This window comes from Pteronotus mesoamericanus, unplaced genomic scaffold (genome assembly GCF_021234165.1).
Source record: "Pteronotus mesoamericanus isolate MK-2021 breed Mesoamerican mustached bat unplaced genomic scaffold, CSHL_Meso_final scaffold_31, whole genome shotgun sequence".
In the NCBI taxonomy this organism is placed as follows: Eukaryota; Metazoa; Chordata; class Mammalia; order Chiroptera; family Mormoopidae; genus Pteronotus; species Pteronotus mesoamericanus.
In genome coordinates, this window is record NW_026555312.1 from 32,760,408 (window position 1) to 32,832,496 (window position 72,089).

The 72,089-nt window shown below is 39.0% G+C and overlaps 1 protein-coding gene across 1 annotated transcript; it reads left to right on the plus strand.

Annotated features, from left to right (window-relative positions):
* Positions 1-19,859: 19,859 nt before the first annotated feature.
* ST6GAL2 (ST6 beta-galactoside alpha-2,6-sialyltransferase 2) lies at positions 19,860-56,920 on the plus strand. Its single transcript, XM_054592171.1, has 5 exons — positions 19,860-20,763; positions 28,864-28,961; positions 30,623-30,724; positions 34,056-34,230; positions 56,664-56,920. The coding sequence occupies exons 1-5, from the start codon at positions 19,860-19,862 to the stop codon at positions 56,918-56,920; spliced, it is 1,536 nt and encodes a 511-aa protein (XP_054448146.1).
* Positions 56,921-72,089: the final 15,169 nt, after the last annotated feature.

Sequence of the window (72,089 nt, forward strand, 5' to 3'; positions counted from 1 at the left end):
GGTACCATGAAGACAACTTCAGTAGATATTTCCACTAAATTTTAGAATCACTTTAGAAAGGTAATACTATTGTCCATTTAAATCCCTTCATCTAACACAGTGCCTGGACATTTAGCAAATGCTCAATACATATGTTTTATTTGTGTGTGTGTGCATGTGTGTATGTGTGTGTACCCATCAAGGGGAAGTGAGCATCTTATATGCCCTGACTTATTTACAAATTAGACAGAAGAGTTTTTGGCTGGCCAGATAGAAGTTAGAACAGGAAGGAAAAAGGGCTGGGGTCAGCTGGGCTGGGAAGGTAATCAGAGTTGTTGTGTAATATAGATTTTTTTGTTGTTGTTGACTCTATTACACATGTCCCCATTTCCCTCATCTTTTCCCTTCCTCCAACAAGCTGCTTCCTCTCTGGCCTTCATCACATTTTTGTTTGTGTCCATGGGCCATGGATATATGTGTGTGTTCTTTGGCTAATCTCTTCCAGTCTCCTCCATCCACCTTTCCTCAGAGATCCATCAGTATGTTCCATGTATCCATTCCTCTCGTTTTATTTTGTTTATCAGTTTATTTTTTATAAGATTCTATATATGTGTGAGATCATATGGTATTTCTCTGGCTTATTTCTCTGGGCATAGTACTCCACAGGTACATCCATGCTGTTGCAAAAGGTAAGAGTTCCTTCCTTCCTTTTCACAAATTCATAGAATTCCCCTGTGTAAGTGTACCACAGCTGTGTTATCCACTCATCTATTGCTGGGCACTTGGGCTGTTTCCAAATCTTGGATATTATGAATAATGCTGCTGTGAACATGTGGTATATTTATTCTTTCAGGATTATTAGGATATATTCCCGGAAGTGGAATCACTGAATCAAAAGGTAGTTCCATTTTGAATTCTTTGAGGAAATTCCATACCATTTTCCACAGTGGCTACACCAGTCTGCATTCCCACAAACAGTGCACAAGGGCCTCCTTTTCTCCGTATCCTCACCAGGACTTGTTTGTTGGTTTATTGATGATAGCCATGCTGACAGGAGTGAAGTGATATCTCATTTGGTTTTAATTTGCATCTCTTTGATGATTTGTGACATTGAGCATTTTTTCATATGTCTATTGGTCATCTATATGTCCTCTTTGAAGTGTCTATTTAGGATTGTTTGTCTTCCTGAAGTTAACTTGTATAAATTCTTTATATATGTTGGAAATTAACCCCTTATCAGATGTATCACTGACAAATATGTCCTCCCATACTGTGGATTCCCTTTCATTTTGTTGATGCTTTATTTTATTGCGAAGAAGTTTGATACAGTCTCATTTGTTTATTTTTTTTTCCTTTATTTCCCTTGCCCTAGGAGATGTATCAGCAAAGAAATTGCTACGTGAGATGTCTGAGATTTTACTGCCTATGATTTCTTCTGGGATTTTTATGGTTTCACAACTTACTTTTAAGTTTTCTATCCATTTTGAGTTTGTCATTGTTTATGGTGTAAGTTGGCAATCTAGTTTCATTTTTTTGTGTGCACCTACCAGATTTCCCCAACACCATTTATTGACGAGACTATCCTTACTCCATTGTATGCTCTTGATTCCCTCGTCAAATATTTTTGATCGTAAAGACATGGGTTGATTTCTGGACTCTCTGTTCTGTCCATTGATCTAGATGTCTAGTCTAATGCCAGTACCAGGCTGTTCTGATTACAATGGCCTTATAGTAAATTTTGATATCAGGTGTTTTGATACTCCAACTTTGTTCTATCTCAAGATTGCTGAAGCTATTCGGGATCTTTTTGGTTCCATATAAATTTTTGGAATATTTGTTCTAGATCTATGAAATATGTCAAATATATTTCAATAGGAACTGTGTTGTATCTCTAGATGGTTATGGGTAATATGAACATTTTAATGATGTTAATTCTTCCAATCCATGAACACAATATATGCTTCCGCTTCTTTCTATCATTTTCAATTCCTCTCTTTAATGTCCTATAATTTTCCAAGTACAGGTATTTCACCTTGTTGATTAAATTTATTCCTATGTAACTTATTATTATTTTTGTTGTTGAAATAGAAAATGTGATTGTTTTAGTTTCTCTTTCTGATAGTTCCTTATTAGTGTGTAAGTGTACTAATTTCTGAATATTAATTTTGTATCCTGCTACTTTGGTGAATTCATTTATTAGATCTAGTAGTTTTTTGGTGGAGACTATAGGGTTTTCTACATACACTATCATGTCATCTGCAAATTATGAACAGTTTTACTTTCTCCTTTCCAATTTGGACACCTTTTATTTCTTCTTCTTATCCGATTGCCAAAGCTAGAATTTCTAGTACTATATTGAATAAGAACATGGACAATGGTGAAAGTGGACATCCCTGTCTTGTTCCTGATCTTAAGGGAAATGTTTTTTAGTTTTTTTCCATTAAGCATGATGTTGACTCTGTTTTTCATACAGCCTTGATTATGTTGAGGAATAATCCCCCTATTCCCACCTTGCTGAGATTGTTTGTCATAAATGGGTGCTGGATTTTATCAAATGTTTTTTCTGCATGTATTGATATGATATGTGGTTTTTATTTTTCATTTGTTTTTATGATGTATCGTATTTACTAATTTGAGAATAGTGTACCAGTCTTGCATCCCCGGAATAAATCCTACTTGACCATGGTCTATGACCTTTTTAATGTATTGCTGGATCTGATTTGCTAATATTTTGTTGAGGATTTTAGTATCTAAATTCATCAGGGATATTGGTCTATAATTTTCTTTCTTTGTAGTGTCTTTATCTGGTTATGGAATTAGGATAATGCTGGTCTCCTAAAAAGAGCTTAGAAGTCTTCCTTCCTCTTGAACTTTTTTGGAATAGTTTGAGAAGGATAGAGGTTAGTTCTTTGAATGTTTGGTAAAATTTGCCTGTAAAGCCATCCAGTCCAGGACTTTTGTTTGCTAGGAGTTTCTGACTACTATTTCAATTTCATTAGTTGTTTTTAGTCTATTCAGGTTGTGTGATTTTCCCTGACTTAGTTTTGGAAAATAGTGTGTTTCTAGACACATCCATTTTTCCCAGGTTGTCCAATTCCTTGTCATTTAGTTGTTTATAGTATTTTCTTACAATCCTTTATTTTTCCGTGTTACCAGTTGTTACTTCTCCTCTTTCATTTCTGATTTTATTTGTTTGGGTCCCCTCTCTTTTTTTCTTCATGATTTTGGTTAAAGGTTAGTTAATTCTTATCTTTTTAAAAAACTAGCTCTGGGTTTCATTGATTTTTTGTATTATAATTTTTAGTCTCGATGTTATTTATTTCCACTCTGATCTTCATTATTTCCTTCCTTCTGTTTACTCTGGGCTTTGTTTTTTTGTTGTGTATCTAGCTATTTTAGGTGTGGGGCTAGATTGTTTGAGATTTTTCTTATTTCTTGAGGTAGGTACCCTATCTTTTGACTAAAGCATTTAACCCATTTACATTTAAGGTTAGTATTGATGGGAACTTATCTACTGCCATTTTTTCTCTGTGCCTATGTTCTGCTCTCTCATATTTCTTGTTCTTCTTAAATCACACCCTTTAACATTTCTTGCAATACTGGTTTGGTGGTAATGAACTCCTTTAGCCACTTTTTGTCTGGGAAGTTCTTTACTTCTCCAATTTTAAATGATAATCTTGTTAGGTAGAGTAGTCTTGATTGCAGGTCCTTGCTTCACTTTGGATATGTCATGCCACTCCCTTCTGGCCTGGTTTGTTTGTTTTTGAGAAATCACCTGACAGTCTTGTGGGAACTCACTTGTAGGGAACTGTCTCTCTATTGCTGCCTTTAGAGTCTCTCTTTGTCTTTAAACTTTGACATTTTAATTACGATGAGTATTAAAGTGGGTCTCATTGAGTTCATCTTTTTGGGGCTCTCTGGTCTTCCTCAACATCTGTGGCTTTTCCTTCACCAAGTTAAGGAAGTTTTCTGCCAGTATTTCTTCAAACAGTTTTTCTATCCTTGCTCACTTTCTTCTCTTTCCGGTACCCCTATAATGTAGATGTTGTTATGTTTCACGTTGTCCCAAAGGTCCCTTAAAGTAAACTATCCTCATTATTTTTAAGTCTTTTTTTTTTTTTTGGTGCTCGTATTGGGTGTTTTTCTCTACCTTGTCTTCCAAACTGCTGATACAATCCTCTGCGTCATCCATCCTACTTTTTGTTTTTTCTGATGTATTCTTGATGTCAGATATGTTATCTTCATTTCCAGCTGGTCCTTTTTCATGGTTTCTGTGTCCTTTTTCATGCTGTTGTAGCTCTCAGTAAGTTTTTTGTGCATTCGTATAACTAGTTTGAACTCCATATCTGATAAATTGCTTATCTTCATTTCATTTAGCTCTTTTTCTGGAGATTTCTCCTGCTCTTTCATTCAGGGCCTGTTTTTTTTGTCTCTTAATTTTGGGTGTCTCTTTCTGCTTGTTTCTATGTATTAGATTTTCTATGACATCCAGTTTTCATGGGGTGGCTTTATGTTGTAGATGTCCTGTGGGACCCAGCCATCTGATCTCCTTGATCTCCTGAGTTGGGTGCTCTATAAATATCTCTTGTTTTGGATTTTATTGGCCCTCATATTGTAATTGAGTCTTGATTGCTGTTTGCCTGTTAGTGTATGGGATTAACCCTCAGGCTAGCTGACTATGAGACAGCCATGTGCAGCTGCTTTGGGTGTGTTGATTCAAAAAAAAGAAAGAAAAGAAAAAAGACAAGATAGAAAAAAATGTAATAAGAAGTAATAGTATCTATATAAAACATATATAAATAAAAATAAATATAAAAATATAAATACTAAAGAAATTAAAAAAGAAATAATAAAAATTTAAAAAGTGAAAGAATAAGAAAAGCAGAAAAGAAAATAGGAAAATAAAAAAGAAATAAAAAGGAAAAAATTAAAAAGACAAAATGGAAAATGGAAAGGAAGAAAATAAAAAATATATAGAAAAGAGAGAAGCAAAAAATTAAAAATTTTGAAAAAGAGAAAAACAATTCCACTTTGCAAACTTTGGTGCCTTCTGTGACCTCCCTTTAGATACACTGTTTTTGAAGTTTGTTGGATCTCCCTCTGTTGCTCTCTGGCACTGGCTTCTTTGCATGTTGGTTCCAGTCCCCTAGGGTGGGACTCTGGCACAGGCCAATGTCAGACACACTGTTCATGCCTTGCCCTCAGCAACTTACTTGAAGCTACAAGCATTCCACAGTTTGTGGCTGCCTCTCCGGGACCTGGCTGCACTTGGGGAGGTCTAAGCTGCTCTCCAAGGCCAGCTTTTACCAGCATGGAGCCTAAGGAAGGGCCAAACATCACAAGCCACCTGAGTGTCTGGCCCCATGTCCCTCCACTGGCCTGCCAGCTGCCTGTTAGGCTTAGTCACTGAGAGAGCCTCTGGCAGAATTCAGAAGATAGTGCTAATGAGTCTCTTGTGAGAGGGTGCTGTTATTCAGGCTTCAGGGAAATAGGTGGGTGTATTCAGCCCCCACTCCAGAGCCCTTGAGTCTGTCCTGGATTTTGCCCTGACTTTGGCAGGGCCAAGCCCCTAGTATTCAGATGGGTGGGGTCTCCAGAGTCCACAGGTTGGGTTTGACGGGTGCCTGGAGGGCATTTGTATCCAATCTCCCATGAGGGGAGCAGTGCCAGTCAAGTTCATGGGAAACTGGGGAGACTAACCCCTCCCCACAGCCAGTCACTAATTCTCCCTGAGTCTGCCTAGACTGCTACACTCAGCCCCAGGCTGTGCTGCTGACTTCTCCAGTGATGCAAGAGAAAATCCTAAGGGTGGAGTAATTGCCTTCCTCCAGGCTAATGCTGGTGAGAGGGATTGTCCCACCCAGAAAAATTGTCTATTGCTGGCATTTAAGAACGATTCAACACCGAGATCCTGGTGACCGTCCCCCCAAGTATCTCCCCAAATAAACCTCCCAGACTGTCCTCAGGAGACTCCAGCCTGCAATGCCCTCCCTCTGCCAGCACCCAGGGTGAGTGGCTGCAAATGCAATTTTGTGCATTGTCTCTTTAAGAGGGTGCCTGTGCTTCCAGCAGACTCCACCTCTCCTTGGTGGACAGAAACCCCCTACTTTTTATTGCCCAGTGCTATGTGGACTCTCTTCCCAACTCTGATATGCTGGGCTGGGAAACCTCTCCTGGGGTTTAGACCCTGTGTCTCTTGGGAGGAATCCTGCACAGGTGACCTCCAGAGCCTCAACCACCATCTGTGAGAGCAGGGCCAGCCCCTTTCACTTCCCTGCTCTTACTACCAGTCTCCACCTGTCTTCTTTTACATCTTGGTCCTAAATTTCTTCTTCTGCCTGTCTTCAGTTGGTCATTCAAGGTAATGTTTCCCCAATTTAGTTGAATTTCCAGTTTGGTTTTGGGTGGAGGTGAATGCAAGATCCACCTACCCTACCACCATCTTGAAAAAACGCTCTTAGCATATATATTGAACCAGAATTCAATAAAATGATTTATGATTCATGATGTCATCTCAGAAACACAATTTCAGACAGCATCTTCCATGTCCTTTGATGTGCTATTTTTTCCTATGTCATCCTGGTTAGCTATAAGTTCAATTTCTGGTGGTGTAGACATGACTATGGTTTCAGCCTTCTATCTCTCCTTTAATTTCTGTCCCTAACATTTCAAGAATTGGGCTGGCAGCTCTCAAGAGCAGGTCTAGGTTTCCAGCATTTGGCATGGGTGCCTCCTCAGTAGTTGACTGTAAACATTTGGTTCTGCAGAAGCCCTGAAAAAGTCTGTGCAATCATTTAAGGCTGGGTGGTTGTATATATATTATTATTTTCATTTTTTTCTCTTCTTCCTAGTGATAGAAATAAACTTTCAGAAGGCACACTGTTTATCAGACAGCTTCCACACTGGGGGCTGGCCCTCCCTCCGCATGGTCCAGGACCTTTTCTGTGTCAGGCAACCTCCAAGTCTTTGACTGGCCCAGGAAAGATTTTAAAGACGAATCAGAATGAAAATAAAGGACTTTTAATTCAGGTAGAGAAAAAAGAAAGAGGCCAGGCCATGGGCATGGCTACAAAAGAAGCAAAAAGTACGCATCCAAGCTGACTCAGGCCAACTTGAGAGTAAGTTATAGGCATGGTCAGTTAGTCTTGGGATTTTATGTATTTCCAAGGGGTAAAGAATTATGGTGAAAAAAAAATCAATTAAGACTGCACAATATGCTGCATGATTTGAATACCTAGTTTCTAGTTTCCCACATCACTGTAAGCTCAAAGACTGGAAAAGTTCTATTTGATTTGCTCATCATTGTATACCTAGAATCCAATGTGTAGTAAGTATCCAAATAGCCATAGAATTTGTGAATAAATAAAGTAATTGGTGAGTGTGTAATGCAATATCACCACTGCTTATATGTAAAAATGCAAACAGATACAAAAAATATTTTGCTGCTGCTCACATGGGAATTGTGACTCAGTGGCCAGCCATAACTAGGGTTTGTTGGCCATTCTATGATATTATAAAGGTGAGCTAATTCTCAGAGTTAGAAACTTTAGAAATTATTTCATAACCTGGTAACTTTTTACGGGCTTTGAGAAATGAAAATTGTAGAAGCATACTGGAGAAAACAACATCTGAACTATTTCTAGGTTACTCTAAAGTCCACTGGGGGATCAGGAGGGGGACTTTTTCTTGAGTCTTACCCCAGCTGCTCAAACTTTTTTATAGGGGGAGTTCTGAGGATGGAGAAGAACATTCAGGTTTGAAAGGTCAGAGGGCAGAGTTGGAAGCTCCACTGTGAGAAATTTCTTTGAAATCTTGTATTTTATATTAAATCTTCAAGTTGATTATGTATTTGACTCCATAATATGCATCTATATGTGTTTCAATATAAAAATCAGTGTTATTTTTCCCATCCCAATTCTCCTATTGTAAATAGTACCCCAAGAAAACATGGCTGGCTTATCTTCTTCTATGGCAAATGCAAGGAACATGGTGGTGGGTCATTTAACAAATCGAAGTTTTACCTTAGTGAGGTTTTAAAATTTCCATCTATAAACCAAACCTTTCAAACCTGAATGTTCTTCTCCATCCTCAGAACTCCCCCTATAAAAAAGTTTGAGCAGCTGGGGTAAGACTCAAGAAAAAGTCCCCCTCCTGATCCCCCAGTGGACTTTAGAGTAACCTAGAAATCTCAGAAGTGTTAGTCTGTATTACTAAAGCCACTAAACAGCCTTACAAAAAAAACTGCCACCATCTTTACTTGCCCAGACCATGGTCATCTGTATACAATTCTCCCTGGTACTTTTCCATTTGCCAGAGAGACTTTTTAATGTATACTGAGATCAACTTTTTACTTACATTCATTTCATGAAACAATCAACTAAGATTACTTTAACATAAAAATTCAATCTAAATATTGATAATTACTCATATCATGAAAACTGAATAACTTTGTAGGTCATCTAAATGTACTAATATATTTTTTCTTGGCTATTTTCAACATCCCTGGGAGGTAAGGAAAGCATACATTCACATTGTTCTCATTTTGACTGACTACAAATATGCCAGATACTATCCAAGCTCGAACACATACTAAGGGTAGGACTTTTAGGTAACTTCACTGTGACTCTTGTTTCTCATCCATAAATTGTGCACCCAAATCATTCCTAGATCATAGGCTTGAAGGACACTGAAATAAATGCTCTGCACTTCAGTTGGTACTATGACTGTCAGACAGATGGAAACTAAAATAGTATTTGTATTACTGTGCATAATATCATGTACAGCCTGGCTGTGGGAACAAACTGAATTGCCACTCTTCCCTTTTTTTTCACCAGACACCCAAGTCTATACTTTGGGTTAACATAGCTTGGGTCAATAGAAATCCATGCCATGATTGGACTGGGGACTCCTCTTCTCTGCAGAGGATTAAGAGGTGAAGCAGAGGCCAGATATGTTACTCTAAAGATATCCCTCAGTATGGAAGCACAAGACTAGAAAAGACTCAATCTTCCCAGCTAATTAGGGGTAAACAAGATGGCACACATAAGTGCTTTGCTCAGAGCCTGCAATCACCAGCATAGATATTTCTGGTAGTAACAATAGGTACTTTATTTGCATTTTCCCATTTAAAATATGCATTTTACAGAAGATAAACCTGAGGCTCCAACAGGTAAAGTAACTTGCTCAAATTCACATGGATAGTAAGAGTTGGGGACAGAATCCTATTCTGTAGCTTGGGGCTCTTCTATGCTTTCATAAACCATTGTGACTCTAAGTTATTATTTTCTAGCCTGATAAAGTGGTCACATGAAGTTTTAGCCAAAGCTGTAATTCAGTGTAAAATGTTAGATTTATATTTTGTGCTAAGGTATTAAGAATTATTATCCAAAGAGGTAAGGAAATAGAGATGTACATATTAACACAATTAATGATTTCTCCTTATTTTTGCAACTTTTATTATTTTTACAACTTTTGTTATGTTTAAAATTATAAATGATTTAAATTTGTATCAAATGGGGCAAATAATATATCAAGTGAGTTTATATACAAGATTTCATGCAAGTTAATATTTTACCATTTGATTCAGTTCTTTATAAGAAAGTAAATATTTTAGCAATGACACAAGCATCCTCCCTTCTTTTCACTCAACCAAATCTCTTTCCTCCCTCCCCAGAGGTGGCTACTAACTAAAGTGTGTACTGGCGTTTTGAAATTTTACATAAATGGGTGGGGAAGGATTGAGGAGGGAAGGTAGGGGTAGGTGGGGCAGGGGAAAGTGGTGGCAGGTAAATGGAGACAAATGTATTTGAAAAGCTTTTTTTAAAGAAATAAATTTAAAAAATAAAAAATAAAAAAGATTACATAAATGGTACTATTCTGTGGATTTGCTTCTACAGTTCTCTTTCCCTTAGCATTGCACTTGAGATTTACTCCTGCTGTTCCATGAAGATGGAGACAACGCATTTAGCTTTTTCTTTTAAGATGTGACTCTTGCTACATGAAACACTTTCTTTTTTAATAATTTTTTTTAACTTTTCAATCACAGTTGACAAAACACTTTCTTCTGATGGAGAAATGAGTGCCTCAAAGGAATACAAGTCCTCTGAAACAGGAAAGCGGTTCTCCTAGGCACCCTTTCTTCTCCAGGATTTTGGCAGAGGTCTTACTGTCTGGGCTAAAGAGGGATATTTAAATTTGAATCTATGGTGTACATTTTGTCCATTATTTTGTTACTCAAAATTTTAATTTTAATTTTAATTTCCCCAAGAACTTAATTCAGTTCCTCAAGAATAAAGTGACCTATAATATATATTCAGCTTTACATTAGGCTTCCAAAATATTTGTTACATAACTTACAATAAGTTGATTAATACAATCAGGCCATTCATTAGAAGATACTTATCAGGCACTGAATCCATGACAGGTTTACCTTTTTTGATGGAAATTACCAGAAAGAAGTCTTTGTTTAGGCAGGGTTTATTTAGTGTTTATTAGCTTGAATCAGGTGTTCCTCTAAACGAGGGCTCATCGATGTGGGGTAATTTAAAGAGAGGGATGCTTACTGGGAAACTGTCAAGTGTATGCATGTGGGAACAATACTGATGCAGTGAAATCCATGCTTGTCATACCACTTCTTAAGTTTTTACAGAATTTCAAAAGCTAGACTGAAAAATCCTATCTGCTGAGCTCTCCCTTTGGGCCCAAGGACCATGCCAATCACATCACTTACAATACCTCATTCATTCGTCTCATAAAGCAGTGATGATTTAGGCAGTGTTATGATTCACAACGGATGAAGAAAACTGAGGCTCAAAGGATTTTTCCAAAATCACACAGCTGATAAGAATCTGAACAAGCTGTCTGACCACCTTGCTTTCTGTTCAACCATCAATTGCCTTCACGTGCCCACCAATGTGGCCCACATTGATGCTGGTGCCCCTCTTGGGCTATGACAGAGAAGCATGCTTTTCCTAAGAGAGGGTGACTTCTGCTGATATAAAGCCCTCCTTGTAAGAGGCCCCTGCCAGCCATCTACACTTTTTACCTCAAAACCCACTTCCATTTGAGAAATCAGAGTACAACTTTCAAATCACAATGGCAGGTATGCAAGCTTCCATCTTTTTGACTATTGAGCATCAGTGCTGAAGCTAATTTACAGCTTCAGTCATGAGCCTTGGCACATTATTGATATAAAGTGTAAATATTTGAATGCTAATTGTTATAAAACAAACAGTCCTTTGTGTCCAAAGCAGATGGATGCTGTTTCCAGAAGCCAGCAGACCCTTGCTAGAAGGCAGCTGTGTTGTCCCTGTGCAAGCAATAACAGACGTCTGGAATCTTTCCCACCTTCCCCTGCCCCAGAAACACCTGCCGCCTCATTGCAGAAAGTTCTGAAAGCTAAAAGCTACCCACAGTGGCTCGCATATGTGAGTCTTCATTTGAAATTATTTTCCATCTTCCCTGCCACTCTAGGAGAAATCTTGTACAGCTGAAATTATTTGCCCAGAAATTAATGCCAACATCGTAATAAGAGTAGCCTACTCTTGTCTAGGTTGAGTCCTTCATTCCTAGTCACCAGTTTGTGTATCATATTCTTCATATTCTCATCTCAGGCACTCCTGGCTCACGTGTTCCACTGACTGGAAGTGACTATTTCCCATACTGATGTGTCCTTCAATGTCCAATTCTAGTACTCCTCCTCCAGGATTACTTTAATCCATATCACTCCTCTGTATGTTCATCCATCCTGGGGAGAGAAATAAAGCAATCAGAATTGTTTCACCTTTCTACTTAGATAACAGACCTCTTGGGCCTTCACACCTGTAGCATCTCTGGAAATGTCAGTGAAAAGACAGCTTTTTCTGACTGGCAAAATCCACTTGGTGATTGTACCAAGGCTAAGCTCTTTCAGGGGAATGCTGACTATGGGGAGCCATGGATTCTGGATTCTGAGGCCTAACTAGGAAGATTAGTTTCTCCATCAAACAAAAACATAGGTATTAGGGGAAATGGGATGTTAGGGAATCACTTGGTGTAGTCAATTTAGAGAGCTGAAATTCAGTGTTGTATTTTGTGACAGAGAGTAAAAAAATCTCATTAAGTTTTTAGGCCTGATGCAACCTGTCCTGGTTTCGTGGCATAATGCAAGAAGATGGAGTTTTGTAACAGCCAGAAGAAGGGGACCACATAGAGTTTCAGTTTTTTTATATGTTGAATGAGAATAATGTTTATGAAGGGATTGTTGTAAAAATTAAACAAAGAATGGAAAATTAAAAAGAGAGTAAATTTGAGGTGCGAGGTACAGTGCCCAGCACATAGCAGGCATCTGGGAAATGACAGGGTCTGACAGGGCTGCTTGCTAGTCCCCTTCACTGCCCTGGCTTCTGCTGTGACCAATGTTCATGACACAAACCTAATCATACAACAACTGGCTCCATTTGCTTGGAGCTGCCCAGACACTCCCAGCAGCCTGGGAGCACAGCAAGCATTGCATCCCTCCTTCCTAACCTAGCCAAGAGCCCTGCCCAGGCCGGCCATTCATTTCATTTACTTCAGAAATATTATTGGGAACCTTCCATGGAACAACCTACTTTGTTTTATTCGGAATACAGAACAATAATATGTGGTCCCGTTTTCAAGAAGCTTACCCTCTTCCCCCTCAAGATGGCTCAAACATCCACATTTTAAATTAACAGGAAGCCCTGGCACATGTTTTTTAAACTCATGCCATTTGAGTCCGCCAGCCCTGGCAGAGTCCTCCCTCACACTTGAGGTTCTACCTCTATTCTGGAGTCAAGAGACTCCTGGTTACAGGGAGACTTGGCCTGGGCCTGGAGGAGCTTCCTGGACCTCAGGGCTTACACCACTGGCAGTGGGACTGCTCTTCCAGGACAAATTGGCAGGTCTGCCGCTCTTCCCACCCCTTCCTGACAAAGGGGGTGCCCTCTGTCATCCAGCTTTATTGGACGAGGGCTCACCTTTTCCTCTCTTGCTTTTCTGGCCATTAGTTTAAGAATGGGCTGGGATCAGAGAAGGAATGAATTAGGAAGTGGACCTTTAGTGTCATGAATTTAGCAATCTGGAGGCTTTCTTTCTTTCATAAAAACTGAAAGAGGGAAAGGGGTCATCTGCAGAAGGAGCCTTTGTGGTTGTGAAGACAGAATTTCAGTGGGGAGTGGTACTTTCCTCTTTTATGCAGACTGTTTTCTTGGCTGTGTGACAAGAGCTTATTTTAGGAAATGATTCTTGAAAGAAAATGACTCCTGAAGGCTCCTAAGATACATGAGTGTCTCACTAAAATTTACTTTATTATCTCAAGATTAAAATAAGTATGTAGGTTTAAGTTCAGTTCAGACAATTTATACACATGCACAAAAAAAAAAAAAAAAAAAAAAGTGTTTCTCAAACCACAGAAAATCTGGCCAGAAGGCAGTTGTAGCAGACACATCAATCAAAGTGTGTTCAAAATACTCTCCATTCAAGAAAACTGGTGATCAAAGCTTGTCAACCTCAGGGCTTACAAGAGACATCATTAAAGTGGAAAAACCCAGAAACAACTTCTCTTTACCCTTGAACAAAATGAAAAGCCAGTTGTGTTCACCCTCAGCAGTGTTGTAATGTTCATCTGCAGCAACACTTACACTTCATAATTTCATCTGACAACTTGTAATAAATTGTGCCTTTGGGAAGATGTGATTTTTTTTAACAATTTGAAGGAGAAATTAGACACTCTTTTGTACTATCTGGAATATCCATGTGGAAACGTGATGCAATTCTTTGAGAATTAATATCTAAGATATAGACACCAAAATTCCTAAGCAGATGTTTTGATTGTTAATCAAAATAATTTCTAGTAGTGGGTCATTTTTTAAAAAATTTTGCCTGTAATCATTGCCTTAGTGTTACCAGGCAAGTTCCCTAGAAGTTTGGCTACAGAGGCAACAAAAAGTGTGAGATGCGTGGGAATGGAGAAGTGCAGTTCAAATGGGCAGAGAACATCCCTTGCATTTTAAATCTTAACATAGCCAGGTAATAATGTCAGAATCACCATGGAAAAAAAGAGAAAGCTACACCGCACAAGCTATGCATATTATCTTGCCAGTTCTCTTCCCAAGTGAAAACTGGCAAGAACTCAGGAGCCACAGTCACTTAGAGACCATGCTCCACAGAGCACACGTAGACCTATGATGAGGGAGCACTTCTTTATTCATGCCTGAGGACAGATTATTTCCTTGATGTGCCACTTATACGTCCCTGATGCAATTTATATCACACTAGCTAATGATGGAACATAGCAGCAAGTGTTACTGAACCACTTTATTTAATAACAGATGTACTATATTAGAGAAAAGTATGTATTTTTTTTCCACTGCTTACACAAACATTTCTTCCTATTAGGCTGTGGGTCATTCTACAGAAGAGAATGATCTAAGGATGTGACATTGATCATATCCTCCACCTCTCTAACCTGGATTTTTACAAGTATGCTGATGACAGGGACCCAGGATACGTGCAATGATTTTTGTAGCATTTTGCTAGCAGAGAATTTACTGTTGCCTTGTGATTCAATCATTTTGGAGAATGTTCCTGTAATTGGTAGCCACAGGTCAGCAGTGACAGAGGTTGCAGGGGAGCTATTGAATCACTACAAGTTAGAGCCTAAGCATGAGAGGAGGCAGGACCCTACCACTTTCTCTCATTACGGGGTTTGAGGAGCCACATAAGTCTTACCTAATGAAAATCCTCATTCTTTGCACTGTGATACTTACCTCCTTTCATGGTGCTCAGAGAGCTTAAAAAATCCCGCCCTTTCTACTTCCCAGACAAGAAGATGGAAAGGACAAAATCTTTCCTGGGGTCCTTGCCCCACTGCCGCTCCCTCTACCCAGCTAGGCTTTTCCTGAACTTTCTTTGTGTCCATAGACTTCCTCCCATTCTTCTCCCTCCCTTTCATGTCTGTCTTCTCCCCGTGGGGGGTGGGAGAGGGGAAGACTTTACATGTCTTGGAGTGGGAACTAGACATTTCTGTATAATGATGTCTATATGTCTGAAGCAGTGTTCCGGACATAAAATTTAGCAGGTTCACCTTCTCAGCTCCTGTTTCTGTGGCTTCTTGACTCCGCTGAACTGAGGCAGCTAAGGGCCATCTGGCATGCAAGACACAGGTCCTCAGCTCCAGTCCCTGAGGCAGTAAGTTTCTAGTTCCTCCCCAACCTACCAAGGTTTCCTGTTCGTTGTTTCATCTACTGCAATTATATGCACTACTTTTTTGACTTGTGTTTTAAAAATAGTCTCTCAAGCAGATGCTGAAGGAACCTCCACTTCCCATTATATTTTTTAATTTTTTTTAATCCTCACCAGAGGATAAATTTTTACTAATTTGAGAGTGAAAGAAACATTGATGTGAAGGAGAAACAGTAATCTGTTTCCTCCCACATGCACCCCAACCCCAGATCAAACACGCAGCCTAGGTAGGTACTCTGACTGGGGATCAAACCTGCAATGCCTTGGTGCATGGGGTGATGCCCCAAGCAACTGAGCCACGTGACCAGAGCTCCAGTTCCCATTTTTTAGTAATCCACCAGAATAAGTCCCCAGAGCTGTTGCAGGGCAATATGGAGATGATGATTTCCACCAGGAGCAGAAAGAGTGCCCTTTAAATTAGCTACTGGAGCTTATGGTAATTTAATCTTTTGTCTGGTCTTTGTCCTGGGTCCCTGGGATGGAGTTTCTAAAACCCTTAGATTTTCCTCAGTGATAAGAGTGTCTTTATTATGCTAATATGGTGAATCTTAGTGGGCCTTGAGATAGTATCAGAATGGGGGCTGGTCACCAGAAAGACTTATCCTGTGATGAGAGGGTAGAGGACTTTGGACCAACCTGACCTCGGGGAAGAGGAGGGGACTGGAAATTGAACTCAATCACATGGCCAATGATTTTTTGTTTCTAATTTTATTTTTTTATTTTTTTATTCTTGTTCAATTACAGTTGTCCCCATTCCCCCCCCCCACCATTACTCTCCCTTGCAATACCCACCCCCCACCCCCACATTCAATCCTCTTTCCCCTTGTCCTTGTCCATGGGTCCTTTATACACGTTCCTTGACTTGACCCTTGTCTTTCTTTCCCCTGTTATCCCCCTTCCCCCTCCCCTCTGGTTAATGTCAGTTTGTTATTTATTTCCATGTCTCCAGTACTATTTTGCTCACTTGTTTTTTTTGTTGTTGATTAGCTTCCACTTATAGGTGAGATCAAATGGTATTTGTCTTTCACTGCCTGGATTATTTAGCTTAGCGTAATATTCTCCAGTACCTTCACATGGTTGATGATTCAATGAGTCATGCCTACATAATGGAACCCCACAAAAACTCTAGATGTCCAGGCTCAGTGGAGCTTCATGATTGGTGAACACATAGATGCCCCAAGAGGATGATGTTGCCTGACCGTGGAGAGTGGATATGGAAACATGGAATGTCTTTCCATTTGGTACCCATACACACACACACACACACACACACACACACACACACACACACAACCTTGAACTACATATATCCCTTCAAAAAAACAGAATTTCAATCATTAGTATAGCAGAGCTTTCCAGACTTCTGTAAATCATTCTAGCAAATTATCACACCTGAAGTGTATTGTGGGGACCTCCCAGATCAGTGGCCAAATGGTGAGAAGTTAGGGTGGCTTTGGGGATGTAAATTAAGACTGATGTCTAAAGTGGGGGTGGTCTTGTGGGACTGTGCTAACCCTAGTGGTTAGAGTCAGAATTGTGTTGCAATGGGCTCATTGGGGATGGAAGCAGAATAACTGTTATTAAGGATACTTTCCTGATTCCTAATACAAATGTTGAAATACTGGCATCAGTTTTAGATCTTCAAGTTGGGCATTACAGTTTAAAGCACTATCACCTGAGTGGGCAGGTTTAAAAAGATCCTTTAGCAGATTCTACTCAAAGTGTGGCATCTGTAAACTGGACTCAGTTCCTGACTGAAATATGCATAAAATGATGGTAAGCATCTAGAAACTTTCACAGCAATTGGACATTGCCAAGTCATTCAGAAATGGAAATATAAAATCATCAGACTGTGACAATTTGTGGGAAAAAAATGATACCCTTCTCCACAGATAGTTTAAGATGGTTTATTTAGAAAATAATGCTTCATTTGGTATGATCAGATAGATTCAGAAAGCAGGGTCAAAATTGTAAGCCCCAGAATCAAGCAGATGTGTTTACATGCAGTATCTGTTTCTTGCTATCTCTGTGGCTTTGGGCAAGTTACCTAGTCTAAGGTTGAGTTTTTCAGCTCTAAAATGGATACAGTAGTGCTTCCTGCCTTATTAGGTGCTTAGAAGCTAAGTGAGATAATCCAGGGAAAGTGCTAAGCACAGGGTCTAGTACATAGAAAGTTCACTGTTGGTATTATTTCTTCTGTGTTCATTTCTTGGCATCAGAGTCTCTGGCTTGGTGAAAACACATTCTGTGTATGTGTATTTAATTTATGACTATATATGAAATCTATACCCTTGCTTTCATGTGAAGACAAGGTAAAGCAAACACTTTTTGAAAAGCCACAATTTATACATTTAAATGAATGTTACATTTTATACAATTCCTCTGAGAGACTCTCACCTGTCTCAAAGATGCCACAACTGTTAGACTCATTCTGGGCACTTCTCATTTGGCATTTTTATTAGAGCCTGTTCCAATAATCTGTTCTGATCTAACAAATCATCTCAAAATTTAGTGGTTTAGAAAAACAATCTGTCATTGTCACTCATGGTTCTGTGGGTTGACTGGCTCAGCTGGGCTGTTACTTGGGGTCTTCCATGAGGGTATAGTCAGAGGTGGCTGAGACTAGAATCGTCTGAAAGCTCTGCTGGGCTGGCCATCCAAGATAGGACAGGGATGGCTGTAATACCTCAGGGAAGGCTGGGCATCCACCTCTCAGTCCATGTGGCTTTCCCACATGGCTAGCTTGGGCTTCCTCACTGCATGGTGGACTCAGGTTAGAGACATTTTTGTGCGTATCCGGCTTCCCCTAGGGTGAGCTGTTTGAGAGGCAAAAAGTAGAATCAGCTAGAACTAGGCCTGACAGTAGATCAAAGAAGTCAAAGACCTCTCCTGACCCTTATTCAAGGGAAGACATATACCCATCTCTCCATAGAAAGAGAGTCAAAGAATCTGTGTCCATCTTCAAGGCAAAAGTGTTTTCTTACTTCGGCTTCACCCCCATCCCCCCACCAAAGGTAGTGTACAGATTCCCATGGTGGTACTCTGACATAGGTATCACCCATTTTGATTTCAGTTTTTATCTAAGTAAAAACCCCAGCATTGTGTTGTATTATGGACACACCTCACATGCCTTGGTGTTGTAGTAGCAGGCAGTTTATGTTAGGGAAGGATGATATGAGTCATTGATGTCCCATGAGTTCCTCCCATTGGCCCTGTCTGATCTGTACCTAATGACCTCCTCTTAACACTCCTCCCTGTCCTGCCTTACCTGCTACAATGTCATCTTCCTAAAGCCCATGTAAGCAGCATGCCTTTGCTCCAAGAACTTCACTCCTTCCATGTCTCATACAGCCCAGACATCCAGGTAGACCCTTGAGGTTCTCCACAGCTCGAAAGGGCCTAGTTTTCCAGTTGTTTTCACCAAGCGGTCTCCCTACTTCTTTCAACAGTGTCACCCAAAGACATGGCCATGCATGCTTACAGATGCTGACATGCATACACACAGCCTCATGTCATTCTTTCAGCTCATATTCAGTGTCTGCTAGTGCTGGGCGCTGTACTAAGTACAGCAAGCTCAATTATTATTCTACAAACATGCTGTATGTTTTTGCCTTTCTGGTGCTTGGCTTATATTCCTGAAGCTTAGGTACAATTCTTCTCTATGTTTTATTGTTTTTCTTAATACCAAGCACTGTATCAATGTAGCAATAAACATGGTTGCAATACTGTATGGAGGAGAGGTTCCTTCTCCCTTACATTCCATCTTACACTTTTCATCTCTGCCCTTGTTATCACCCTTTCTCTGTTGAAGGCTCATCTAGAATCAGCAAGCTCTCTCCTCATCTCCTCCCTTATGTAAAATCTTAACATAGTTCCCTCTTATTCCCTAAGAGACTCAAGGTGAGGATAAAGTAGGTGGGCATTATTTGGGGCACTACTTAAGTCCACATACACCTTGGCATAACATCCTGCTACAGCAACATTCACTGAAAGATTGCCTATTCAGAACCTTGGGCAGAATTCTGGTGCGTTTAGGCAGCCTCCCAGGCCTGGGGGAGACCACGGGTAATCAGATATGGCTGTCACCCCTTAGGAATACACAGCAGTGTTGCTGTACCATACATGAGCTGTGAGCTTTTGGCCATCTGCTAAGCAGGTAAGAGGTGGCAAGCTCTCCTCAACTCTCCTACTTTGTTTCACCAAATTTCAATTCTATAAACCCAATTTCAGGGAGAGGTTGTTGGGATGGTCCCTATTAAGCAGCTGTCAAAGTGGGGAGACAAACACGTCACTGAGTGACGTGGAGAAGGTTCCCAAATACGCACCCACTCCACCTCCTCTCTTCCAAGACTCTCAGCTGAGATAGTGGGACCCTGTGCAGAGGCTGAAAGTTGAGGGAAATGTGACACCTGAATTTAGCAAAAGCTTCCCAATGATCCTGGTTTCTGGTGCCCATTCTGACCGTTCTCAACAGGAACACTGCAAAGATAGATCGTTCTCAACAGGAACACTGCAAAGATAGATCGTCCCCCGTGATGTCTGGCGGATGTCCATGTTGGCTAACTGTAGGCCTATTTTTCAGGTTCATTCGCCACCTGCTGCTTTAGGACTCCGCCTGCTGACCCCAGAGCCCTGCCATGAAACCACACTTGAAGCAGTGGAGACGACGAACGCTTTGTGGGATATTTGCTTGGGGGCTCCTCTTCCTGGTGATTTTCACTTACTTCACCGACAGCAACCCCGCTGAGCCTGCACCCAGCTCCTTTGTTTTCCTGGAGACCAGGAGACTCCTGCCCGTGCAGGGGAAGCAGAGGGCCATCATGGGTGCCATACAGGATCCCTCCTTGCCTGAAAGTGTGGAGGCAAACAAGGGGCTGCCAAATGTACAAGCCTTGGGGCCTCGCGACCTGCAGATATGGGCCCAGATGCAAAGGGAGGTTGAAAATAAAGAGTTCTTTTCATCCCAGATTGGGAGAAAATCGCAAAGTACGTTCTACCTGGAGGATGATGACTACTTTTTTGCTGCTAGTCAGCGAGCACCTCACAGCCATACTCAGGGAACATCGGAGTCGCTTTCCACCAGGCACCCTGGCCGGCTGGCGGGGGTATCGACGGTGAAGAACAGGTATCTTCGTCAGAGGAGCAGCCGTTTGCTAGAGGAGGGCGACGATGGAGACAAGCTGTACTCTTCCATGTCTAGGGCCTTCCTGCACCGACTCTGGAAGGGAAACGTCTCCTCCAAGATGCTCAACCCGCGCCTGCAGAAGGCTATGAAGGACTACGTGGCTGCTAACAAGCACGGCGTGCACTTCCGCGGGAAGCGCGCGGCGGGGCGGAGCCGGGCGGCTCTGCTGTGCGCGCTGCGGCGCCGCGTGCGCGTGCGCACGCTTGATGGCACCGAGCCGCCCTTTTCTGCGCTGGGCTGGCGGGCGCTGGTTCCAGCCGTGCCACTCAGCCGTTTACACCCGCGCGGCTTGCGTTCCTGCGCCGTGGTCATGTCTGCTGGCGCCATCCTCAACTCCTCCTTAGGGGAAGAGATAGGTGGGTGTCGTCGTAGGGATTCTTCTCACAGGATGGGCTCGGTGCATAAGTAGGACTGGCTGTGTCTCCACCTTCTTCTGGTTCCCACTAGCAGGACAGACTTGCGGCTTAGCGTTCGGTGTTTTTGGACATTAGCTGAAGAGTGCTGCCTTTTCTTTCTTTCTTTTTTTTTTTCCCCCCCTTGGTAGCGGGGTCTGAAAGACCCTGTTTGGGATCCCAGCAGGCATGTCCTTTGGAGCAGTTTTAGAGGACAGGTGTGCTACCCCGTAGCTGGGTGCGAGGAGGAGTGGAAGGCTAGCACGCCCGCTTTTTGCAGCCGCGACCTTCCTCGCTGCCCCTGTCTCAGGATTCAGCTCCCTTAGAAACTATGTTCTGAGTTTATAGTCTCCCAGCCTGGTACTCAAAAGCCTGATGAACCGGTAGTGTGGAAGAGTTATGGGACATAAATAAGAGGGCAAGAAAGGAAAGCGAATTTCCACGGGGCAAAGGCAGTTAGGCGTGCTGCCTCCAAAGAGAAGTATTCATGACGATTGTCGTTAGGCACTAAAACCGATGTGTGGGCGCTTTAAGGAGCGCCCGATTGCTGCTGAGATAACATCTTTCCTGCTGAAACAATGAGTTCTGACCTTCCACCTGTGGGTACCAATCTCGCCTTTGGTGATAGCCGGTGCACGTAGCGGGGCTCTTTTCCAAGATGGTGAATAACAGGACGGCATCCCAGACTCCCATCTTCATATATATGTCAAGAGCCCTGGGGACTGTCTGTTTCGTAGTTCCTGTATTAAGCCTGTCCAGAGAAGCAGACTGATGGGATATATATGTAGAGAGAAAGAGATTTATTTTAAGGACTTGCTCCTGTGATTCTTGGGACTGGCAATTCTGAAATTCGTAGGGCAGCAGGTAGTCTGGAAATTCAGGTAAGAGTTGATACCTGGAGCCCAAAATCTGCAGGCAGGCTGGCAGGTGGGAAACTCAGGCAGGGTTACAGCCTGGACATAGAATTCCTTATTCAGGAAACTTCAGTCTTTGCTCTAAGGACCTGGACTTCCCTCCATTCCCAGGCTAATTCTGTTTCTGTATCAGTGAGCAAGCAGCTTGGCCCTGTAGGCCCATTAACTGATTTAATAAACAGGTATTTAGCCCCCACTATGTGCCAGCTTAGGATAAATGTAAATCAGCCACAGCCTCCGCCTGAAGTCCCAATGTTAAACACCTGAGTCCAGTACATTCTCACAATAGATAATGTTGCTTGTAACCTCAAAGTGACATTTAGGGAGCATCATCTACATGTTAGAAAGGCATACATATTGTTTCCTGGACCCATTAGCTGTTCTGTGTCCTTTAGGAGTGGTTGATATCCAGAACCATCTTTAGATGGAGTGGTGCCATTGTAATCAGGCTCCACAACCCAGACTTCATCTCATATTCTTGGGAATGAGACTGAATGTGATTTTTTTTTAAGTTAAAAAAAAATAGACATAAGTCTAGACTTGAGGTCTGGGGTCCCAGTATCGCTGTGCTGACATTACAACAGGCTTATAATAACGCTGTCCATGTGTCATATAAATGTGTGTCCAAAGCTGGAGCAGAGCAGCCAGCAATTGACGAGGAAAAGCAGTGGTTTAGAGGTCCCTGGAGTGAAGTAACACCACAATTCTTTCTTGTGTCCAGGACCATCATTAATAATGTAAGAAAGAATTTAAATATTATGCTGTAAAGCAGGCAGTAACTGGCTTCTGGTTTTGTTTTGCAGTGTTTTAAACACCTCTGAATCGTAGTTGCAAATTTGGATTGCTCTTGCATGTCAGTGAGAATTCTTTTTATTCTGGCATAAACGTCTCTGACCAGAGTCTCATAAACTCTTTTCAGAATTTGGAATAGGGTGTAAAAGACACTGGGCATTATACACTTTGGAGGAACGGGCAATGTCACTTAAATATTTGTTAATTTCTAGTATCCAGATTTAATTTATATTGTATGCACTCACTTGAGTCTTTATGATTAGAATCGTAGAATCTTAACTGAAAAACACAAATATTTAAAGTTTTCTATTGTTTTGCCTAGGTTCCTTTGAATCCAGTTTTGTACCTACCACTTTAAGAATATGTTATCATAGCATAATAGAATTTGTAATAATAAAAACTGCTTCCCTTTTATAAGTTGGTATCCCTTTTATAAGTTAGCATCAACACTTGCACTTGTGAGATGGTTTCTCCTTCCTACTCACCTAAATGTATACATGTTTACCAACACATAGTTGTTAATGGTTCTCTTAATAAACACAAAGTCACTAGTAGATTCCTCCAGGCAACTTGGAATATTGGGGCATGCTGTAACTATTTAGCTGAATTCATTTTGACCCCTAAAAATCTCATGTGGATTGGCTAAGATCAAAAGACTTAAAAACATAATCTTATGAAAAACTGAGGGCAGATCTAGGAAAGTACTTGGAGCTAACTAGCTTCCCACTGTGCTACCAAGAGGCCCCCCTTCTAGGCTGAACTGGCCCTGAAATTTAGCAATCACCACCTGCCTCCTGGAGGGGAAGAATCAGTTGCCCTTAGGTTTCTGTATTGGCTGGCTTCCCTCTAGCTTCCTCTGCTGGCCCTACTGGCAGTGCAGTCCTGTCCTGTCTCTCAGTTCTGTTACACTGAGTCATTTTTAAGAACATTGTAGCAGTTGTCAACACCTCCACTTTGAATATGTTACTGAAAAGCAAACTGAACTGTTTTGGAAATGTGGGACATTCTTTCCCAGAGATCTTTTTTTTTGGATCAGTGAGACCTTTTTTTCACCCATACATATAAACAATAATTTGGTAGTAAGATCATCTGCCCACAGTCCTGTGGAAATACACTGCAGAGGAGAACTGTCTACTCAGAACTAACAGTAGTGGAATTGATATGGGAGATCAGGACTTGTGTTCTTGAAACTCAAATTCTGGAAATTGTTTGGGAAATGAGGGGAGGGAGTGAAGCATACAGTACTTGCTGGTGAGAGCATATAGTATTCCCCAGTGGGCAGAGTCTGGATTTGCCATCCCCTGTTACATACATACAGACATACATACATACATACATACATATAAAAAGCAAGAAAGATCATATCATCGTTCAACAAGCATTGAGTATTTATTGATTCCCCATCTCTCTGAGGCCTGATAACTATGCTAGTGATTAGTGACACAAAAATGAATAGGGAACAGACATAAGCCTCAAGTCTTCCATAGTCTAGCAGGGAAGACAGACTGCAAACAGATAATGGCAATACCATGCTTAGGAGAAGGATTGAGAAGGACTGAGAAAAACGTAAACTTACAAGAAAGAGAGCAGAATCCTAAGCCACAATAAGGGCTGGTGCCTTGGCAGAGAGAGGAGGTTAGCAAAGACTGCCCAGAAGAGGAGAATCCAGATCACAGATACAGCATTCAAATGAAGAGACCTGGAGGGGTAGCAGGGGCCAGGAAGGAAGAGGAAAGAAAGCTGGATAGGTGAACAGGGAGGTCAGCTTCCAGATGTGCTTGTGCATCCTCCTTCAGAGGTTAGACTTCACTCAGTGATTGTAATCATTGGTAGGGTGTTACAGTAGCAAATGCTTTTATGTGTTAGCTGCTGGAGTCTTGCAACCCTAAGTAATAGGTGTGATTATTCCTGTTTTATGGATAAGGAAATGTAGGCACCTAGAAGGCCCGGTGGGCAGAGCCTGGATTCCATCCAACCGCAGTCTAGGTCTTCAGAAACTTCAGCTCTGACCCCTGGGCCCATGGTGAGAGGCATTGCAATCTTTGAAACAGAGGAATGATGGTTCAGCTTTTTATTTTAGAGACATCTCTCCAGAGCCTAGATTTGATGGCGTGAAGAAAGTCAGTCATACTGCAGGAGTCCAGCGAAAGGTGAGACAGACCAGTGTGGTGGAGACAGAAGACTGGTGAATTCCCTAAGGACTGCAGGCTTTTGCTTCCTTACTGTTGCAAATTTTGTTTTCTGGATGAGTATAGGAAAGGAGGGGGAGGGCGTGGGCACAGTGCCCAGAGCAGGGCAGTGACTGCTTGTGGGCCTCCTGGCTGGCTGCTCCTTGAAGGGCTTTCATCTTCCAGTGTGTGTGTTTAGCCTGGCTTTGTTCTCAAGTCAACATCAACTGGCTGTAGCCTAGAAATGCCTTATCCAGAAATGGTTCTTTACTTTATCCCCCTTGTGCTTGTTGTCTGTTCTGTTTCTTCTTTTCTAAATGTGAATGGACAGCCTCATTTTTAAGGTGCCTTTTCAAGGTGGTGCACACACAGCCAGACATATGTTTACAAAACAAGTCTGTCTGATGGGCACACTCTCAGCTAGTCCTCCCCACATCACCCTCCCACCTGACCCGATTCTCCTCAGACAGCTTTAAGGAACTCGCATCTACATCCACTCAGCCTCTGCTCTACCTCCCTGCCTCTGCCACAAAATTGGCCTTTTAACTCTTCAGACTTGTACCACTTCTACAGGAGGTCAGTTAGATTACAGTTCTGTGCCCTGTGCCTTATGGTGTTTGAAGGCATAAAACACACCATAATATGAACTCTGGCATTTAAAAGCTGTGCCATTTTCTGGAGTGATGTGATGAATCTGGAATTGCATAATTAGTTTGAAATACAGCCGCTGCTTGGGGTCCTCAGCTTATTCACCTTAGCCTCAGACAGAGCTGTGTCTGAGCAGCACGGCTTAGTGGGAAAACTGGCAGCACTTCTGGACTACCTCTGAGTGCCTGCGGTTTCCGCTTACTGCTTGCAGCCTCTTCTCACTCTCTGCCTTGTCAGACAGGGTTGCCTGAGGTCTGAGTTTACAGTGTGCTCTGCTTATACTTGGGGAGTACAAGACCCTTTCAGGAATTCACCAAGTGAAAACTATTTTTTATAATAATACTCAAAACTTCTTTTTAACTGTTGACATTTGCATTGATGTTACAAAAGGATCAGTGGATAACACTGCTTCTTAGCACAAATCAGGGCAGCAGGACCCAACTCTACTAGACATGGTATTTTTCACTGCCAAGCATAGCAGTGAGAGAAAAAAGTGCCAGTTTCAGTTACAGATGTCCTTGGCAAAGCGGTAAAAGCTGTTGGTATTATTAAATCTCAGTCTTTGAGTACCTGTGTTTTTAAGACAAAGAGCGAAATAACTTGAAAAGCACTCTGCATGCCAACACACAGTGGAAAAGCATTTGTGTGAGTTGTGAGCAGAACTAGCAATTTTTATCATGAAACACAACTTTTACTTGAAACAAATGACTGACAGACTTTATTCAGTCTTGAACATTGACAGATATTCTCTCAAAAAGGAATTAAGTGAATCTGTCACTCTTAGGAAAAATAACTAACATGGTTTGTTGCCAATGATAAAACTCAGGCTTTCAAGCAGAAGCTTGATTTATTTTATAACAAAGTACATCAATATTTGGAAGATCTGGTTAACTTATTGAACTAATAGTTCCAGATGATCATTTTACAGTGTTACAAAATTATACATGGGTGAATTATCCATTTTAAGATCAAGATAAACTAATGAAAAATTTGTTGAAAAATGTGTCACTGTGTCACATTGCTCATTGAAACTAACTTTTGCAGAACTAACACTTGTCAAGGTTTGATGAAGAATCAAAGAAAACTTCCCAGTAATCTGGAAAGATTTCAAATATTCCTTCCATTTTCAGTGATACATCTGAATCTTCATATACTTCAACTAAAGCAATATATTGCAGCAGATTGGATGCAGAAGCAACTGAGAGAAACCAACTGTCTTCTAAAAAGCCACTCAATGTATTTTAATAACAAATGTTATTTTAAATTAAATTAATAAACATTTAAATTTTTTCTGTTTTACACTCTAATATAGTATATATTGATAGCTGTCATCCAAATAAATACAGTATCTTTGAATTGTCATACATTTTTAAGAATGTAAAAGGGTCCTGAAACCAAAAACTAAAAATCTGAAGAGTGGCAAACTTCTTGTTTTTAAGGGCCAGGTGGTGAATATTTTAGGCTCTGTGCGCCATAGGGCCTCACAACTCAATTCTGCTGTTACAGACAATAGATAAAGAAATGAGTGTGTCTGTGTTACAGTACAGCTTTATTTACTAAAACAACTGACTGTTGCAAAATTTCCCCTAAAAGTACGTTGTAGGACTTTTTGATGACATAGCCAGGTACACTGTGTGCATTGTTTGTGTTCCAAAAGTATACTGATTTGGTGCTCAAATCTGGAATCTAAATTCTTCTGAGTTCAGTGCTTGTAAAGAGAGGCAGCTTTTGTAATGTGGTTTTAATGGTCACATGCAGGCCAAGTTTCTACTACTTAGGGAGTAGCAAGATCTCTCACAAGGACACTCCCCAGAAGGGGATAGCAGGACTCAAGTGCAGAAGATGAACTGCTTTAGGGACTTGAGTGGGATATGGTCACTGTAAGTGTGGCATGGATCCACAAGGCTCTTTAGCAAATCAGAAATGCATAATTTCACTTCTTACTACTTCACAAATAGGTATTGTCATTGTTCCAAGTTGAACTTGAAATGTACATAGAAATTTTGAAGCTAAGGATGTCCATGGAAATTCCCTTATTGCTGATTAACTCTGGTTTCAGGCTGGTTTCTTAGAAACCCATGAGCTGGCACAGGAAATTTCAAGACATGCGTATTTATTGGGTTGGCCAAAAGGTTGTTTTTTTTTTTTCCATAAGATGACTCTAGTAGAGCTTAGTTGTCTTTAACTTCATTTGAAACAATTTTGTTAGAGTCTATTGTGACAGCTCTCATATCAGCTGTGCATTTAAAAAAACTAGTGAATTTTTGTGTAGCCACTTTAATATTGAAAATGGAAGAAAATATGCGATATTTTCAGCATATTATGCCTCATTATTTCAAAGTGAAAATGCAGCTGAAATACCAAAAAAGATTTGTGCAATGTACAGAGAAGGCACTGTGACTGCTCAAACGTGTTAAGAGTGGTTTGTGAAATGCTTGAGATTTCTCACTGGATGATGCTCCATGGGTAGGTAGTCCAGTTGAAGTTGACAGCAATAAAATTGAGACATTAATTGAAAACAGTCAATGTTATGCCACACGGGGGATAGCTAACGTACTCAAAATCTCCAAATCAATAAAGTAATTGGTGAAAGTAAAAAATGTTTTATTCTTTATTTTCACCAGTAACTTTTATTTTATGGAAAAAAACTAAATGTGCTTTCTGGCCAACCCAATATGTAGACTGCTTTGTGGAAAGGGATTATATCTCCCATGTCCATCCCTTAGTCAGGTGAGCCTGCTCTCCTCTTCCACTAGTACTTGTCTCCCTTGTCAGCCTTCACAACATGAAACCTTGTTTTGGGGACCTCAAAGAAGTTGAGAAAGTTTGTCAAGTCAAATGAAGAGATAGAGACATATGTTGTAGTTGAAGCTCTGTGAACCAAGGTTACCCTTATGGAGTATATATAGCCTTGGTAGCTGAACCATTGGTAGTTTCCCCCTTCCTTCTGTTGAGGAAGTAAGTCAGGTTATTGTTAGAAACAAAAAATGCCTTAAGATTGCTCTCACATGTGCTTGCTTGGCATTGTCAGTAGTAAGTAGAGATGCACAGAAGTGGTAAAGTTGCATTGGAGGCTGGGGCACTATGTGAGAGACACATTTGATCTTGGTTCAGTCACCAACATTAGAGGCACTAGGAGTGGTCTCCATCTACAAGCAGTGAGAAGGCGCAGTAGAGCAGCCTGGTTATAGAAGCCTTACCTGTTTCCATAGATTCCATCTTCAAAATGTTTTAGAATCTTTAGGAGAATAGCTGCAAAAAGTATACCCTTTTTAAAAAATGTGAACCCATAAGTATCTCTATATAATTTAAATGATGTAGGACCAATTGTAAGTGAATGTATTTGTATTTCCATATTGATTTGCCCCTAGGTAGGATCTCATTCTAAACAAATAGTATACTAAAAATGTGTTTGTATGGATCTCTTAATTGTTGGTGTCTAATTAGCTTAAGATATTGAAAGATTTGCTTTAAGATATTATCCTAGATTATGTTTATTCTACAGAGGAAAACAAATGAGTGTGTCACTTATGTGCCCTTAGATTCTCATGATGCAGTTTTGAGATTTAACGCTGCTCCTACACGTGGCTATGAGAAAGATGTTGGAAATAAAACCACTGTGCGCATCATTAATTCCCAGGTAAGATGGATGGAATGCTTTCATGGATGTGCATTCTATCAGTAAATAGTTTAACTGATTGAGTGAAAAGAAATTATCCAGTTGCCCATGATTGTGATCTTCTTTATTTTTATGGGTCTTGTGATTATAAAGAATTAATGAGGAAAAAAGGTGGAGAAACGGGAATTCATGTGTGACATGAACAGGAAAAAATGAGAAAGATCAAAGGGAAAAATCTGTGTGTGTGTGTGTGTGTGTGTGTGTGTGTGTGTATTCATAGACTTACCATGTTGCATTCTGTGGACTTACAAAAGCTGTTGAACTTAGAAGAAGTGGTGGCCGTCAAAAGGCAGGGAGTGATGGAGAGAAAAGCAAAGATACCAAATTCAAGGTCAGTACGGTAGCTTGAAAACTTTAGTCTGTTATTTGAAAATTTTAAAAATTAAAATGGATTGTTGAATTGAAAAATATCTGTTTTCTTTGTATTCTTAATATTTTCAAAACTTGTAGCAAAATTGTTCTCAGAAAAAAACTACAATTTTGAGTTTCAAAGTATATAAAAATGACTTATGATGAGTTGCTTGCAGAACAAAAGATTAGATTTCTGCCTAGTACCCTGATCCAGGCAGCATACAAGGTAAAAAACAATTATTGCGTTTCCTTATTTTATAGACATTATTGATTATAAGACTAACTATTCATTTAAAACAGCTTTTCAGAGAGAAGATGAATCTCACCAAGTTAAAATACATGTCACCTGTAAGATACATTTTAACTTCAGAGACATTAAAGTTTGAGGGAAAAAAATGTTAAAAAAAATGCACCTTAAAACTGAGGGAAACAATACATTATTTTTTTTCCAAAGCTGTGCTTTAAAAAATGATTGGCAGATGAGATTGAGGAACTCATAGGACTAGATAAGGCCACAGAGGGAGAACTGTCCTATAGGGACTGACTCAGGTTTACTGGCTCTCTCCGTCCCCTGTGTCCTGAGGCTAGTGCCCTGGAGGCACCTTCATACTTCAGTTCATCACCGCATGGCACTGTCTCTACAAATTACCTATGAAAGCAATTGTAGAAGGTCGTGGGCACCTGGATTAGCATGGGGGTTACATCTTTCAGGAGCTGATTCAAAACTGCTAGATATGAGTGCAGTGCTTGGTAAAGTTGTTTAAGAATGGGTAGATGTTTTTAAAATTTCATTTCTTCAAACATTCCTTTTAAGTGCTTTAGTATGTGATGCCAGCCTCTCTTTCCTCAACCAGAGAAAAACATAAAGTCTGAGAAACATTTTAAAAATGAGTCAGAACAAGGAAAAATATTTTTTTAGTGGAAAAGGACAGTATTTTACTAAATAATCCTGGGAAGAAAATTCATGAGAAAGCTATAATAATTCTAATCTTATGCATATTACAATTTCAAAGTATTTAACAAAAACATTGGTGGAATTTCCAGGAGACATTGACAAACCTACAATCATAGCAGGGAATTTTATCACAAATTTAAATAAGCCAAAAATTGACTAAGTAAATGACATAAAATATTTGAACAATACTACAAAAATGCTTCACTTAATAGATATATAGAAACTTACACAGAAAAGCTAGGTAATACATTTTATTTGAATATGATTTTGAAGAACCAAACACTTGTTTTGAAATTATTTTTCTATGTATTTACAGATTCTGACCAACCCCAACCATCACTTCATTGAAAGTTCATTGTATAAAGATGTCATTTTGGTGGCCTGGGACCCTGCTCCTTATTCTGCAAATCTTAACCTGGTAAGTTTTTCCCTTGTTGCCTGTACCCTAACCCTAATGGTCAGAAGGTGCCTTTGACTGATTATTCATGGGAGCAAGTCAAAAATTAAGCTTTGATAGAGATAATGAAACTGAGTGTGTGTGCCATTTAAATACATGTGTATCCATCCTATCTTGCTCTCTCCTCTCAATAGAATACTTGATGAACATTGTCTATCTAAAGGGGGCTTTTGCTCTGCAGGATTTTTTAAAATATAATTCCTAGTTACACTGAAGTTTGAGCAGATTAAACTGAAAATGTTCCCATTATGATAAGGTTACATCACCTTCCAAGAATTTATAAGACTTTTTGAAATAAAGTGAAAGTGCTTGGCAAGAAAAATCTAAACTTGTGTATCAACAGCTTATTATTTAAATGAACCTGTTACAGGTTTTTCTTGAGTGTGTCACTCCTTGGCTCCAGCTTATAAACCCATTTAACCTTGTGATATAGCACAAACAAGATTATTACTAGCCATCAAAATGTAAGCAAGTTATATGCACAACTTCCTGGTAAATCATTGCCTATCTAAACAAGCAGCTAATTACTTTTGGTGAAACTGTGGATGAAAAGACAGTGTCAGTATTTTAAAGAGGGCCAGGAAGGTGGATGACAATTTAGCCTTGTGACAGACACTGCCAGCTGTGCCAATGAGTGTTTTTTGACTTGTTCTGCTATATGACTCAAGAGAATGCAGTTTTGTTGTGGGGAGCTTATCTTGGCTCCACCAAGAGGCAGCTTCCTAAGAGCGCTGTCCAAGAAAGGAGTGTTCTGCCAATGTTCACCTTGACACTGAGGTTGGACCTTTACCTAGCAGATTACTAACCAGCTTTTCCCTAGAATTGCAAATCAAAACCATCTGCAGAGTATTTTTCAAATATATCTGTCAGAGCCCCATTTCTAGAAATGTAGCATTCAGCATTTATGTATGATTTTTGAGAAAGCCTGGTTGATTCTTATATGTACCCTCTGTTGAGAATCAAGCATCAAATGTGTTTCAACTTTTCAGCTTCCTTTCCAGCCTGAGGTTCACTAGCTTTAAAATCTGGTAGCTTTCTTGCTGTTTATGGACAGACTGAGAGCTTCTAGCTGTTGGAAGCATCCAAGCCTAAGACACAGAGCTGTCTAACCCTATGGGTGTGGGCAGCAGTAACACTGAATCTAAGTGACAGGGTGACACCTGTGGAGCCTGCCCTTCAATACCTCTGTGTCAGGGCTGGAAGGAGGAGTAGAGAAGTAAGTCCACATTCCTCTGGCTCGCCTCTCACTGCTCAGGGCTTGGGGCTGCAGTTCACTTAAGATGATCTAACCCAGTCATTCTGACATTTTTAAAACAGAACACATTCAACATCAGAATATTCCTTGGGATACTACCATAGACCAGAGAATCTGTTTGAAGGGAGCAAAGGGGCCTGAGCCCTTTGAGTTGAGCTTCTCCCCAGCACACCTTCTCCAAATTCCAATTCATGGTGGTACCTGAGACACTTCTGCAAAAATTTATTTAAACCAACCTGTAGTTTATTTTTTCATAAAATAAATTATGTACAGCCAATGTAAGTATACATTTTGATGAGTATTAGCAACTGTATATAGTCATGTATCTACCACCACAATTAAGAAATAGAATATTTTTAATCACTCCACAGAGTTCCCTTGTATCCCATGCATCAGTCTTCTCAACCCCAAGCCCATGCCTAAGCTTTAACTGATTTGCTTTGTCACTATAGATTAGATTTCAAAAACATTATTTTTGAGCCTAGGGGTCAGCAAACTATAGCCATGAGCCAAAATCAGCCCTGATCTTTAAATAGTTTTTTTTTTTTATTTTATTGTATTTTTGCCATTGCCATTTAACTCCATTTATCTCCCTTCCTCCTGAAATCACCACTGTCATCCATGTCCATGAGTCCTTTTTGCTTGATCCCTCCACCCTCTAACTTCCCCCCACCTTAGTTGTCATCTGTTCTCTATCTATGAGTCTGTCTCTATTTTGCTTATTAGCTCAGTTTGTTCATTAGATTCCACATTTAAGTGAAATCATATGGTATTTGTCTTTCTCTAACTAGCTTATTTCACTTAGTGTAGTGTTCTCCAGGTCCATCCATACTGTCTTAAAGGGTAAATTTTCTTTTTTATGGCCGAGTAGAATTCCATTGGGTAAATATCCCACAGTTGTTTTATCCACTCATCTACTGATGGATACTTGGGCTATTTCCATATCTTGGTGACTGCACATAATGCTGCAATGAACATAGGGGTGCTTATGTTCTTTCAAATTAATGTTTTGGGTTCCTTTGGATACATTCCCAGCAGTGGGAATGCTGGATCGAAAGGCAGATCCATTTTTAATTTTTTGAGTTATCTCCACACTGCTTTCCACAGTGGTTGCACCAGTCTGCATTCCCACCCACAGTGCAAAAGGGTTCCCTTTTCTCCATACCCTGGTCAGCATTTGTTGTTTGTTGATTTATTGATGACAGCCATTCTGACAGGTGTGAGGTGATATCTTCATTGTGGTTTTAACTTGCATTTCTCTTATGATTAGTGATGTTGAGCATCTTTTCATATGTCTATTGGCCATCTGTATGTCCTCTTTGAAGAAGTGTCTATTCACATCCTTTGCCCATTTTTTACTTGGATTGTTTGTTTGTTTGATGTTGAGTTTTGTAAGTTCTTTATGAATTTTGGATATTGACCCCTTATCAGATGTACTGACGAATATGTTCTCTGTTTCCATGGGTTGCCTTTTTATTTTGTTGATGATTTCCTTTGCTGTGCAAAAACTTTTTAGTTTGATGTAGTCCCATTAGTTTATTTTTTCTTCTGTTTCCCTTGCTTGGGGAGATATATCAAATAAAATATTGCTGCAAACAATGTTCGAGATTTTACTGCCTATGTTTCCTTCTAGGATTTTTATGGTCTTGGGTCTAATATTTAAGTCTTTAACCATTTTGAATTTATTTTTGTGCATGGTGAGTTTTATTGGAACAAAGCCATGCCATTCATTTTGTATCTGGTGTGGCTGCTTTCCCAGTATAAAGGCAGAGTTGAGTAGTTGCTACAGAGACTGTATAACCCAAAAAGCCGTATGTGTTTATTATCTGGTCCTTAACAAAAAGTCTGCTGACTGCTGCCTTAGTCCTCTCCCTTACTTTACTAAAGAATAAAGTATCAGTGCCTCAGGGCTAGAACCCTGCTGCTCTCTTTGTACTCAGTCCCTCCTCCACCTCTTAATCCCACCCTCCTGGGCGCTACCCTATGTCCTTTTCACAGTGTGGTCCTCAGTACTTGTGTTCACTTTTTTTCTCTTAGTGGTACAAGAAGCCAGATTACAACCTGTTCACTCCATATGTTCAGCACCGTCAGAGAAACCCAAATCAGCCATTTTATATTCTTCATCCTAAATTTATATGGCAGCTTTGGGACATTATCCAGGAGAACACTAAGGAGAAGATTCAGCCCAACCCACCATCTTCTGGCTTCATTGGTAGGTATATATTAAAAATTTGAAAGATTGGGTGCACAGGCAGAGTTAGGACTGGTACTCAGTAAATACACATTCATGTTATACAGTAAGAGCAATTAATAGGTGGTTTTAGAGGGAAAGTAGACTAACTGAAGAAAAAACATTCTGTTCCTGTTTCTGTTGCTGTGTAACGTACTACCCCAAAATTCCAAGGTCCAAGCAAGAACTCCTTTATTTTATCTCATGATTTTGTGCATCAAGATGGGCTTGTCTGGGCAATTCTGTTGTTCCACAGGCATTGAGGGGAGTCACTTGGTTATATTTAGCTGCTTCGTTAGACGGCTTTAATCCCACATCTGGCCCATTGGTAGGGACGGCTGGGAGGCTCAGCTCAGCTGGGACTCTCCACCTGTGGCTGTACGTGGTCTCTTACATGGTGGTCTCAGGGTACCTTGACTTCTTACTTGGTCTCCTGGCAAGTGTTCCAAAGAACAGAAAACAGAAGCCACCAGTTTCTAAAGGCTGAGGCCTAGACACGTGCACAGCATCAATGTGCTGTGCTCTGTTGGTCAGAGCATTTAAGGTCCTATCAGCTTCAAGCGGAGGACACATAGACCCCACCTCAGCCATCTCTGTATACATTGCTGATGGGAAGCCAGGCTGGGCAGCTGAATATGTGACCACAGGATAGTGCCAGGTTTGTTGGTCCAGGCTTTGATGAGACTAATTCTGGCACCTTATATGCTCTCACCACTAGAGTCTACTAGCTTTACTCCAAAAATAGATTTTATATAACAAGATTATCACACTTGGCTTATTATTTTTTTCCCACCCAGGTTTTGGTCCTCAAAATGTGTGGTCTTACCACATTTCTTTACCTATGCTTCAGCTTACTGCCCCATTAGTTCTTTGATTTTACTGAGTTGAATAATGTTAAAGAATTTCTCAGATCTCCTTGGCAATATGAAAATAATAGAACCAAAGGATACTAGATTTGTGAATAAGAAACTATTATGTTCTCCACCCTAGTTTTGAATGTATAACCCTGCACCTTAACTAGGGCTACATAATGGATCCCTATAAAAAAAAGGAGAGATTTAAGGAGATAACGCTGCTTTTATTATGGATACAAGATACACACGTAATATCTAAATTGGGGCTTGCAGATGTTGGAGTGGGTTTTTGGTAGTGTAATAATGTCAATATTTTATGCAGAATTCAAGACAAAATTTACACTATGACTCTGCATATTATTTTCCTTAAGTTTCACTCCCTCCTCTTGATTTTCACAGGCCTTTGACACTTTATTTCCAAATCACTCTTTTGAAATCCTAAGCTCTTTATCTTTTGTGCAGTTCCATTGCATCCTATTGATTTCAGTGGAAGAAAGGATAATCTAGTTTATCAGGAAAAGGTAAACAGAATAGAATAATGTAATGCTTAGACAGCATAATAAGATATGACAGGAGTTTAATAAAGCCTTTTTCTTATTGTTGCCTTCTGATGAAGTCATTTGACTAATATTTGTTAGAGCAAAAGTTTTAGGGCACAGTGAGGGCCTGTCAGGTATACTTATTGTGATGTAGTTTGAAATACTGAAGTAAGTTAGTCATAGCTGGAGAAAAAAATTTTCCCATTTGTTTTTGTTGAAACCAATCATGCCATCTATATAAAGCCAGCTTCCTTCCATAGCTATTTACTGAGAATTCAGAATTTTCAGAGCTGATACTTGCCTTTAAGACTTCTTTTACATGAAAAAGGAGGATCACAGTTTGATGTTTTTGCAAGAATGTCATTGAGTTGGACAGATTGAGTGAATTATCCTCTACCATTTACTAGCTTTCTTATTATGAGCAAATTGCTTAATCCTGTGAGCCTCCATATGCTCATATGAAAAATGCAAATAATAAAACCTTTGAAAAGATAAGTTAGTGGGCCAATTTGCAGTTGTTACTATTTGTAGCAGTGCTCTGTCCTGTGTGGCAGCTGTTAGGCATAAATGGCTATATGTATTTAAATCAATTAGGACTAAATAAGAGAAAGGCTTCAGTTCCTCAGAGTCACTAGCCCCATTTCAAGTTTCAGGGCCACATGCTCCCAGTGGCTGCTATATTGGGAGTGCAGAGAACATCTCCATCATCACAGAAAGTTCTGTAAGCAACACTGTTAACTTTTGCTCGTCACAAAAGAATGGAAAAGGGAGAGTCAATAAGGCATCATTAGGTTCCCACTGGGCAGGCTGGGGTCTGTGGGGATGCAGGTATATAGAAAGCATGGCCTGACATCACTGACTTCACATGCCTCTCTTGTCCCAGTCATATCTCAGTGTAAGCCTCTCCCTAAAGGTGGGCAGGAGATACAGCCTGGGCAAGCTGTGCCCAGCAGACCCCCATCATTTTCTGACTGTCCTGCTGGTGTTACAACCTTTCTACCTCTTGGTTGATCTTGTTCAGAAATATGCTAGAGCCAGAGTCCCTTCTATAATTTATCTGACATTCTTATAAATCAGTGAAATGATGTCACCCTTATCTTAATGTATCTGCCAGAAGAATTTTTAAAGATCAATGAGTGCTTTTTCTTTTATCAAAAAGTGTTCTCCAAAAGTCCCTTCATGTTCTAAGGTCATGGTGAAAAGCTGTTGACTTGTCTCACCACCTCATCATTTCCAAACTTTCTAACCTGTGATGTCAGTTACTGAACAAAAGAAGCCATTATCAAGCCCATCAATGAGGTTAGGCTGTTTTCGTGTGTACAGTCGTGGGTCTGGCCAGGTACATGGTCAGGTCATCAGACACTCATCCTCAGAGAAGAGCTCCATGGCAGCCCCTTGACTTTCTGCTTTCTTGGTTAGCACAGGGCTCCACGTGGAGGTGAAGTAGATGACCCCTTTTCTTTATTGATGTGCTACTCATCCAGCTGTGAAAATCTGACTCACATTTAATGTCTTACCTCTCCAAACCCACTGCACACATTTTCCCTGTATGTGTGTATGAACCTACATGTAAAAAGTAGAGGGACTCTAAAAAGTAATTGTTTTGAACACAAAACATACTTCTTTTTATGGAAATTTAACCAATGGCTGTTAGATTCCCAGGGGAACATGCCTGGCCCCTTAAATGGAATGGTAGGTACTATGTAGAGGTCTGATCCTGGGGGCTGAATTCATTGTGTAGGAGGAAGGCAGCAAAGGTGAAGGGGAAACATCATCCACAAGTGCGTATTAGTTGAACACCTCCTATGTGCCAAGCACAGACTGGGTCCCAGGGCAATGGTAGTGAGGAAGCTGGGCAAAGGTCCTGTCCCCCAAAAATGACAGTGTCATGAGTAACAGATATTTTGAAGGTACGTGCACATAAATAAAATAGACAAACTGGAACTGCAGTGAAGGAAAAGAACAGGAAGCATGGGGGTCTGGGTTCCTGTCTTAGTCTGGCATAGACAGTAAGTACAAAAAGTTCCTATTTGAAGGTTAAATGAATGTTCTAGCAGTGGTTCTTAAAGTTTAGCATGCACCAGAATCACCCAGAGGGTTTGTATATTAGTTACCTAATGCTGTGAAGCAAATTACCCCACAACTCAGATACTGAGAAGAGCAATAAGCATTTATTGTCTCACACAGTATTTGTGGGTTAGTAATTTGGGAACAGATTGGCTGGATAAAGTGACTTAGTATCTCAGGAGGTTGTAGTCAAGCTATTTATTTAGACTTGGGCCAGCCAGTCTGCTTTCAAGGTGGCTTGCTTATATGATGGCTGTTGGCCAGAGGCCACATGGACCTGTCCATAGGGCTGCTTGAGTGTTTGAGTCTCCTCACCATATGGCAGCTGCCCAGAGCAAGGGATCCAAGAGAGAGCAAGGATGGAGGAGGTCACAGTACTTTTCATGTGTCATATACTATCACATTGGCTAATTTCTGTTTGCTATAAAAGTCAGCCTCATTACTCTGACATGGAACTATGCAAAGACATGAATACTAGGTACTGATAATTTGGGGACCATGCTAGTAGCTGGCTTCCACAGCTTTTTAAAAAGGATGCTTGAGCCCTGGCCAAGTAGCTTGGTTGATTAGAGCATCATCTCCGTATGCCAAGGTTGCAGGTTTCATCCCCAGTCAGGGCATATACAAGAATGCATAAATAAATGGAACAACAAATCAATCTCTCTCTCTCTCTCTCTCTCTCTCTTTCATTCTCTTGCTCTCTCTCACTCAAAAAAAAGGAGGGGAGGAGAGGGATCACCTGGGCCCACACTTAAAGTTTCTGAGTAGTTGGAGGTGGCAAGAATAGCTTTTTAAGTCATGCTAACGGATGGGACTGCACTTTGAGAACAACTCTTCTAACTTTTTAGAATCTTAAAGTTGGAGGGAATATGAGAAATCTAGTCCACAGGGTCTATACTGATAGATGTATTATCCAGGGGATAGGCATTTGGCTCAGTAGGAAACCCCAGAATTCTACAAATACATCATCCTTTTTGTTTCTTAAAAGAGATACCTGTAAAATTTACTCCCATGATGGACTCATTTTATGTCCTAAAACCTTAGTGTAAAACAGCATATTTAATGGCTGACTGTAGATACCTTCTTAAAAGTGGATTTTAGCCCTGGCTGGTGTGGCTTAGCTGGTTGGAGTTTTGTCCTGTGCACTGGAGGGTTAGGGGTTCAATTCCAGGTTGGGGCATATGCCTGGGTTGCAGGTTCAATCCCCAGTCAGGGCACATGTGGGAGGCAGCCTGCCGATGTTTCCCTCTCACATCAGTCTCTCTTTCTCTCTCTCTCTCTCTGTCTTTCTCTCTCCCTCTGTCCTCCACATCCCTCCCCTCTCTCTTTAAATCAATGAAAATATTTTTTTAGTAGATTTTTGTTAGTTTGGTTGGTTGGTTAGTTCTGTCATCTTGGGAACCAAGATCCCAAGATAAGTGGGGTATCAGTTTGGGAAACAGAAAGCAAGGCCCCAATTCTTCATGGACTTCAGGAAACCAGACTCTCAGTAGTATTTGAGCAGATGGTTCAGTGAGCACCTTTTGTTCAAGAACTGTAACATCCTTTTGCACCTGCCTTAGCAACCTGCAGCCTAGCACCAGCAGCCTCCTTGATGGCATACAAATCTTGTGAGCTTGCCTTGTTGGGTAGAAACTGGGGTAGGGGGTGGTGTGCAGGGATAGGGGAGCAATTAATATTGAAGGAAAGACAAGTCTAGGAGCAGTTTCTTTTCAGTGCACCTTTCTGAGCATTTTTTTAGTGAGAGTCGGACTGGAGTTGCTTCTGCAGCAGCAGTGTCTTAGTCACAATGCCCGAGGCACAGGGCTCTGCTTTTCCTGGATTCTGTGGGATCTATGTATTATCAATCTCCTATGGAGAAGACATCTTTTGAGCAAGATGTCTTAGTACAATCAGATTTGGGCACAAATATTTGCAGCTAAAGAAATTATTCTTGTTTTATCTACAAATGCAAAGACTACTCTTTCATAGAGAAAGAGCGGCAAGTTGTAGGATTTGATGAACGTGTTGACCTAGCACTGAAGTAAGAACCTCTTCACTGAAACTCCTTTTATTGTTAAACATATCAGAAGCTTACAGTTCACTTATGCAGAGAATTTATCAAAGCTAATAATTTTTTATTATTTTATAATGGAACTTAATTAGAGATACATAAGTGTATTTATATTGATACAATATAAATACATTTTAATATTAAACTATACTTTCATATCAAGCCTATTTAATGTTAATATGATCTTATTTGTTTTAATATCTATATGTGTACTGAAGTTAGTCATTTCAAATTTCTAAATGAATATTTTTAAAGCATATTTTCTACCTTTTCAACATCATATTATCACAATTTTACCAATAAAATATTTTGAAGAATTATTATTAAAGAGATGAATATTTACTACAATTAAATAAGAAACCAAACTCACAGTTGCAGTCATTACTGAATTATTTTCAAAACATTTTAATATAACTGTGCAAATAACATACATTTTGACTTTTGATAACAAGGTCATTATATGGAAATTAGTGAAAACTTGACTAACTTTTTAAGAAATCTCATTTTATTCACATATATACATCAAAGGAGATCTAGATAGATTATTTCTCCTGACATAGATATTGGTGAAAATCTTTCTGTAAACATTAAGGAAAAGAGTGACCCTATCTTACTTTATAAGGTTTTTCTTTGCAAATTTTTTTGAAGATTCTCCTTTTCAGGAACTATAAGAAGGGGAGACATCCATTAAAACCAAATATTTAAACATTTTTTTAAAAATGCCAAATAACTCCCCCACTCTTGGAATGCTATCCTGATTTTATTTTAGTCTATACTTTTCCAAATTTTGACCTCATCTAGATTTTGTTACTCTAAACGATGTTGTAATAAATGAGGCTCCTTCGGTTCATGGCACCACACAACAGGTGCATCATAGATGCTAATTAGCTTAATGGATGCAGGGAGGAAGAAAAGAATAGAAAGCTGTAAATCAAGTCACCTTAAAGACTTTCACCAGCACTTCATCTCATCTCACACATAAAAGGATACCTACCTCCTTCTGTACCACTTTATGTATGGTTAAAACCTTAAGGTCAACACAGACCAGTATCAAATCATGGCTCAAATAGCCTACTAAATATGTGATCTTAATCAAGTGACTGAATGTATCCAAGCCTCAGTTTTTTCAGCTAGAAAATGAAGATACTAATAGTGCATTTATCTTTGAAGTATCATGTGCCTAGTACAATAGCTAATAATTACTGTATAGTATTATTGTGATGTACCTCATCTAAAGTGTTATGCTAGGTCAAATGAGACTATATTCCCAAATGTATAAAGATTTTTTTATTAATATAAGTCAAAACAATTATATTGATGAACCATTATTATATCTCTGTATTAATAATATGTTACAGTTTATTCAGTGTGTGAATATATAGGTTTTTTTCCTTTAACCTATTCCCTTAAGATAAGTTGCTAGAAATATTAGTACTGACTAAAGGGTATGACATTTTGATCATTGTTGTTGAGCCTTAATATACTGCTTTTTCTTTGAATTCCTGATCAGAGTCCATATTTGTCCTTACAGCTCAGAGAAAGAAGCACCCCAACAGGTACATTGGAAATGTATTACTTGTTTCACATATGAGTAGTATTTTCTCTCTTCCATCCCTAGTTGGGTATTAGAAATTGACTTTGTTATTTGGTACTGTGAAGTCATTTTGACTGTATTATAGCCTGACTGAGAATAAAAAATTATTTGGTTGAAATCTCACCCTTTCCATTTTGCTCTTATAAACACAGATATTTTTATAGAAGGTCAGTGACCTCACCTGGAGTCACAAAGCATGGCTGGACTGGTTTGCCATCTACATGAAGCAGGGCATTCAGCCAAACCAGGAGACATAAGCTTTACTACCCGGGCTCTTAGGCTGAGTGAGCACTGACAGGCAGACAGGCCTGGAGCACAGGACTCGACCAGCAATGCTGAGAAGGGCTCACTTAAAATCTACCGTTGACCCATTGACAGTATTTTTTCTTGTAGAAATCACCATCGCCTCCCCCACTCTCTTAAAAGACAGCCACTATTGACTGTAAGTACTGTTTCTAAAATTCATAGAGCCCTGACTGGTGCAGCTCAGTGGGTTGGGTGTCATCCTGCCAACCAAAGGTTGCAGGTACGATTCCCAGTCAGGGCACATGCCTGGGTTGTGGGCCAGATCCCCAGTTGGAGGCATGCAAAAGGCAACTGATTGATGTATCTCACACATTGATATTTCTCTCCTTCTCTCTCTCCCTCCCTCCCTTCCCCTTTCTCTAAAAATAAATAAATAAAATCTTTAAAAAATGAAATAAAATTCATAGACATGGACACTATAATTTCAGCCTATTTAATATATGCACAAGAACAACATGCTTAACAGGTCCTAGCTTCCTTTTTTTCTGTTTTATACTGCACTTTGGGTTCTGAGTTTTCAATATATCATCCAAACTCATGATTAACACAAAATAATAATGTATTAACACAAAATAATAAGTCACAGAACATCTATATTTATTATTGTGTAAAATGCATCACAATTTTGTTGGTTAGAAAACTTTTTGCATTTCCCTGTAAATAATGACTTATGAGTGTGTGTTACCATCAAATAAATGAGCTAAAATTATCCTTCAAGTATTATTTTCTCATTCTATAATTGTATTAATATAGTAGATGCTTCTTAAATTATTTTTTATTACATGAAGTTCAAATTTCCAAACAACCTTTTAATTACTAATATTTTGGGGAAATCTCACTTAAAAAACACTTTTGTTCCTTAAATAGTGTTAAGTATAGTTCTCATAAGTATCAATTTTATGAGTTTATGGAGAAACCACAAAACAGCTGTTAGACTTCCATTAGACTGGCATATTCAGTACACATAGGCTTTTGCCCTTACCACTCATTGAGAAATATGTTTTGCAGTGTTATATTGGTCAACCTCAGAAATTCCTAATTTACCTGATATAAAATTTACATTCAGTAATTACTGGAAGTGATATAAACCAGTATTTTTCCAGTCACTGGCATTATGTTCTATTTACACATAGCTTATTTCAACACATGTTGAAAGAATATATTCATCAAGAAGAAAATTCTATTTTTTTCTTTATTTTTATTGTTTACACTATTACAGATGTTCCCATTTTCCCCCACCCTGTTTCCTGTCCTCATGTCACCTTCCACCTGGCCATCTTCACGTTGTTGTCTGTGTCCTTGGGTTATACATATATACTCTTTGGCTAATCCCTTCACCTTCTTTCATCTAGCCCCCTCCCCCGCCCCAACAGCTGTCAGTCTGTTCCATGTATCCATGTCTCTGGTTCTGTTTTGTTCATCAGTTTATTTTGTTCATTAGATTCCACATATAAGTGAGATCATATATTTGTCAAGTAGAAAATTCTATTATTTTTAAAGAGTTTGGATATTATTTTAAATACTGCTGGATAAAGTCAAGATAATTTTAGTGTAACCACAGTAAAGCTAAGGGCTAAATTATTAAACTATACTAGACTCTGAAAACACATCAAATACATCGATATTTGTGAAGAAGCTGTTTTACAGAAAGAACTTCATTCATTCTGAATTTGTGATAATCAGAACATGGGTTGAAGTTTGCTTTTTATCCAAATTTTGAAGCAATAAAAAAGTGTATATACTGCTTGTTATGATGAGTTATATAATGTGACATTTTATTAAGACCACTTGAAATGCTTTTTAATTGGTTTGTAATTATATTGCATTATACAATATTTTAAAACATGCATTTTGGCACATGACTGCCTCTTGAGTCATAATTGCCTGGGAAAATTTACACATTTTTTTTTTCTTAAATGAATACCTAGTATGGATTCATTTGTAAAATATGGCCAAAGAAACTTAACATTAATGAATTCTGTTTAATTATTTTAAAAAGCTGGCCCATTTTATTGGCTTGTAAAAATACATGAAAATGTGTCTAAATTTTAATTTGCCTATCAAAACTGCAGCTCCACATAAAAGCAGTAAAATTTTACTAGTGATGAAAGCCATTTGTTTTCAGTAGTCAATAAACAAAATTATTTAAAATAAAATTCCTTGAAGTGATTTTTAAAATATTCTTTACTGAATAGCACAGCATTAGATGGTTTGTGTTCTTCTTGCTTTTTGGGTAACCCTGAGCAATTATAAGAGAGGAAATGAAAAAATAGTAATAACATTATTAGCATAAATAGATATGAATTCTCTATGTTGGTCTGGCATGGGGAAATAACTACAAAGTAACATGATACTTTGAATGTGCACACATATGGTACCTGTGTGGAAAAACCCAACGTAGTAGGCCTGCCTGCTGATGTTTAGGAAGGGCTGCTCAATAGTTGGCATCTGGGAACTTGGACATGGGGAGAGTTTCCATTCCCATAACTGATCAGAGTAGTTCACTGTGTCTAGACTGTTTAAGCAAGCAATGTGGCTTATAATGGCCACCTGCTTTCCTTCTGGTAGTCTGGTGTGTGCCAGACAGAGACTGCCTATGTGACCAGCTCCCAGTGAAAACCATGAGTACTAAGTCTCTAAGAAGCTTTCTTGGTTGGCAGCATTTCACATGTGTTCCTAGGGTAATTAAGTAAACCTGTGTGACTACCAGAAAAGGATTCTAGAAGCTTGCCCCTGGTTCCCCTGAACTTCTCTTCCCATGTAACTTTTCCTTTGCTGATATTGCCTTGTATACTTTTGCCATAATAAATCATAGCTGAGTATGACTATGTGCTTATATGGTCCTCACACCAAGTCATAAAACCTAGAGGTTGGTTGGAGACACCTGACATGGAACCCTATTGGTGGTAATTCAGAGACCATCTGAAAACCATGTGTTGTTTGTAGCTGTGTCATTTGTGGGTGACAGGGCTCAGCATCTTAGCACTTCAGCAGAGAGGCTGGTTAGTACCTAAACATTTTTCTCAGTACAATATTTAAGACAATTTCTTCAAGTTACCCTAAGGATTTCAGGTTATGGGCTTAGGCCCTGTTTTTAAATTTCAAGGTTAGTTCTTCAGCAACCTTTAATTTGCTAATAGTTTCTTTTTAATTTAAATACTAGAACAGGCTTAATTTTCTAAATGGATAGCAGTCTATAAAGAAAGACTATATTATTGCATCCCATTTTCTCTCCAGCATTGTTCTTCTTCTTTATTTTTTTAATGTTCAATTACTGTTGTTCCCATTTTCCCCCCATTGCTCTCCCCTGCCCTGCCCACACCCCCTTTCCCACATTCAGTCCTCCCTCTGGTTGTCCTCGTCCATGGGACCTTTTTACATGATCTTTGACTAAACCCTTCCCATTCTTTCCCTGGTAATCCCTGTCACCCTTCCCCTCTGGTCACCATCGTTTTGTTCCTTATTTCCATGTCTCTGGATCTGTTTTGCTCACTTGTATGTTTTGTTGATTAGTTTCCACTTGTACATGAGATCATATGGTATTTGTCTTTCACAAACTGGCTTATTTCGCTTAGCATAATGCTCTCCAGTTCCATTCATGCGTCGCAAAGGGTAGGAGTTCCTTCCACCTTTCTGCTGCAAAGTATTCCATTGTGTAAATGTACCATTTTTAAAATTTATTTATTTCTTTTTTTTTTTTAATTTTTCAAATACATTTGTCTCCATTTAACCCACTACCACTCTCCCCTGCCCCACCCACCTCCACCTCCCCAACTCAGTCCTTCCTTACCGTGGCTTCATCCTTGTGTCCTTCACACCTGTTCCTTCATCTGACCCTTCCCCTTCCCCTCCCCACAACCCCCTCCTTCCCTCTCCTTTATCTGTCAGTTTCTTCTTTCTTCCAATGTCGCTGGTCATATTTTCCTTGCCTGCTTGCTTTGCTATTAGGTTCCACTTATAGGTGAGATCATATGGTATTTGTCTTTTGCCCCCTGGCTTATTTCACATAGCATAATGCTCTCCAGTTCTATCCATGCTGTGGTGAAGAGAAGTAGCTCTTTCTTGCTGCTGCATAGTTTTCCAATGTGTAAATGTACCATAGTTTTGTGATCCACTCATTTTACTGATGGGCACTTAGGTTGCTTCCAGCACTTGGCTATTGTAAATTGTGCTGCTATGAACATTGGGGTGCATAGGTTCTTTTGAATTGGTGTTTAGGGATTCTTAGGGTATAACCCCAGCAGTGGAATGGCTGGGTCAAAAGGCAGTTCCATTTTCAGCTTTTTGAGGAAATTCCAAACTGTTTTCCACAGTGGCTGCATCAGTCTGCATTCCCACCAACAGTGGACTAGGCTTCCCTTTTCTCCACAACCTCACCAGCACTTGTTCTTTGTTGCTTTATTTATGATGGCCATTCTGACTGGTGTGAAGTGGTATCTCATTTTGGTTTTAATTTTCATTTCTCTCATGGTTAGTGATGATGAGCATCCTTTCCTATGTCTCTGGTCCCTGTGTACATCCTCCTTGGAAAAGTGTTGCACAGGTCCTTTGCCCATTTTGTAATTGGATTGTTTTTCTTCCTGGAATGGAGTCATGTGAGTTCTTTATATATTTTGGAGATCAAACCCCTGTCCAAGGTATCATTGGCAAATATATTTTCCTGTACGGTTGGCTCCCTTTTCTTTTGCTGATGTTTTCTTTAGCTGTGCAGAAGCTTCTTATTTTGATGAAGTTACATTTGTTTATTTTTTCCTTTATGTCCCTTGCTTTAGGGGACATATCAGTGAAAAAATTACTGCATGGTATATCTGAGAGTTTCCTGCCTATGTTCTCCTCTATTGTTGAAGAGGCTATTTTTACTCTTATTTTATGCTTTTGCACCCTTTGTAAAATATTAATTGACCACAGACACATGGGTTTATTTCTGGGCTCTCTATTCTGTTTCATTGATCTATGATGTGCCTGTTCTTATGCAAGTACCAGACTGTTTTGATTACAGTAGCCTTGTAATATATTTTGATATCAGGTGTTGTGATCCCTCCTACTTTGTTTTTCTTTCTCAAAATTGCTGTGGCTATTCAGGATCACTTAGGGTTCTATATAAATTTTTGAAATGTTTGTTCTATGTCTGTGAAATATGTCATTGGTATTTTAATAGGGAGTGCATTGAATCCATAAATTGTCTTGGATAGTATGGATATTTTGATGATGTTAATTCTTCCAATCCATGAATACGGTATATGCTTCCAGTTATTTGTGTCTTACTTGGTTTCTTTCTTCAGTGTTGTATAGTTTTCTACATACAGGTCTTATACCTCCTAGGTTAACTTTATTCCTATGTACTTTATTTTTCTTGTTGCTGTAGCAAAGGAGATTTTTTTTTCCTGATTTCTGCTTCTGATATTTCATTTTTCGTGTACAGAAATGCCTTCAATTTCTGAATATTGACTTTGAATCCTGCTTTTTTGCCAAATTCACTTATTAGGTTGAGGAGTTTTTTGGTGGGGTCTATGGGGGTTTTTTTCCGTGTACATTATCATGTCATCTGCAAACAATGATAGTTTTACTTGCTCCTTTCAAATTTGGATGCCTTTTATTTCTTTTTCTTGTCTGATCGCTGTGACTAGGACTTCCAATACTATGTTGAATAGAAGTGGTGAAAGCGGACATCCTTGTCCTGTTCCTGAGCTTAGTGGGAAAGCTTTTAGTTTTTGACCATTGAGTATGAGGTAGGCTGTAGGTTTTTCATATATGGCCTTTATTATGTTGAGGTATGCCCCCTTTATTCCCACTTTGCAGAGTGTTTTTATCATAAATGAGTGCTGTAACTTATCAAATGCTTTTTCCGCATCTATTGGGATAATCATGTGGTTTTTGTCTTTCCTTTTGTTTATGTGATGTATTATATTTCTAGATTTGTGAATATTGAACCATCCTTGCATCCCTGGGATGATTCCCACTTGATCATGGTGGATGATTTTTTTAATGGATGCGGTTTGCCAATAATTTGTTGAGGGTTTTAGCTTCTATGTTCATCAGCGATATTGGCCTGTAGTTTCCTTTCTTGGTTGTGTCTTTATCTGGTTTTAGGATTAGGATGATGCTGGCCTCATAAAAGAATTTGGGAGTCTTCCCTCTTCTTGGATTTTTTGGAATAGTCTGAGAAGGACAGGGGTTAGCTCTTCCTTAAATGTTCTATAAAATTCTTATGTGAAACTCTCTAGTCCAGGGCTTTTATGTGCTGGGAATTGTTGGATTACTGCTTCAGTTTCCCCAGCTGTTATCATTCTCTTCAGGATTTTTGCTTCTTCTTCATGCAGTGTTGGAAGGCTGTACTTTTCCAGAAACTTGTCCATTTCATTGAGGTTTTCAAATTTCTTGGCATATAACTGCTCATAGGAATTTCTTCTAATCCTTTGTATTTCTCTGTTATCAATTGTTATCTCTCCTCTTTCATTTCTGATATTATTTATTTGGGTCTTCTCCCTTTTTATCTTGATGAGTCTGCTTAAAGGCTTGTTGATTTTGTTTATCTTTTTAAAGAACCAGCTTCTGGATTGGTTGATCCTTTGAATTGTTCTTTTCATCTCTATGTCATTTAGTTCTACTCTAATCTTGATTATTTCCTTTCTTCTACCCACTCTGGTATTTGTTTGTTGTTGTCTCCCCAGTCCTTGAAGCTGGAGGGTTAGGTCTTTTATTTGAAATGTTTCTATCTCTTTTAGGTAGGCCTGTATTGCTGTGAACTTCCCTCTAAGGACTGCCTTCTCTGTGTCCCATAGGTTTTGGACTGTTGTCCGTTCATTTTCATTTGTTTCCAAGAACTTCTTGATTTTCCTTGATTCATTATTGACCCATTAATTGTCTAATGTCATGCTGTTCGGTCTCCATGAGTTTGAATGTATTTGAATTATTTCCTTGAGATTGGTTTCCAGTTTCAAGCTCTTGTGGTCTGAGAAAATGCTTGTTATGATTTCAATTTTCTTGAATTTGTTGAGGCCTGATTTGTGTCCTATCATGCGGTCTGTCTTTGAAAATGTTCCATGTGCATTTGAAAAGAATGTGTATTTTGCTTCTTTGGGGTGAAAGATTCTATATATGTTAGTCAAGTCCATTTGATCTAGTGCGTCGTTCAGTGCCACAATATCCTTGTTGATGTTTTGTTTAGAAGATCTATCCATTGTTGACAGTGGGGAGTTGAAATCCCCTACTATAAGTGTGTTACTGTATATATTTCTTGAAGTCCTGCAAGATTTTCTATATATTTGGGTGCTTGTATGTTGGATTCATATACATTTACCATGTTTGTATCTTCTTGATGGATTCTTCCTTTGAGTATGATGAAGTGTCCATCTGTGTCTCTTTTTATGGCCTTTATTTTAAAGTGTATTTTGTCTGATATAAGTGTCGTAACGCCAGCTTTTTATTTCCTTTCCATTTGCTTCGAATATTCTTTCCAACCCTTCAAATTCAGTCTGTTGTAGGTCCTTTTTTCTGAGGTGGGTCTCTTGTAGACAGCATATGTGTGGGTCATGTTTTCTTATCCATTTGGCTAACCTATGTCTTTTAATAGAAGGGTTTAATCCATGTACATACTTACTCCTTGCCATCTTCGCCTTTGTACTATGTTCCTCCTTACTCTTTTTCTTCATCCTCTTAAAGCAGATCCTTTAGCATGTCTTGTAATGCTGGTTTGGTAGAGGTGTTCTTTTACCTCTCTTTTGTTAGGGAGAGTCTTTATTTTGCCTTCCTTTTTAATTGAGAGCTTTTCTGGATAGAGTAGTCTTGGTTGCAAGCCTTTGCTTTTCATTACTTGGATTGTTTCTTGACGTTCCCTTCTGGCTTACAATGTTTCTGTTGAAAAATCAGCTGCTAGCCTTATCAGAGTGCCCTTGAATGTTACTACCTATTTGCCCTTTGCTGCCTTTAAGATTCGCTTTTTGTCTTTGAATTTTGCCGTTTTAATTATGGTATCTCTTGGAGTGGGCCTCGTTGGGTTCCTTTAGAATGGGACCCTCTGTGCTTCCTGGACTGGTATGACTTTTTCTCTCCTCAAATTAGGGAAGTTTCTGTAATTGCTATTTCAAACAGATTTTTCTATCCTTTTTTCCTCTTCTTCTCCTTCTGGTATTCCTATTATATGGATATTATTACATTTCATGTTGTTCTTCATTTCCCTTAACCCCTCTTCATTCTTTTTGAGTCTTTTTTCCTTCACTTGCTCTTTCTGGGAATTTTTTTCTACTTGCCCTCCAGCTCACTGATTTGTACCTCTTCTTCATCTAGTCTGCTTTTAATTCCTTCTACTGTGTCTTCAGTTCAGAAATTGTATTCTTCATTTTCTCCTGGCTCTTGTTGATAGTTTCAATGTCCTTTTTCATGCTGATAGAGTTCGCAGTAAGTTATTTGTAGCTTCCCTGTAGTTTTTTTGTAATTCTCACTGAGCTCATTGTGCTTCCTTATAATCATTGTTTTGAACTCAATGTCTGATGGTTTACTTGCCTCTATTTCATTTAGCACTCTTTCTAAGGTCCTCCCTTCCTTTCAGTTGGGAGTTGTTTCTTTCTCTCCCTATGTGAGGGGAGACCATCTTGTTTGTTTCTGCTTCTCAAGTTGATCTGCTTTGACTTCATGTCTTTGTGGTATCAACCTCTATGGTAGACCTATGAGATTCTATGATGTAGTCTCCTTGATCTCCTGATCTTGATGCTCTTAGGATGCTCTTTATGCTGTTAATGTTGGCTCCCTGAATGTAACTGGGTTTCAATTTTTTGTTGGCTCCTTCCTTCCAGTTGGCTGACTGACAGTCATTCCACCCACCACGCCTTGTATACTATTGTGCAAGTGCTGCCAGAACAAAACCACACAGCCCAAGAAACAAAACCATATTTACAAAAATTAACTCCCACCCACAATCCCACTATAAACAGCAAATGCACTTGTATTAATAAGAATGTGAAGATATTAAGACTATCAGAAAGAAGAAGGGAGTATGAGATGACTGAATGAAAAAAATGATTTTCAGAGGGTAGCAGGAAGAGCACTAGTAAGAGAAGGGAAGCAGAGCAATGCAAAAAGAGAAAGTAAAATTTAAATCATAAATAAAAAATGGAATGAAGAAGGGGGAATGGAGTAAGAGAAAGGATGCGTGTAGTATTAGGTTTAAACAGAAAACTAAAAAACAATAATGTGAGAGAGGGAAAGAAAAAGGAAAAAAATAAATAAAAACAAATAGGAAACAAATTGGAGAAAAAGTTCTACCACAGCACTATCAACAACAGATGAGCTAAGATTAATGCAGATTGGATGGGAATAAGAAGGAAAAAAGGAAAGAAAAGCTTGAATGATATCTAGAGGAAAGGAAAGTAATTTTGAGATGATAGAGGAAGAAGAAATACTGAATGTAAGGAACAAAAACCAGGCTAAGACAGGGAAAAATTAAAATTTGAGACAGAAAGAAAGAAAGGGAAGAATGAAAGAAAAAAATAGGAAAAAAACAGGTTTAAATGGGAAAGTTAAAATTTGAGATGAAAAGAAGAATGAGCAGTATGAAGGCAGATGGAGTAGGAGAGGGGAGCAGTAAAATTTGAGATTTGAAATACAAGAATAGTGAAGATCTAGAGATAAAATTGAAAAATGCAACAACAACTACCCTACCTACAATCAATGAGCAAAAATTGGTATGGAGCGAGAACACGGGTACTTTAAGTGCAAGAAAAAGAATATGAGATGACCATTGACAAGAAAATTGGTTTTGAGAGGTTTGACAGGGGAGAAATAGTTGTAGCAAGAGAGAAAACAAAATTTAAAACAAAAATAATAAAAGGAAAGGAGAAGGTAAAATGGAGTAAGAGAAGGGAGGAGCAAAATATAAGAAATTAAATAAACTATAATATAAACTCTAGTGGCTTAATATGCACAAACTTGAAGGACAAGAAATGAATGTTTAAAAACAATGCAGGAAAGAAAATATCACAAATCATGAAGACCATGGTGGATTTCATCTCAGTAACATCTAGTATTTATCACTCTTTTTTCTTTCTGGATCCACCTCTGGTGATATCAGATGGTGACCAGTCTGGCCTTAGGCAGTCTGTTCAAGACTACCAGAGATCTACTGTCTGTGGCTGACTCCTTCAGTTGTTAACCTAGTCCCTCTGCAATCAGCAGTCAGGCTTAAGCTACACAGAGTGGGGCAGAGTATCTCCTGGGAGCAGCACTATTGCTTCCCCTCAGGCTGCTGCCACTCAGAAGGGTGTGGCCTGCCTGAGCAAGGTAGCTCCTGCTGTATGGGGGAATGACTCAGCACCAGGATCCTGACAGCTGCTCTCTCAGTGCTGTCCCCAAAGCCACCATCCCCAGTATCTCCTCAAGCATCTCTAGTCCACTCATCAGGAGAGTCGGGGCTCTCCTCCTTTGCCAGAGCCCAGGTTGAGTGGCTGCATAGGAAAATTGTGTTGGCCCTTTAAATGGCTCTTTGCAACTCCAGCTCTCCATCTCTGGCAGAGAGAAGCCCTGCCACTTTTCACAGCTGGATGTTATCTGTGTACTTTTCAGGCACTGGTACTGTAGTCTGGGGAGCCCAGCTTGGGTTTTAGACCCCGTGTTTCTCAAGGGGAACCCACGGTCACCGAGATATCCCTCCAGCACTTTTGCTGCCACTCATGGCACCCAGCCAGACATCTTATGTCTCTGCCACACTCCCTACCAGTAACATTGTGTTGGAGCTGTTTTCTCTGTCTGTCCATGACTATAAATCTTCTCTCCTGCTATTGGTCAGTTGTTTGTTATGGATGATTTCTCCACAATTTAACTGTAATTTCAGATTGGCCCTGGGAGGAGGTTAGTGTGACTTCCACTCACTCCTCTACCACCTTGGATCTTAATTGTTTTTCTTAAAAATTTTCTAGCCCTGGCCAGGTGGTTCAGTTGATTGAAGCATCATCCCATACACCAAAAGTTTGCAAGTTCGATCCACATTTGGGGCATATACAGGAGGCAACCAATTGATGTCTCCCTCTCTAAATAAATACATACATACATACGTACATACATTAAAATATCAAAAAAAAATCCTCAGGTGAGGATTAAAAGAAAAGGAAAAAGAAGCATTTTCTAAATTCTCAATGATTAGCACTGTGCCCAGTTAAATAAATGTTAGATTTAATTGAAGAGGTCTCCAACAGTACTTGAAGGCTCTGGTCTTTCCCAGTCCTGTCCTAACCCTGCTTTTCTGCAGTTCCCCACACACCCTGCCCTAACACACACACTCAAAACTGTGTCAGAGAAGAAATTTCATCTTCAGGATTTTATGTATTTCCAAGTGCTATAAACAATTCTTAAGAAAAGTGATGTATAGATTTATCCACATTTAATAATGATTTTCAGTATTTATTACATGATAAAGTCTGAGTCTAAACTGAAATGTATGTGTAATAATGACCTGAATAAGTTAAAAAGTAGAGTATGCATATGCTAAATGAATCGACCATGCTGTCTGAAAAATAGTTTAAAATTAAAAAAAAAAATTCTCCACCTTTGGTACCAGAAATCTTGTTCATCTTTTACATGTACCCAGTGAGTCACAAATTAATTTTCCCTTCTTTTTGAAGGTGCTGCCATACTAATTTCGCTATCATTTGACTGCTATTTAAACACTTAGAGCAGATTCTGCTATTACATAAATTTTAGGATACTTGGCCAAGGCTTATAGTTATAGGAAGTCACACATTCAAGGAAGAGCACAAAATGATGTGGGAAACCACTGTTGCTAATTCTGTGTCAGATAGACAGAAATCAGAAGGAATTATACAGATAACTCAAGAGGAGAAGTCACACTTTCTTAACCTCTGTTGGCCTTCATTTTGGGCTGTCATGAACTGACAAGCGCCTATATTTTTGAAGCTCTAACAGGTGTATATAACTTTATGGAGTCTCTGGGCCACACTGGAAGAAGAAGAGTTGTTTTGGGCCACACATTAAATACATTGTAACATGTAATCACAAAAATAATATCATAATGTTTAAGTAAATTTATGATTTGGGGCTGCTTTTATAGCCATCCTGAACCACATGAGGCCTGTGGGCTGCAGGTTGAACACCCCTGCTCTAGAAGTTATTTTAAAATATAAAATACATATGAAATTGTTCAAATGTACCTGTTTATTTATAGAAAAACCATAACTTTTTGCCTAGTCTATGACAAAAGCCATACTCTATATTTAGCAAATATATGATATACAGTATAATTACCTAGCAGCAAGAGTAAAAATTTTCTCTGGAAAACTTTTCAAAAAATCAGATTCAAGCATCTAATAGACCTATGAGACCAAGATAACAGAGACATCAATGATGTCTAGGAAACTACCCAGAGTTCTTCTGGGTGTGTTAGCTGTCTAGCATGTAGAATTTGAGGCAGCTTGGGGATCTCTTACAGCAGAATTTTTCAAAGAATATGTGTATTAAACCAGCATGGTCCTTCAACCATGGTCAGTAGGCCAGCATTGGGCCAGTAATGCTTGTTGTTGGCCTATAACTAGATCAGTGTGGAAATTGAAAGTATTTAGAAATCTTTAGAGAAATTTGACAGAGGATGTCATCCAAATATGTGATCATTTCTCTAATTAATTGTTATTGTATTTTACAAAAGCATTGCTCTGTGATGGATTAAAATGTTCTTTTTTTTTTATTTTAATTTATTTTTTTCAGATACATTTGTCTCTGCCAACCCCCCACCACTTTCCCTTGCCCCCTCCCTCCTTTCCTCCCTCAGCTCTTCCCCTTTGGTTTTGTCCATGAGTCCTTGCTATATGTTCCTTGACTTTCCCCTTCCCTTCCTTGTCCCCACCGTCCCCCCTCCTTCCCTCTTGTCTCTGTTAAATGGGCTTTCACCACAGACAGTTTAGGAGTGCTTGTTAAAAATTCAGTTTCCTGGACCCCAACATAAGTCAATGGGATCCAAATCTCTGGGAATGGGAACAAATCCCAGGAATCTGCATTTTAATAAGCTACCCAAGTCAATCATTTCAGGCTGAAGTTTGAGAACTGCTTTAGGAGGAAGAATAACAAACTGACTAACATATTTCTTAAGTATAATATTAACTTGTGAAGGCTATCCACTTTAAGAACCAGAGTTTCAAAGAACACAGCTCATATGCAATTGACTACAGTCCCCATGGAAGGTATCTAGGTACAGTTCCGCTGCTAGTTTATGAGATGCCTTTGTGCCAGACACCCTTGAAGCCTCTTCACTGCCATCTGCAGGCAAATGGTAATGTAGTGGTGGGTAATGTGCAGGACTTGACCCATCCTAAGATCCTTGTGACCTCCTTTTGCAGAACTGGCACAGCCACACGCAAGATCCAGAGGAGGGAGAGCTGTCACTGCTGGGCCATGACAAAGAACTTGTTACATAGCTCTTATTAGGAAACCTGAAGCCATTCTCCCTCCACAGAACAGATCCTGTGCCCCTCATGGAGAAAGAATATACATATCACAGGGCTTCTTGTTTGGGACTGGGAATAAAAGGAGAATTTAATTCTCCCTGGACACTTAACTTTCTCATTCACTGTGTCAGTTCTTTATAGATGATTTTGTGAGAAATAGAAAAAATGTTCATAGAGTAGTAATTGCTTCTCCGAGGAAGAGACTTCTTTTTAGCCTGTGCTGCATGCTCAGGTGCCCATTCTCCATGCGACTTCAGGGAAAAGGGGCTGTCCTTGGTGGTTCTCTCTGGGCTCTATCTGAATCACTATCACATTTGGCCAGCCCAAGGAAGGGGTCATAGCTAGGCAGTAGGTCAGCGATGGAAAAGGAGGAGGAATGGAGAGGAACTGATCAATAACTGGAGGTTTTGACAGTGGCTCTTGAGAACAACTTTACTTCATATATTTGAACAGAATAATCTCTTAGTGAGGAATATGCTTTACTCTTAGCCACAATGCTATATCATGGCTGTCAGTCACATTTTCAGGATACCATTGTCATCTCTGGAGCAACTCCCCTTCTCCTGCCTCCCTTCCACCCCTTGTCTTCCAGGCCACCCTTTTAGGGTCAGGCCTCTCCTCCCTTGGGCAAGCTTTCTGGATCTCCTGTGCAAAATAAGGCTCCTCTCTCCTAGGCCCCTTTCTCTTCCCTCTTGGTGTCCCTCATGCAGGACTTTATCTGGTTGCAGGATTTTCATGATGCAACATGGTTGATTAATTAGAAAAATGATTGTCCTCTGCAGACAAATATTGCCTATAACAGAAAATAACATGTGACTTTGTTTTTCCATATAAGGGATACCTTTTTAATTAAAGAGATGTGCACCTTTTTTTAATGTTTAAAGGATGTAAACAAGGTGGTGCTAGGAAGAGAAAGCCCATTAGCCTAGATCACAAACTAGATTTGCTCAATGATGGTTAGGTTTTATAGCTGTCTATTTAAAACATTAAAATAAAGCAATTAAAGTAACTTTAATACAGTTCCAGTGAGAAAAATAATTTTGTTAATATGAATCTTCAACTCCGTGTTTACAACTCCATTTCTTTTCATTCAGACAACTGTTATACTTAATTTATAGTCAAGCAGTTATTTTATAATCAACATTCATAACGTGTTTCTTAGCAAGACAGCAGTTCTACTATTGCAAATCAGATGGGACCTGAGTGTAGAATGTGATGCATGATTTTCTAACTTGGGGGATGCAAATCTGTCACTCACTAGATTGCAGGCCTTTAAGTTAAGTAACTTTGTCTTTTATTTTCTGTCCCACAGTAATCAACTGAACAAGTACATATATGCTAGTATTAGACCTTAATGTGCCCCACGCCCCTTGAACCAGTACACCCACTTCCTGGAAGTTGAAACCCTGCAGCTATAAAGATAAGAGTGCAGAGCAACTCTTATCTTTAAGAGTGTAATAGTGAAGGGGTTTTGCCACTGTCATTGTCCACCCCCACCCTCCCAACATTCCCCTCCCACTTGGAGTTCATCAGGTTCTGCTTTTGTCTCCATGTCAGGAATCCTCGTCATGATGTCCTTGTGCAGTGAAGTGCACGTGTATGAATACATCCCATCCATCAGGCAGACGGAGCTCTGCCACTACCACGAGCCGTACTACGACGCGGCTTGCACGCTGGGGGCGTACCACCCGCTGCTCTACGAGAAGCTGCTAGTGCAGCGCCTAAACACGGGTGCCGGGATGGACCTGCGCCGAAAGGGGAAGGTGGTCCTGCCGGGGCTCCGGGCTGTGCACTGCCCCACCCCCAATTCATGAAAAGGGACTCTTGGGAACCAATGTGCAATAAGGTACTACTGTTGTGCTCTAAGTCACAAAACAATACTTGAAGATATATTTTAGAAAATGTAGTCTTGAGTCTTTAAACTGCAATTTAAACTGACCATCACTATGGCCACAAGAATTCTCTAAGCCATTGAGTATTTATTACTGTTTTGAATACAATAATGGAATTAAAAGGAAAAGAGATCAAGAAAAATGGAAAAAAGAAAAAATAGCTGAAAAGAAGGAAAATATGTAACAAAAATGTTAAGCTTTTCTTATGGCACAGCACTGCTTATTAAGGTCGGTTTCAGTGTTAACATCTAATATTAAGAAATGGTTTATACCACAAAACACTGATGTTGAGATATGGTATAACATCTAGTGTGTCACTTGTATGGGCATTCATGATTAACGAGTCTAGAGTTTATGATGAATGTCTGAATTATCACTCAGATGTAGTCATTTTAACAGCAAAAATCTTTAGGATATCCTGTCAGGTGCTTGTGTTTCCAAACTGTTCCATTCACCATCTGTGCTTCCTATTGCCCACTGAACTAATTTGCTCTGTGTATCAGGACATTTTTCTAAAATCATAGAGCACTCATGGTGCACAGTCTAAGAACAAGCCAACTCTAAACTAGCACCTCTGATGGGACACTTGGTTTTTCTGCAGTATATCCTTACTCAACTAGGAGTATCACCCAGATGGAAAGCAATATCATTGGCAAGTAACACAATCACGAGGCTACAGCATGGCCCTGAGCAAGATGATTCTGGCTCCAGCATTCCCACCTTGTCCCTTTTCACCTGCCAGTCTTCTCCATAGCCTTCATAGTTATACAAACTGACAAGGACAACATACCTGTGAGAGTGGGCTCCTTCCAGTCCAGGAGGAAAGATTGGAGAGCAGTAACGCTATGCTTCTGGGGATGCACACCTATGTCTTTTATAAGGATTTCTTGCAGGTTAATATCAGCTATTGGAAACCAGACATTAATTCCAGTTGGACATTTAGGAATCCCATCCTTGTTTTCACAGATATGTTTTTTGTCAGCAACATAACAAAGCCATATAATTAAAATTGTGTGAAACCATGGCTCTTTAACAACAAGGACAATATGTATCTGCTTCAGAGGAAGAGGCAGCTAGAGGGAAAATTGTCATCCCAATGCATTAGCTATATATAGTTTTAGGGGTTTTTTTAATCTTAATTTTTGTCACTGATATATTGAAAAAAATTTGATATGAACATAGTGAAAACAGAAACATTTGAAATAACTTAATTGAACATGGTATTATTTCAATATATAACCAAAACATATTTCAGTGGTCTGGTTAACACTTCTTTGCAATGCGTGAATGTCAGAAGAGTTTATGGAAAGTATTTTTGGTCCAGGATTGTTTTTTTTCCTGAGTTCTCTAAGGAATCCTTTCTTGAGCAAGAGTGATTTACACAAACTAACAGTTATTTGGTTAGTCTATGCAGCAGAAATCCAGTAGGATAACAGACATCTCCTGTGGCTTATTGTAATAGTGAAGTAGAAGTAATTTAAAAAGCTTTTAACATGACGGTGTCCACTAAAAGCCCATTTTAGAGAGCTTTGTTTCTAGATCTATGAGAAGGGATGGATAATTTTGTCCTATACATTAGCTTATGTCTGAGCAGATGTGGTCAAGCCACTTTTTTTTCTTATTTCCTGAAAGAGCTTAGCCTTGTCCCCATGTTTAGTGGGTAATGAGTTCAGTGATCCTGGATTCTGGTGAGGTAGCTGTGGTATGGGGTGAGCACTCCGCTTGCAGTTCTATTTCTCCCTGCACCTTCCAGGCTCTGCCTTCAAATGCCCATGGCATTGAAGTTTCTTTGGTAGTCACCCTAGTGGATTCTTTTACCACGTCCTTATCAGCCAGGACAGCCTCCTTTGGTGACATTAGAAATTGGTTCGAGGAAAATTTATTGGGGTCAGTGTAAACATTCAAGTTCAAAATCCTAGAAAACACTTCAAAGATTTTTAAATTGCATGCTGTAATGCATATACTTTTAAAAAGTACTTTCAGTATCACTGAAATTATAAGAAATACTGAATAAGATAAAGAAAAACTAATTAAAATTTTTGAATTTGTTATGGTCTTAAAGACTCTTGGGAATCAGGATTTTTTAAACATTCCAAAATTATGGCACACATATTAATATAGCATGGGCTGAGCACTCTTCTGTTTAAAACTTTAAACTGTTTAGCCTGTCAAAGTATTAGGCAGTTAGAGTTAATATGATGACAGCTTTGAGGATTAGCCAAGTTTGGCCAGACATTAATTAAGTCCTAATACGCTACGTATGCTGAACTACAGTAAACACACAGGCCTTTTGTGGCATAGTTAATAATAAATGGTGCCCCACTGCATTTCTTTGAGGCTCTGCCCCTTCTAATACCCTTCCTCTTCTTCTGTGAAGGGACACTGATGAAGTCCTTATGGTGCATCCTGAAGCCATTAGGGGTCCCATTTCTTTACTCAGGACTGAGAAAGGTCACATTGCTGTATATTTCAAGGTAATTTCTCTTGATCATTTTTTTGTTGTTGTTCTCATTGTAATCACAAAGAAATGTTGGCCAAGAATGACCAACCTTCATCTAGATTCTTCCTAACTCCTTTCACTAGTCCCTCCACCATGTGTGAGGGTGAGGTGTACTGGGTTTATGTAGCATTCTCACGGTCCCATGGAATACAGTGCTGGCCCTGTGTATCTGACCTTCCCCATAAGTCCTTACAGGCCTGCTTTTCTAAAGAACTTTGTGCACAGGACCAAGATGTGCTCAATCAAAAGTTGCATGTGAGCATTAGGCAACACCAGGCATATGTATTAAAATGGACCTTATGAGGGATTTTCCCACATCTTTCAATTACTGGGTCTCTTTCTTGTCTGCCTGGACACAGCTCAAGGAACCCAGAGTCAGCACCAGCACCTCCTGTGTGTCCCAGACAGATTGTTGATACTGGACTCTCTGGTAATCATGTGTCCCCATAGCCATAGCATCTGGACAAAACAATAATGAAATAATCATTAGCATTTTCAAAACTGGGAAATAAAAGTAGATGAAGCAACCACAGGGTCCCTTTGTTACATGTTTGTGAGCCAGGTCATTCTGGTGGAACAGATTAATACCTTCTGTTGTGGGTGACAGCACTTCCATCCACTGAACTAATTAGGTCCAGTTGGACCACATTAGGTGGGATCAATCTCACATATCATGAGATAGAAGAATTTAGTGTGTACAAATGACATGATTCAAGTTCTCTCTCCAGCCTTTCTTAGAGATCATGGCATAGTGCATGTTTGTGGCTGGTGGCCAGAGTGACCTGGTCTCATTTCTGCTTAGCTGTGGGAAGAAATAGGGAAAGGAAGTGGGAGAATTATTGTGTAATACAAGACTAAATATATAGGCCAAACAGTCTAAGAATACATTCTATAATATTATCTGTTTTGACTTCTCGCTTTCTGATAATTTAGAAATCTACCCAGTGGTTATATAGCTGATGAAGTTACCTACATTTGCAAATGAATTGCTTACATAAAATGTGCCTGAGTTCAAATTTGTGTTTTATACTCTGGATATTTCCATTGTGAAAATATTCTGCATGTTTCTGTCACTGGGACTTAGTCTTCACAATTGGTAAATGAAAGGTATTTCTCTGTCAATTCAAGGATAAAATATAAGTGCTGATTCTTGTTTTATTAAATGAATGAAGACTTTTAGTAAGAAAACATAATGCAGCATATTCCTCTACAAGTTTAGACTATTAGAATTTAAAGAGTTAAAAACATTGATATAGTTCTTACTCTTGTTATAGAAAGTGTGCATATAGATAGTTATATAATTGTATATACATATATCTATACACATGGTTGATTTTTTTATTGTCTTTTTCTAACAAACTTTATTTCTGAAACCTTTATGATACACTTTATTTTAATTATTAAAAAACACCAATTTTTAAGAGAAAGAAGTACCATGTTTTGCCATGTATAATGCACACCCATATTTCTGCCCCAAACTTTCAGGAAAAAAATCTTTCATTTTAACTTTTTAATTCAACTTGGTATTTATTGATTTTAACATACTTGTTTTTTATATTATAAAGAAATTTTAGCATTTATTTTTGAACATATGGATGTTATTACTTTCTAGGATTACACTTTTAATGCATAAGCATAAATAAAAAATTAAAAAACATTTATATAAATACAGAATTAGTACTAACCCATGTATAATGAGCATCCTTATTTTTCCCTCAAAAATTTAGGCAAAAAAGAAAAGTACACATTGTACATGGCAAAATACAGTAAATGTTATATGTCCTTCTGTTAAAAAATATTTAGTCTTCCACTTGCTCATATTTTACACGTCTTGGTTGCATTAAAAAGTATATCAGACATATTTAAAAGTCACTATGAAGGTGGACCCACTACCTGAAGATGGCCTAATTGCACTCTAAAGTTTGATGAGAAGTTTATAGCTCATGGCTTTTACAAGATTAGGGGAAGAAACATTTATTGGTTCTATGGAAAAGAGTCCTCTTACTAGGTAGGTTTCAAGCAAATTAACTGCATTGGTAGCATTAAGACCTAACATTTATAATATCACACATCCTGTTTTATCCTAGATAAAAATACTTATAAGTTTTTTCCAGTAGAAACCAGTGAACTTTTTAAACAGCTTTGGGAATTTTTTTGTATGATAATTTTTTAAATGAAATGTGTACTATTCAAACTAATTAAGGCTTGAGGTTTTCCAAGAGTCACATTTTAAAAGTGTTTGTACACATTTTAACATTTTTATATTTTCTATTTTGGTTTTGTATATTTTATGTATATATAGTGAATAGGCTTTTTATTATAAATAAAACACGTCTTCATTTATCTAAACTTTTCTCTGTTTTAATTTGTAGAAGTTGCACATACAGATAAGTGAGTAGCAAAATAATGAGCACCCCTAGAAAAAAGGCACAAAGCTGGAATCTAATTAGAAGTCTGTAGAAGAAATAGCAACAACATGCCTTCCAACTATAAGAATGGGCACATCTGGGCTTCGTCCAGGGATTAATTGGCACTTGCAGAAAAATGGCAGTGGCGAGACCAGCAGAAAAGGCATAGATAGGCTAACATATCCTGATGTTGACTTAGCCCAGCACTATGATTAACTTACTGCATTGGGAGACTTTCTCAGTTCATTGGGGCTTTAAGTAAAAAACTATAAATAAATTATTAGAGGAAAGTCTAGAGACAGTGAAATTACCTCAAAACACTTCCATGTCAAATTAACCTTGCTATTTTCATGCTTACCATGTGAGGGGAAATCATGTCATTAGGCTCCTAAAAAGAAATCCCAGGTATTTGTACTTGGTTAGAACGTGCAGGGATCCCTGAAGGGAAGCATTTGGGTGTTTGATGTGAGGATTGATGGGAGCAGCTGGGGAATTTGGGAGATGTTAATCACCTCTGACAGTTGTGCTGAAGCAGAGAGGACTGCCCCCACCTTCCAGTTATTTTTCTTTCCCTAGAAGATGATTGTTTCCCTGTCAATAATTAAAACAGGCTCTGTGGGGCCCGAGGGAAGGACTCTAGGTGGAACTCAGAGAACAGTCTGGAAGCAGCCTGCCTGGGTACAGGGTACACACAGCCTGGGTAGCCTCTGAGATCAAATGGAAGCCCTTCAAGTAGCACTCAAAGACAGGAAGTAGGAGCAAGGGGAAGGTGTGAGGGTGAGGGAGTGGGTGAATAACTGAGTAGGGAAAAAGGAAGGCTGAAGTGAGAAAGAGTACAAATTAGTGCCATTTGCATATCATAATCATTAATTCAGATACAAATCTACATCAAAACTAAAGGCTCATCTGTTGACCCAGCTCTATACATTGAAGTTCATTGCCCAGGAAAGCTTGATATATAGGTTTTGGGGGGGGTGGGGGGCGTGCCGCCTGGGGAGAGGCTTTCCTGCACTGAATCTCTACTTGCACCTCACTACCTGTGGCAGGAGTTGGCAATTCATAGCCCATAGCCTATTTTTGTAAATAGAGTTTTATTAGCAAGCTGCTACACTCATTGGTTTACATGTTTTCTATGACTACTACATAAAGGCAGAGTCAAGTAGTTGTGACAAATACCTTAGACTCACAGCGGTGTCCAACACACAGCCCAGGATGGGTAAATGAGGCCCAACACAAAATCATAAATTTACTTAAAACCTATTTTTGCTCATTAGTTTTCATTAGTGTTTGTATGTTTAGTATGTGGCCTAAGACAACTCTTCCTCTTTCAGTGTGGACCAGAGACACCAAAAGGTTGGACACCCCTGCTAGAGCCTGCCAGGCTTAAAACATTTATTAACTGGACCTTTGCAGAGAAGATGCATTGACCCTTGAGTATAATTTACTAAGAACTATTTAGGCATGCCTCTGGTAGTGTGCATGCTATCCACACAAAACCATTGTCAAGGCAGGCAATTATATTAGCTCCAAGGAAGATGGAGTCAGAGAGCTTGTTAGTTAATTCATCAGCCTGCAATCACACACCTGGGAAATGACAGAGCCGAGTTTGCAGTCCTTGTCTGACTTCAAAGCTTATTCTTGGAACCACTAAGTTAGACTTTTTAAAACAGCCCTCCCTGAGACACTGCTATAATCTCAAAAATCCCATGCCCCAACATACTCTTAATGGTTTGGTTTTGGAGGATAATTGCACTTTTATATTTTTAAAAATAGTGTTTTGAAATTTATGGATATTAAAAGAGGACCCAGGCTGTCCAGGTTTTTTAAATTCCCAGAACATTAAAATATATCTGAACTACATGTGTCAACCACGTACAATTTTATTTTGTTATTAGAAGTCAGTCTCTCTGTTGGTCACAATCTGATGTGAAGAGTACTGCTGACATGGCAAAGAGAAAGCAGATGTGAAGGATGTTGGCTGTTCACAGCTTTCTCTCTAGTTGCTGTCCTCACTAAATTGTATCATGCTGGAGGAAAAAAAACAAAAACAAAAACAAAAAACAGTACTGAAGTTGAAAAATGAGACAGCAGCTGAGAAACTGATTACAAAACTCAAAGTAAAAGAGAATTCAATAACTGCAAAATACATCTCCTTGTCGTTGTTGACTTCCGAATATTCAGAGTGGACTTAGAATAGCATCATGCCCCTTGGCTATTTTGAAAACCATTCTGACACAAGAGATTGGGGAGACTTCTTTGAACTGTTCTTATTCTCATTTATGTAAGCTGCTTGAGAGAGCCCAGAAGAACACTGGAAAACTTAGAGGACAACATGCAGAGGCCCTGGCAGCCTCTGGACCCCAGTGGATGACCAGTAGCAATCGTGCTGCTGCTGCCCCACTGTAGGGGTCAGAGCGTGACACAGAGCTTATCTGGGAAGACTGAGCCAGTAGTGGTGTTCTGGCAGATTCTCATCTAAGCTACATCACAGGGATGTGTAAAAATGTGACTTAATTTTTTCCATAACTAAATTTTTATCTTAAATTCCCTTTCCAACACAAAGTAAAAACTATCATAGTTCATCTAATCTAAGACATCATTAACAGTAAGATGCACCCTTATTTTTGTGGACTATTACAAAGAAAAATGCTGTAATTAAACGATAATATTAGTCTTACATCTCACTTAAGTGTACACTATTGAACACTCTAGCCACAAACCACATGTGGATATTGAACACTTGGAATGTGGCTCCTCAGATTGAGATGGGCAGTATAAATATACTCCCTGAATTTCTAGGAACTAGTATAAAAAGATGAATGTAAAATATCTACATAATTTTGTTATATTGATAAGTTGAAATGATATTTTAGATATATTGGTTTAAATAAAAATATATTGTTAAAATTAATTTCACCTGCTCCTTTTTACATTTTAACATGCTTACTAGAAGATTTAAAATGTTATCTATGCTCATATTTCCATTAAACAATAGTAACTTAAAAATATTATATTGAAAAAGATTATAGGTTTATTTAAACGCAAATTTTTATTACATATAACCCTTGTATATACAGAAAAGCAAAATATAAGTCAAACAAATCATTTAGAATATTCTTAAAACATTCATATTCAGAGGCTTTAGCCTCTTCTTAATCACTTTTTAGTGTCATTAATTTCTATGTTTTTTTCCACCCAAAATTGCCCTCTGCACTATCAGAAACAATAGTGTTACACCACTTTTCAAATAGTGCTTTACTGTTGACTCCAGGATTTCTTCTAAGCAACTGACTCATTGAACAATTTTAATGTCCACAAGTAGACAATAACAAATTTCTCAGGACTGCTAACTGGCAAATAGTGAATGCAACAAGCATTTCAACTTTGGAGATAATAAAATATGAAGAAAAAAATAGATCTTAGTTTTAATGAAAAGCAGTATTTCTAATTGAACCTGGGTTTAAGCCCATTTTTCTACAGAGCTGTGTTTAAGTTCTGAACTGCTGAAAAATACTTCTGAAATGACAGAGTAAGGCCTTCCAGAATGTTACTTCCTCCCTAAAAACAACAAGAACACTAGTATAAATTGTTAAAATTAAATTTTTCAGACATTAGGAAATTAGCTACAGGCTTTTAACAATCCAAGTATTTTTTTTTTTAAATGGTTAAATGTCAGGAAGAACCATGAGCTTTGTGGCATTTTAATTTGCCTCTTATCTTTTTTTCACCAGCTCCAATGTGAGGCTTGAACAGTTTCACATGTATTGTAGCTTGAAAACAGAATGCTAGCAGCCACTGCAGGGTGAAAACAGCTTTTGAGCTTGCCGAAAACCCCAGAGAAGCATCCTTATTTGACCTTTCTTGCAGCTTATTGAAAGGCTCCATGCCCAGAGATTGTAGTTACTTTACCTGATTTAGAGACATTTATTTATTTTTTTTAATTTTATTTTAGTTTATTTTTTCAAATACATTTGTCTCTGCCTCCCCCCCACCACTTTCCCTTGCCCCCTCCCTCCTTCCCTCCCTCAGCTCTTCCCCTTTGGTTTTGTCCATGAGTCCTTGCTATATGTTCCTTGACTTTCCCCTTCCCTTCCCTTCCCTTTCCCTGCCCCCCACCCCGCCTCCTTCCCTCTTGTCTCTGTTGATTTCTTTTCCTTTCAGTGTTGCTGGTCTTATTTTCCTTGCATCTTTGTATTGTTGGTTAGGTTCCGCTTATAGGTGAGATCATATGGTATTTGTCTTTCGCCCCCTGGCTTATTTCGCTTAGCATACTGCTCTCCAGTTCCATCCATGCTGTCGCGAAGTTTAGTAGTTCTTTTTTTCTTTCTGCTGCGTAGTATTCCATTGTGTATATGTACCATAACTTTTTGATCCAATCATCTACTGAGGGGCATTTAGGTTGCTTCCAACACTTGGCTATTGTAAATTGTGCTGCTATGAACATTTGGGTGCATAGGTTCTTTTGTATTGGCGTTTTGGTGTTCTTAGGGTATAGTCCCAGCAGGGGAATCACTGGATAGGATGTTTGCTGAAAACAGACAACAACAATTGCTTAACACTGGATCTGTTTGAGAGAGCCTATCAGTTGGGGCTAACAAGAGGCTGACCAAAAACCTCGTAAGCAAAAACTGGGGAGGAGATGTCTGTAGCAGGCTTTGAGAAGGTCTTAGAGATTCCTGTGAATATGAAAGGCCATGCAGGGGAGTGTGCACACACAGAAAGTACCTGAGAAGGCCCAAATCTCTCACATCTGCCCAACCTGATCAGGTATTGAAGACATGCTTCAACACACACGTAGACCATTCAACAAAGGCTAGGTGACTTGTTTGTTCAAGGCATTTAAGGAAATCACTGTCCAATCATTATCTGAACACTAAGATAATTGAGCAGAGAATGCAAAGGTTGCATACAATGACTAATACAGCATTTACATAATTCGTCCAGAAAAGTCACTAAACACATAAATAGTAAAAATGAGTAACTATGGTAAAGGGGGGAGAATCTGACTTCCAGAATTGCCATGTTATTTAAAACGTCCAGTTTTCAACAAAAAAATTATGAGACATAAAGTGAAGAGAAAATTGTAGCCCACATACAGGAGAAGAAAAATCCATGAGGAAGAGAGATTTTGGACTTTCTAAATTCTTTAAATCAGCTATTATAAATATGTTTAAAAAACTAAAGAAAACCATGTCTAAATAATGAAAATGAGAGAGTAATTGTTCACAAAATAGATAATGCAATACAAATATAGGTATTATAAAATGAACCAAATACAATTTTGGAGTATAATGCCTGAAATAAAAAATTTGCTAAAAGAGCTCAAGAGCAGACTTTTACAAACAGAAGCAGCAATAAGTTTGAAAATATACAAACTGGGCTTCATCAAAGTAAAAGCTTTTGTGCTTCAAAGGACACAAACAGAGTGAAAAGACACCACAAAAAGGATTTGAACAGATAGTTCCACAAAGCTTAACAAATGGAATTACATTCATTAAAAATGCTCAAAATCATGAGTCATTAGGGAAATGAAAAATCAAAACCATGTGATACCACTTCACACTCACCAGAATGCAGTTGTCTATTACCCTGACCTCGGACTTAGCCTGGGGTCAGGAGGGCCCACCCGGGTCTAACGCTCTGGTTCCTCTCCAGCTATTCTTTCACCCCTAGTCTGGAGACTCTGGACATAGATAAAAACTATGATAACATATTCTTCCAAGTCTTTTTGTCTTAAAACTGAACTGTGTGTAATGACAATTTATCTTTATATTGTGTAGTTGTTTTCCTTCTCTGAGGAAGGATGGTAACATGTCTTAACTTGCTAAGCTGAGGACAGAGCCAAGGGCACTGGGACTTATTGAGGACAAATTTATGTTACTAGTTCCTGTCATCCTCAGCACACACCACATTTGCAAGCTGGCAAAGTCCTGAGAAAGATGAAAATCAGAAACTCAGTTTGAGGACTTGCTCTTCATCCATACCATGCTTTAACTTAATGATTCTGCAACACTTGGAGGTTTTGTGAAATTTTAAAATAATGGTATGCTAAAATCCTCTCATTCTACAAGAATTCCCTTTCTTCAGAAAATCTGTCTTTCACATGTGTTCAGTATGAAATTACAACTGTGAGCATACCTGAAGAGCAGTAAAACAAATTCCTGAGCAAAGAACGAGAATGTATTCCTTAGGTTAGCAATTATCCTCCTGTGCTACTTGTTTTTGTTTTTTGTTTTTTGTTTTTTTTTTTGTCGGTTGCTGGCATCATTAGCAGACAAGCAATACTTGGTGCCAAAGGTTCAAGAGAAAAATGGAAATTATACATTTTACATTGAGGGATGTCTATCAATAAACATAGTTCCTCCCTGCAAATTAGGGAATGACTGTGATATTAATAAAGCAGGTTGTAGCTGAAACAACTCCCAAATATCAGAGTAGCTCCATAGGATGTTTGGTCGACATTCTTCCATGTGGTGAAAAGGGTCACAGGCTTCTCCAACTTGAGGCACTCCTATACCCTGTGGGTTTCAGAACCTCCCACACACCTCTACATGTGCCCACAGGATAACAGGAGAGAGCTTGCAGGATCTCACAGGGCGTTTTAGAGGCCAGGCCTCCAGATGGTGTCTATTACTTCTGCCCACAGTCCCCTGACCTGCAATCAGTCACACGCCCAGCCAAACCACAGGGCCCTGGGAAGCAGCCTAGTTGTAGATGTGCAGGAAAATAGAAGTATTGCAGTGTCTCCTCTTCAACAGCTATTAATTGGAATTGAATGACCAGCTTTTTGAACATCAGCATTTTAGGGACTGCAATTTAAGAAACACTGAATACACCCAAAACTCTAAGCAGACCAGACACAAAAGAAACTATGAAGACTCATTGAATCTAAGAAGCCAAGTAAAATGGCCACCAAAAAGGAAGTTCTGGATCAAAAGGAGGGCTCAGGGAAATACCTTAGAGACACTGTACACTGACATTAAAAAATCAGCAAATGTACATTAATGAAATAGAGATCAATGAATGATTGCCACTATTCCCAATTCTATGGATATAAGGTCTTAATGGGTAGTACATCTTCAACTTTTCACACAGAGAAAGGCACAGAGCACTTTCATCCTCACCCAAGCACATTTTTCTTTCATTGCTTTTAGAGAGAGAGGAAGGGAGAGAGGAAAGGTGAGAGAAAAACATCGATTGGTTGCCTCCCGAATGCACCCAGACCAGGGGTCATATATGCAACCCAGGTATGTGCTCTGACCAGAATGGAACTCACAAGCTTTTGGTCACAGGATGACTCTCCAACCAACTGAGTCACACCAGGCAGGCTGACACAGAGCACTTTTCAAAACAAAATTCTCTAGACCCCCATTGCCAGCTCAAAATCTCCTTAGTATTAATAATACTGTGATATGTCCCAATGTAATACCAGGTAAAAGTTCTGTATGCTTCGAGCTTTCATACAACTATACAACAAAAACATTTTTTAATTCAACATATATAAGCATCAAATGAATTAAATTTATATTAACAACATTAATGTGACAGATACTATTGCTTTGTTGAAGCTGAATCACATAGAGTATAGACTGCTATAGGGCAGATTCACTTACAATCATTTTTATTTTTAAATAAATGTTTAAATTTTCCACCCTGGTTGGTGTGGCTCAGTGGATTGAGTGCCCATCTGAGAATCAAGGGGTTGCCTGTCTGATTCTCAACCCAGGGCACATGCCTGGGTTGCGGGCTGGGTCCCCAGTGAGGGGTGCGGGAGTGGCAACCATGCATTGATGCTTCTCTCGCCCTCTTCCTCCCTCCCTTCCCGTCTGTCTAAAAATAAATAAAATCTTAAAAAGATAAATATTTTAATTTTCCAATTAAAGTTGACATACAATATTATATTAGTTTCAGGTATATGATTAGACATTTGTTTAACCTATGTTAAATAACCAGATAAATCACCAGATAAATCTAGTATCCACCTGGCACCATACATAGTTATTACAATATTATTAACTATATTCTCTATGCTGTACTTTACATCCCCATGACTATTTTTGTAACTGCCAATCTGTACTTCTTATTTACCACCTTCTTCACCCATTCTCCCAACCCCCTCCCATCTGGCAACTATCAGTCTGTTCGCTGTATCTTGGAGTCTATTTCTCTTTTGTATGTTCATTTATTTTGTTTTTCTAGATTCCAAATATAAAGGAAATCATATGGTATTTGTCTTTATTTGTCCAACTTATTTTACATATTAAAATACTTTCTAGGCCTTCCATGTTATCACAAAAAGCAAGATTTTATTATTTTTTTATGGCTGAGTAATATCCCACTGTATATATGCACAACATCTTTATTCATCTATCAAGGGTAACACCTGTCAGAATGGCTATCATCAATAAATCAACAAATGTTGACAAGAATATGGAGAAAAGAGAATCCTTGTGTAATATTGATGGGATTGTAAATTGGTACAGCCAGTATGGAAAACAGTATGGCAGTTCCTCAAAAAATTCCTGGGCCTATGGCCGAGATATTCCATTTTGGGTATTTTTCTGAAGAAATTTGAAACACTAACTCAAAAATATATATGTACCCCTATGTTTACTGTGGTGTTATTTACAATAGTCAAAACAGAAGCAATCCTTTTAAATTCTTGAGTCCATCTTATCATGGACCATTCTTCCTAACACTTTCTTCTAGATAAAATTTATTTATATGGTATATTTTGATGAATTTGGCATTAAATTTGTGTTCTTGTCTTGATAACTCATGTTTAAAGTTGTATCATACAGTACCAACTTGAACATTTTTTTAGAAAGAGCAAATACTGAAATATAACTCTGCTTGGTCAGCAAATCATGGTTTGCAACTACATTCAGCTTGCTGTCTGTTTTTGTAAGTAAAGTTTTATTGGTACACAGCCAGGCTTATTTATTTACATGTTACCTATGTCTGCTTTCAAGGGTACAACAGTAAAGCTGACTAGAAGTCTCTAAAAGCCTAAAATATTTACTATCTCGTTGTTTACCGAATCAGAGGTGTCCAACTTTTTGACATCTCTGGGGCATACTGGGCCACACGTTAAATACACAAACACTAATGAAAACTGGTGAACAAAAAAAGGTTTTAAGTAAATTTATGATTTTGTGTTGGGCCACATTCATAGCCATCCTGGGCCACAGGCAGCCTGTGAGCCATGGGTTGGACATGCTGCAAGTTAATTGTAGGTCCAGATAAAAATGATATGTAATACATGTACACAGTTGGGCTAGTTATCTATTGCTGCCTAAGGTGCTCCAAACATTAAATAATGACCATTTTAGGAAATCTTGTAACATTTATCAATGCTGTTTTCTATTAATTATCTTGATTATATTAGACTAAGGCAAACCATAAACTGAGAGAAAATATTAGTAAACAACATATTAGATAAAAAAATGTTAGGGAAAATGTACGAAGAACTTCTAAAATTCACCAATAAGAAAACAAATGATCCAATTAAAAAATAAGCTAAAGAGCTTACTAAACAATATACATCAGTGTCAAACAAGCATATGAAAGATGCTCCACATTATATACCATCAGGGAAATGCAAATTAAAACAACAATGAGATACCTCTACATACCTATTTAGAATGGCCAAAATCTGGAACACTATCAACACCAACTACTGACAACTATGTGAAGCAACAGGAACTATCCTTCATTGCTGGTTGGAATGCAAAATGGTACAGGCACTTTGGGAGATAGTTTGGTAGTCTCTTACATAACTAAACATAAACTTACTGTGCAATCCATCAGTTTCACTCCTTGTTATCTAGCCAAAGGAGCTGAAAATTTATGTCTACACCAAAACATGCATATGGAAAATTCTAACTGCTTTATTCATGATCACTAAAGCTTAAAAGCAATCAAAATGTCCTTCAGTAGATGAATGTATAAGCTAGTACATCAAGAAAATGGAAGGTGGAGGAGGAGGGTATAGGGGAATGGGTGAAGAAGTGAGGGGATTAACAAATACAAATAGGTAGTTACAGAATACCCATGGGGATGTAAAGTACAATATAAGAAATGGAGTAGCCAAAGAACTTATATGCATGACCTATGGACATGAACAATGGTGTGGAGATTGCCTGAGGGAGGGGTGGGTGCTGAGTGGAAAGAGGCAAAGAGG

What these genes read in the sequence shown, in the direction of transcription:
- ST6GAL2 (XM_054592171.1), top strand. Translation starts at nt 19,860, where the DNA reads ATGAAACCACACTTGAAGCAGTGGAGACGACGAACGCTTTGTGGGATA. An exon ending in TGCGCATCATTAATTCCCAG is followed by an intron (nt 28,962 to 30,622) that starts GTAAGATGGATG and finishes ATGTATTTACAG; the next exon opens with ATTCTGACCAACCCCAACCA. An exon ending in ATTCTGCAAATCTTAACCTG is followed by an intron (nt 30,725 to 34,055) that starts GTAAGTTTTTCC and finishes TTTTTCTCTTAG; the next exon opens with TGGTACAAGAAGCCAGATTA.